This window comes from Plectropomus leopardus, chromosome 3 (assembly GCF_008729295.1).
Source record: "Plectropomus leopardus isolate mb chromosome 3, YSFRI_Pleo_2.0, whole genome shotgun sequence".
NCBI lineage: Eukaryota > Metazoa > Chordata > Actinopteri > Perciformes > Serranidae > Plectropomus > Plectropomus leopardus.
This window is the reverse complement of record NC_056465.1, coordinates 18,392,588-18,464,676: the sequence shown is the minus strand read 5'-3', so window position 1 is coordinate 18,464,676 and position 72,089 is coordinate 18,392,588. Positions and strand designations below refer to the sequence as shown.

Below are 72,089 nucleotides of genomic sequence, written 5' to 3'. Positions count from 1 at the left end.
ATTTATTTTTACATACCCCCTTTCATATTTGTTTAGCAGGGATAAACCTAGATCACAGCATTGTTTACCTAAAACAACAAAGGTACAAAGGTGCGTAAAAACACATATTACAAAATGTCGGACACAATTTACCTTTACAGCCCCTCTCTCCCTCATAAAATTACACCCGGGCTTGTGCGCAAGGCACAAATTCAATCAAGGAAACGAGCATAGGGTGGAAGGGAGGACTATTCTGAGGCTACAAAAATTTAATTTGTTTTTCCTCATTCCAAGGATGGGAGCCAAAGTGCCACTCCCGCACCCACACCCATCCCTGCAAGCACCTTTCAATTTGCCAGATTAGCACTCCTATTGTACCTCTGGCATGTTCCGGAGACACGCAGCGGCACAGCAACCCCTCTCCAAAACACCAACGCAGCCCCCGCTCCTCACCTTCTTTGCTCCGACCACTCCCCGTCTCCCCAATCTTATTAAGCTAATTAATTCTTTCCCCCTCCACCAATTCCATTCCATCTCATTTAGTCACTTCTGCTATCCCAGACCCCTTCTTTAATCACGTTTAAGGTAAACTTATTGCACTTCTACCAGAACCCTTGCTCTTGGGCATCGTGTAAGCGGTTAGCAACAGAGATGAGCCTGCCATTATGAGTGTGTTCGTTCAAACTGTCTCTCCTGAAAAAGGAAAAAAAAGTGCTTCTATGAGACAAAAAATATTCTGTTTCCATGGCAATATGGTCTTAGTCAAGCTTCAAGTAGCATACCATATGAGTGTTTTAGATTTTACTTTTTCTCAAGCAAGGGAGCCAGCAGACTGGCTGAACATATTCTGATGTAAGATCTTTTCCGCTTTTATTTTTTTAAAATTAATTTATAGTAACTTTGAGCATGTATGCTTTTCCATTTGAATACCCTCCTGCAAGTGTTATTAAGAGTGAAAGTTCTGATATGAAATATATTTGTCCCAAAATGAGACTAAAGTACAATAAAGAATGACAAAAAATAAATAAAAATAATTGTAAATGAAAAGGGTATGATTGTGACTGATCCTTTCTTTAATTCAATTACAAAACATTTAGAGTGCAAATCCGTATGACATTAACTATCAACATAAGGTAAAGGGCTTATTTCATACTGTATACTGTTTTAGAAAAGAAACAATCCAGTGTCACCTATCACATGTTAATATCTGTATAATTGCAAGAAATGCAGCAATATGTCTGTCATGAGCCGGGTGTGGAGACGGTATATAAAATGGCCTTGGGCTGAAAATATCTGTGTGTATTTTATACAAGCCAGATCGTTCCTTCACATCTGCTTTGCTGTTGGAAACTTTGTAATATTTCCATCACAAACCAAAAGAAACAAAAAAAACACACACACCTTGATTTAAGCTTACACTGACATGTCTATCGATCACACCACATACCACGGATCGCTAGGTGAAATGTAAAATAAACAGGTGCGGTCTACCTTTAATCTTCTCAGTCTTGGTGTTTACACCAACACATAAACACACAGCGAAGAGAAAGCAACACTCCCTTTCCCCGCAGCACGTGTCTCGTTGCAGGAGAGGATGTGACCTTTCTCTTTCAGGAAGGAACACTTATATCTGATGAGAGACATTTTATGACAGCCTTAGTCAAGGGAATCCAGGTTGCCCTCCTTTAGAATAACAATCACGACAGTGGGATTATTTAGGTGTGGTGTGTTTTACGCTGGCTTCACAAACAGATAGATAAGCTTCATGTCAATGCCCTCTATAGAAATTATATATGTTAGATGAGGCAGGCCTAGTGGACATTTACATTTAGTAAATTTAATTGGCACTTTTATCTGAATATTAATAATCCCAGTTCTTAAAGACCCTCTCCCTCCTGAATTATTAGCTGTAACTTTACTCTAACTGCAGCCACAGTCCATATCATCTTTGTCTGGATCTTATCTTCAGGAATTTTTTTCAATTGTGCCTCACCATGACCTGGAAACTATGTGTTGTTATGTGGACTGAATAACTTTTTTCACTTTGATTGCATTGATATTGTCACCGAGGTGCATATTCATCAGACTTTGAGAACTTGCAAGATTCAATTTTGAAATGAATACACCGAAGCCTGTACTCTATGTGCAGACATTTACTGCTGAAATGCAACTCAAATTGCAAATTGAGGGATTTCACATCTCTGTAATTTCACTTGAAACATTGCTCTGTTTTGGGACAGCTGAGCCAGCTCCATTTGCGGATGCAGTTGAAACCTTTGAGTTGATGTTATTTTACCTTACAACATTGTTATGTTTCAGGGAGAGAGGTGATGGGTTAACCTTATTGCAACAAAGAGGTAACAAAAACTGGACACACAACTCATAGTAAAATGGCTGAGATTTGCAAGGCAAAGCTGTTTGTTAAGTGTGTTTAAATTTCAAATGAGACACAGGGGTCATGTATCTTTTACTCAAACATACTTCCTGGGTCACATTTTTGCCATCTCATCAGTTCACTCACCCTCCAACGCAGCCCCTAGTGTTGTTTAAATGCAGAGCTGTTTTTGGTATGGTCAAATAGCTTCATAACCCCCCCCCCACTCAACTCTTAAGATGGGCACTTGCGGCTGGCTCCTGTCCAACATTCACACAGACTTCTCTTTGTGATTGTGTTAAGTTTAAACCACCCAGGGTTTGGACTTCTCTCTCCAGCCATCTTTTTCTTATTCTTTACTATTTTTGTCACTTCTCATGGGAACAACTAAGTGCAAAACTGAGAGTGTCTTCCAGGACAGACTGTCTGAAAAATGTGTGGCACTATCTCCATTTTTAAAACAATATCACTTCTCCCCATTCTTTTTAATAAATATTTTTACACTCCCTATTTAAGTACAGCGACTTTAAACACTTTATGTCTGACAAGGTCGGACGTTATATGGCATAGTTCTTAGTGGGTCTAAGTCTTCTGCTGCCTACTGTGAGCCAATCTTCCCCCTCACACAGCTTCTGCCCTTTCTGTCTTCATCCTCCAAGATGCCCCACCCACCCTTCAGCTTCACCCCACCAGACCTCTACGAGATGAATTGAACCAATATTGGCCTCATAATGAGGGACTTAGTGAAGTGAATGAGTTTATCATACTGGCAGTGGCACTTATCACAAACCTATTACATTTTCATTTTGACATTTTCATTTCTGCAATTGTGATTCTTTATATGCAACTCTGATTGCACCCCCCGCTGTACACAGCTGCTTTGCCTCTCCGGCGCTTTCTACCATTTTCCATACATATTACAGTTGAAGTTGAGTGGATCTGATGGAGTGGTTGACCACTTCAAATCTTTGGTCCAAACTTTCAATTCTGTCTGAACTAACGGAAAATTTAAAGAGTAACCTAAAACCCCAAGGAAATGTTATCTTTTCTGTAGTCCAGTGGATTAATATTTTACCTGGCATCACTGATTTGCAGGTGGATGCCAGGATCCTGCGACATCACTGTTAGGTGTGGTTACAGGATACAGGTGCAACAGAGTACACTTCTCTTCTCCAAGAAAATTGCTCCCTTGTTGGTACATTTTTAAGGCAATGTTAGAAACTGAAACACCCTGGTAAGGATGAAGGTGAAACTAAGTGGTTAACACCTTCATGAGAATGGTGGATAACTGTTAGATGCCAATAACCTTACTGGGTGAATTAAAGCCTGACCCTGGTTTGGAAAGTCAGTGTTAAAAATGAAGACCCTTTCACGGGTAGTTACAAGCTGTCCAAATGTTGTCCCAAACATTACCTAACATATTTCCCTTCCTCAAGGTCACGTCTCATTATTTTGTCTGTTTTAAGCACTCAACACCTCCTCCCCCAGCTAAACCAATAGAGCACCTGAGAAACAAAGGCACACCCTAGCCACACATCCCTGACCAGCCATTGATCCTTGATTTTAAAGTCCGGATCCTGCCTTTTCTTTCAGCAACCTACAGGGCAGAACCCCCTTGAAGGATTAAAATAAGGCAGAGAGTGACACAGACAGAAACAAGGAGGAGACGGAAGGAAGGATGAGCCCTTGGTAATGGGTGCTGGAGCGGCAGCTGACAGAAGCCACATTGTCAATAGGGTGTGAAATTCCTGCTTGGATGGGACCTCCGTCTGGTAAATAGCTGAAGGGACAGACAGGGGGAGGAAACGCGTCAGCCTGTCTGCCCACACTCGTCCCATGAGCCTTCCCATCATGCCCAGAGAGAGAGAGAGGAGGGTTTATCTGTGGTCGCCGATGCCCAACTGATCTCCCCACTGACCTCTGTTGGCAACCAGTGGGTAGGCTGCCATAAAGGCCAACAAAACACCAGGCAAACAGGCCTTGTCGTAGCGGTGTGTGGCCTGAGCCGCTACAGAAATAGCTATCATAAAATAACACCACCCGTTGGGACCCAAGGCAACAAATGAAGAAAATGCATCACATAAATGAACCCAGGAGCTTGTGGAATTCTAACACACTTATTGCCTCAGCATATCACTGTAATTTCTAAGTTGATGTAATGTGAGGAAACACATCCTTTGATGAAAAAAGGAAGGGGATAATAGACTCAGCTGTCAACTGAAATGCACAGCTGTCACCGCAATATGGCTTCAAAGCAGCCTGAATACTTTACATATTGCCACCATAATACAAAGAAATGAATCTGTAAGCCTTTTGACAAGAGAGACCAACAGAGCAGGAATCTGTCTTTCGGAGACGTGAACGAGGCAGATTGATACAAAAGTTAACAAGGAGAAGTACAAACTGGAAACTTTCACTAGGTTAAGAAGTGACCCGTTTCCATCTTATTAGCAAGGACCTCAACCTTTATTGGACTGGGGTCGCGGCGCTCTACATCGCCTTACCTCAAACTCTGTGACACATTTCTCCAATAACAGCCCATTAATTAGTTGAGCGCATTACACTGTTCAGAGGTGGGACAGTTCTTTGCCTGGAGCTGGCCACCTTGTCTCAGGCGGATAGACACATGCAAATCTGTTTGTTTCATCAAGTGTGAATTCAATTTGCGAGGTTCTTTTTAATCTAGAGCACCTTTGCCCCCAGCACATAGGAGGAGACCACAGAGCTCCCGTTTTGCAAAAGTTTGGATTAAAAAGAGTGAAAGGAAGGGCAAAGAGGAGAAGAGAAGACAAAGAGAGGTAATGAAAAGCAAGGGTGGAGCACTGTTTGGGAGGGAGAACTCAAGGTCCTGCAACCTTGGGGAGTCTATATGAGATGTTGCCTTGATCTCTTTTTCCCATCAGCACCCATGGGAAACACACAGAACAGCAGAAAATAGCCAAGACAAAATTGCAAACAATGACAGATACAGTAGAAGTGGATGGCGACGGGGGAAAAGAGATGAAAAAAAGAAGACTGACGTTATCAGCATTTCTGTACCCGTGCTCGCTGTTTGTAGTCTGTTTTGTCAGGGTGTTTCTCAGGCTTGTCTGTAGAATGTGTTCTGTTTTCCCCAGTGGATGCAGCCAGTTGAGAAAACAGAGATTTGCTATAAAGGCAGAGCACCACTTTTGTGCAGGAGTGGGTAGAGGAGGGTATCACAGTCCCTCGTGAAAAGTTTCCTGAAAGCAAGAGAGGGGAAGTGAGCCTGATTTGTTCGCTGATTCGTGAAAGAACACTCACAGACACCCAGACACACACACACGCACGCATGCACGCACGCACGCACGCACGCACGCACGCACACACACACATACCTAAAAACATTCTTTGATCTATGATCTCACACACCAAACAGTTGTCCCACAATACAGATTGTTACACACACACCCACTCAAGCCCAAATTCTGCATTCATTCATCCAGTAACCACAGTCACCACATATGCGTACACACATACATTATAAACACAACTCAGACTCTCACTCATATCCCAAACTGGTGGTTCAGGTGATTCAGTGCCATAGAATGTGTTTAGGAGTCCAAAAGGAGACACCTTACCTTCTACCCACGATGCGTCACTCAGGTCTGATTGGGTGTGGGCCAGGATGTGTCAGTGCACACTGATGATAGACAGCCAACGCTGGCCCGTCACTGTCTATGTAGAGGCATGCAGTGGCATGACACCGTCAGTTATCACATGACTGTGAATCAGACCACAAATCACATCAGTGTAAGCCGAAGGACAACATTTTCCATTTTAGGAAGCGGTTACGGGGGATGAGTAAAAGGCTCCCCAGGCCAAATGGGGATGTTGTCTGTATGTCTGCGGCAGGCTGCAGTTTTGTCATATGAATGATTACATTTTGTGAGGCATTGTGGGTGTCCGAATGATATCATAGCTTTTTACTTGTTTTCTTATGTTGTGATATGACCGTTACAGTCACTCTCATTTGTCTTCCTTGTATGTTTTGGCAAAAAGAAGAAGAACACTTTTCAGACATGTTATTTGTTTCAAAATAAAATCTGTCCAAAAGTTGCTTGGCAATTGTTATCATAAACAACACAATGAGCAATTACACCACAGAGGACTGCCGGCTCCTTTATGATGCAGAGAACTGAGTCCCCAAAATTATAAAATTATTTTATCTGTTCTCCTTTCTTTTTAGCAATTTGAAAAAGACATTAGAAAAACGCAGCAGGGGAAGTAGGAGGGATACAATAGGCTTGTTAGCATACAGCACAGCAGGGTGGACATAACTGTATGTTAATATGCTGGCTCATCGATAATGGAAAGAGGAGATGCTGAACTGATGACTTTAGATATGATGTTGGCACATATATTGACACTTTTTTTCTTGAGAGTACTTCAGTGCATTGTGTTGTTGTACAGCATATTTATCATTAATACAGTCAAAATTTCCACAAATTAGGAAAACAATGAAATTTGGGAGCTCTTTACCCACCAAGTAGAGAAAAAGATCAGCTGCTATATAACATGAATGGTAAATTATTGTAACTGCCAACACTGCTGATGCTGTTTTGTTACACCTTGTTTGGTTCTGGAAAAATATGTAAAGGCGGCATAAAGAAGACACTTCATAGGGTCCCTGTAGTGCGATCTTTATGTAAAAAAAACTCATGGTAACACCCTGATGAAGCCCTATGCCAAAATGTGTTTGGTACCATTTTTTTCCAAACAATTTAGATAGATTTTGTACTGTAAATATCCAGGATGGTCTCACCCACTCTACTTTTTTGAATATTTGGGTACTTCACCCTCCAGTGAGCTGAGCAGTCATCTGCTTTGAAGCTTAGGCAGCATTTGTATTTTTACAACTGATATTCAGAGTGATGACCCCAATTTTTTTCTCCTCAGATTAACAGTGTGAAGCTTTTGGGTCTGGTTTAGCTCTTTGTGGCTAACAGTTTAGATGACAAGTCGCAGCAGCCCGCAGGGACAAGGACAGACAGTCTTGACACACACCACACCGCTGTACTGCAGCACCTCAGAGGGTCGCAGTAATCCGACCGTATACCATTACACTTTGTATAGACTAAACACAAGGCCAGGTGAGGGAATGACGAAGTGTGCAGAGTATGTGTGTGCGAGTGGATAGTGTGCACATACCCTAAGCATGCTTCTTTTTTTTTTTTTTTTTGGTTGAAGTAGTTGTGTCAAATGTGTACATGTGCGTGTGTGGGCCTGCTGGCCTGTCTCACCCCGCGTCTCCACTCCCGCTTTACATTTGTGGTGAACAACAGCGAGTGTGCGTGCAAGCATGCTTGTGTGTCTCCATAATGCAGAACAGCCTTGCCTCCCACCCCAAGTTGAAAAAAAAAGTCACACAGCCAGGAGGCCACTTTGAAATACCAGGTGCTCATTTGGCAAATCCAGGCAACTGGGGTGTTTACATTTCAGCGACTGAGAAGGGAAAAAGACCAGATGCCCCCTTGAGCTGCTCAGCAGCGTCCATACAGAGATCACTCACATCGCCATGGGTGACAGACCTGTGTGTGGGTGGGGGTGGCTGGGTCGTGGGAGGGGTAGAGGTATATAGAGAGCACTGGGCAAAGTCACTAAACACCCTATGATGACTTGCAGCAGGGAGACATGATATAATGCAACAATGCTGAAAATTAGCCACTTTGGTGAAGTTTGTTTGTTTGAATGCCACCTATTCTCTGTCCCCACAAACCACACACACATCTCTCAAACACACACTCGTCCTTCTCTTTTTCCCCCCTCTTATTATTACCCTGTTCTCCTTCTCCCTGGCATTTGAATAGCTCCATTGTCCTCTCCTATTGTTGACGCACTGTTTGCAAACAGCTCAAGTACTTTCTTATCAGTTAGGAAAACAATAAGGCATGAATGAGAGTATGTAATGCGCTGGTTTGCTGAATTGCAGGGCAATGGATCTTTTCTGACACACACACACCACATGCACGCACACACATGTACGCACAAAAACATGCCACAACCACAGAGCACCTTGTCCCGACTGGTGCTGCAGACATTTTTATTGTTTCATTATGTCGACTATCAATTTACCGACAGTAAATTCACTCTGTCTTGATAAAACATTGCCTGTCAATTTTTTTTTCACAGCACCTGCTCATAACAAATCACTGAGGTGCTCTTTCTGACTGATTGCGTCTTGGCAGAGCGTTTTGTGTTGTCTGTTTGTATCAGCAGCAGGCATAAGGCAACTGACTGGTGGTTAGGGGTTGGTGTGTGGGTAGGTTCTGGCAGTGTGAGTGTTTCCTGTGTATATTTGTGCCATAAAAAATGGGTGGGGCTGCTTAGGAAGAGGAGAAAAAAAGTCTGCAAATCCATAACTTGTCTCTGTGCATGTGTGTATTCAAGCATGTATACTTAGCAGACATTTTAATGTTGGATATATCTTTATACGAGGGACTGCACCCAAGTAAATATAGCACCATAGTTATTATGGTATTTTTTCCATCCTCACTGCGTGCTTTGCTTCATGAAATCAGAAATACTATTATGATATCAGCTCCACACTTTCCAAAGCTGCTTTAATGTTTTCCTAGAGAGTCAACCTGTGTGTCATGTAAATGTCATTATGAATTAGAGAGTGGTTTAACTTGGCCACCTCCTGCGTGTCGCTGTCTGTCAAATGCTTGTTGGGTACAGTCATGGGTTTGTGTGCGCCTGCACAACTGCATGCATTCATCCCTACTGCCATGTGCATACTGTGCAGGCTTGTCTGTGCATGGGAGCATATTCTTGAATTACATACCAAATAAGCTTCACTGCCAGGGATCTTGCTTTTCTTGTGCTCTGCCAGTCGGTTGTCACAGCACGCATGAGTAGAGAAAGTGAGAGCGCAATGTGCTATAGCAAACCTCATATTTAAAGCCGCACGACCAGCTGCAGGCGTCATTCAGCTTTTAGCTCTGATTTTGTGTAGCTTTTGGACAACATTGTATGGGGAAGGGCATATGACAGTAAAAAGTCTTTAAAAAACAAAAGTTACTTTAAAAGAATATACATTTACAAAGTGTAAACAATAGATAAACAATGCACAAATTGTCAGGTTTGAAACAAGTCCAAATTTTAAATAATGCATTTCAGTCTCGAGTTGAATAAAAGTTGAGTCAACATTATCAACAACAAATAGTTGCTGAAAGTCATCTCCCGTCAGTCCATTATTACTGATTATAGTGGCTGCTTCCTCCGATACCAGACAAAATAGGATAGCAATTATGTGTGAACAATCCACCTGCAACTAGCCCAGTATAACTTGTTGTGACTCATAAGTATACGAAATATTATGAGTTACAGCCTAGCAGCAGGAATTTCACTTGTTGCCTCAAATATCAATGATGTAATCACGTGTAAGTGTATGGACAAGTCAGAGCCCTGAGGCAAAACAGTTATGTTGCCCTGCTTTGTTTGTCTGCCTCAAGTGTGGAGGAGGCCAAGACAACTGTGAAACCGCAGAGTGATTGTGAGTGTTTGTTTCATCTATGGATAGATAGATAGATAGATCCTTATGTGTTGGGGTCCTCATAGGCAATATTTATGCAAAAGCAGAAAAAAGACATTTGTGACTGCTGCAATAACTCGCTGCTGGACTTGAGAACACATTTGTGTTCAGATAATTTATAGTAGACATACTTTTAGTCAGTGCTGCCAACTCTACTTTTTTACTTATTATTACATTTACATTGTTTTATCTTGGCATACATGCTTTACTACAGTGTTATATTGCATGATTTGATTTTAAAGAGTTGGTTCACCCCAAAACCAAGCCTTTACTTTTACTTATTACCTTAAGGACATTTGGCTGTGGAGAGACCTTGTTTTTATTTATTTATTTACTTATTATTATTATTATTATTATTATTATTATTATTTATTATTATTATTATTATTATTATTATTAAATTATTTTTTTTATTTTGACCCTTCCCAAAGTGACAAATATTTTCCCTTCAGACTGCCTTAGTTACAGGGGCAAAATGCATCACCCATATTTTTAAAATAAATGTATTTTTTTATATTAATGTCCAATGCTGGAGCCAGTGAAATGAGCAAACAGTTATCACCACAACATACAGCTAATTTCTTAAGCAAAATGCAAACTCTCCTTACAGGTCTCATCATTACACAAGTTCTGTTTGCAATTAAGCAGAATGTGGGTGCTTGACAGCCACCAATCCTGGTCCTACCACACAAAACCAGCAAAAATTAATAAGCCCACACATCACACCCACTCACACACTCACATGACAGCACACATACAGCCAGCATTAGCAACATATAAATATAATGACCGTTTTTTTCAAATAAACTTTACACCACAGTGGCAGCAGAAGCCATCTGAAAAAACATCAGGAACTTGGCACTGCTGCTGTTTTGAGATTTCAAAAACTTACCCTTTTGATATTTGAAAGTTACAGATAAAAGTTGGGAACGAAATCCTGGAGCTGAAGAAAAATCCTTTTTTTTTTACTCTTGTTAAGCATGCTGGTTGGTTATTTTTGGCGGAATTTTAAATGAGAAAGTTGAAGTTAAGTTTAAGTGAGAAATTTCACTTTTTAAAGCTAAGATTTAGTTGTTTTTTCAGAAACATTCCTCACCGATTGTGTGTGTTCAGGGACCATTGGAAATTTGAAATCCAATAATAATTCATGTTTTACAATTTCTTGCTATGATTAATTGTTTAATTTTGGCAATTTTGTAAGAAAACATGCCTTTCAAACACAGGTAAATCAGCGTGCACTCACTTGTGGATTATCAAGGGTAAAGCTGCCAGTATGCTTCATCTGAACTGCTCGTTGGATGTTCAAATATCTTCAGAAACCCCCTGCACCTCTGTGATGCCAGCTTAGAAGAGGCTGTGTCTGATACATTAAATAACTTTCTGAAACTGTCAATCCAAAATTAACCTTCTTCATGCCGTGACTGGCCAGTTGTGCAGAGGTCAGAGATGAGACAAGGTTTAAACTTCTCTCTCAAGGTGTTTTTTGTAATCCTTGACACAACTTGTTTTGTCACTTTTCACATGAACAATCAAGTGCAACATTATAAATGTCATCTGAAAATGTATATAAACATTTTTTGATACTTCATTTAGAGCATGAACTGACTGCATACGGGAGGATTCCTTTAAAAAGAAAGACAATCTGCAAGTGAATATGTCTTAGAGTCTGTACAAACAAAACCTAAGTTATCCTTATGACTAATTTGTTTGCTGTTGTTGTGTTTTTTGTGTGTTTTTTGTGTGTGTGCATTATTAGGTGAACCAACCTAATACTGGATGTGATGTAACCCTGTTGTTTAGGTAGCTGACACCAAATAGCAAAAACATTATTTGTTACTTTTATTGAAATATTAAAAGATTAAAAATCAAATCACTTGTCTCGGTATGAGTACCATGACAGTTACCAACCTGTAATGCAGGCTACATTTCTTAATGATTGTGGCCGTCGTGCTGTGTTTTGTTGCTGTAAATGCTAACTAGTACTCAGGGTGTATGATCTGGGATAAAGGGAGAAGCTAAAAGAAGCTCTCACACACAGACATGCAATGCCATGCCAGGGTAATAAGTACTTTGGTAACATTACACATGTGCCAAGATAATAAGGACATAGCACGCACACACGCATGCACACACAGACCACCTCACACTCACCCACGTTGAGGTAATAAGGGCTTGGCTTGCACAAAAACACACACACAGACACACACACTGAATGACTACAGTGTTGCAAAATCTTGCCAGGTGTCTGTGCTCTCTCACAACATGCCCAATAGCCAGCGGGCCGAGTAAAAGACCAACTTACTAATTGACCAGCTGACTCTCTGCACCATTACCAAATCTCTAAAACAGTCTCATTAAGATGCATTTATTCAGGTTTCAGATGATTCAACAAAGCACCCTTACTCATAGAGGCAGAGTCATTAGAAATATTACAAGCATTTACCCAAATATGTGGATGACATTTCCTATCGGGTGTCCAGATTTGAGGGTGGTGTTGGTGGTTAAGACTATCTGCTTCCCATTACGCAGCTTTTGGTTCATGGTATGTCGTATACAAGTGGTGTGATCATGCAGAGAGAGGGAGAGAAACCGGATGGGAGCCATGTTGAATGGTAGCGAGGGCTAAACTGAAACCATGTGCTTTTGTGGTTAGAAACTTTGTCATGACTAACTACCTCTGGGAGAGCCTGAGTGGAGCTGGACACTGAGGAGGAAGAAAATCCCTTTTCACCGGACTGACAGTAAATAGACAGAGACGATTTGTTGTGATTTGATGCCCATAAAAAGTGGACACCAAAGCTATTGACCTCAGCTTCAGTCAGCGTCCTCGAGTAGGTCGTTTGTATGAGATATGAGTCACGTAGTAACTACACTATCACAGATTTTGATGTTCTTTCAAATGGCAGAAAATTCCTGTAATAAGTTAATTTCCTGACTTGTTGTTGAAAGATGTTTAAGATGACCTCCAGTAACCTACAGTAGAAAGCATCTGCCACCGTTGGCAACCCTCAGGGTCAAACACTGCATGGAAGATTGCATTTTGCAGCTGGACATGTTGAAAGGTCAAGGGTCAACAGTGGGTTTCTAGGTATGGCGGAAGAACGTGGCCCAAGAGGGAGACACTGTGTTGACATTGTGTTTGGACACTTTGAACAATGTTATCTCAGACAGTGTGGGGCTCTGGGCCAATCAATCATTCTGTTATTGGACCAGCACCGGTGATTACTCATCCTGGACCTTTGATATCGGCTGACGTCAAATGAGGCTCCTTCTTCCCGCTCTTCGTCTGGACTTTGTCCCTGGGAATTTGTCCCTGGGAATTTGTCACGGCTGTATTTTCTTCAAAACATTTAGTTATTAAAGTAAATTGAGTGCTCTGTTTTCAGTCCAACGTGAAAGTACTCCACTGCCTCGATGGAAACGTCCAGAATATTTATGAATCTAAAGCGATTTTGTTGGCACGAGTCTGACTTGAGATATTTCAGGCTCAGCCGTGGTTGTAAGGAGACAGCATATAAATCTGGAATGTACAGGCAGGCGTACTCCGGGAGCAGAGAGGGAGCAGGTCACACATTTGGAAGGCCATGCATTTACAATGGCAATGATAGTAGCAATACCAGGATTTTTCCATTGTGCTAATGGGAAAAGCTCTGAAGCGCACAGAAGTGTTACTGCTGGCCAGTGTGCCTGCCTTGACCTCCCCCCACGTACTTTGCCACTCAGGCCAGACAAAATACTGTAATACAAAGAACAGAGGCATGGTGGTGGCAAGACAGCAGGCAGAGAAAAACACCTTTGAGAAACTGAGAGGTGAATGGACTGATGTGTGTTTGCTTTCTTATTTTACTTTAAGCAAGTTCTTTGGAAGTAAGACCAAATCCATTTAGGGGAAAAAAAGTTAATATGATGATTTAAGATGCCCCACAGACATTTTAGACCAAAGAAATATGCTGTTTGGAATAAAATGTGTCATTTTTACTCTGTATTTACTCTGTATTTTCAGTTTTCCGACCTTCTTTTCAACCTATACCCAGTTCAGCTTTTGCATTTGCTAGAAAAATTGCCTGACACACAAGGGATATTTAACAGCAACAGAAAGAATTTTGAGAGAGGTGATTACGTCATGACAAGGTGGTGATGCTTTTTGCTTTTTAAGATATTTATGTGAGATAGTGTTATGTGTGTTTGTGTACGTTTTTTTTTAGTTACCCAGATTTTCTCTGATTTATCCAATATTTTTCCAGCACCTTTCGCACTCTGCACAATTACACCATAGTTTATTTGCATTTGATACTATTCATAAGTGCGTTGTACAGATGAAGCACAATCAGCTTGAGGCAAAGATTATAAACACTGCACAAATGCCCATGATTTCAGCTATTTATGGCTTTCTAACTGATCAAATATGGAGCATTTCAAATTCTGAATATAGTAGAATATAAAGGGGAGAAGTAAAAGGCGAACAGCGCCAGATATGAATCAGTCTTTAGTTTGGAAAAGCAGAGTTGACTAATGTCAAACATTAATGTTAAAGTGTTAAACATGCTTCGTGTTGAATGTGCTTTAAAAACTTCTCCGTGTAGCTGAAGTACAATTTTTAACGGCATTTCACCAGACCTCTGGGAACAGTAGATCTTGTTGGTAGAGAGTTGTATCTAAAGTTACTTAGTTAGTAAAGTTACCCTTTCAATGGTGCATCCATTTAATGTTACAGAGTTGAAATATGAAAGACACTTACACTCAAGCCAAAAACAAGACAGTTGTCCTTTCAGTCATCCACCCAATGCACACGCCATAGTTACAGCCCATAATAGACTCTTTGATGCTTTCAGTGGCTCACCATATAATGTAAGGACACGGTCATTTAAAGTGACGATCGAGTCTGCACAGGGCAAATCTGTCAAGCTGTGGGGAAAATCACTTTTGTTCATTCTGTGTGGATCACATCCAGTGTGAGTTCAGTTTTCAGATGATACCTGTTGCCTTCAGGTTCATCCAACTCTTTTATTGTAGTCATGTTCCTTTATTTTGAAACCATGCAGTAGATGGATTTATCACCTCCAGTCCTCCATTTGAATTTTGCGTGTTATAATGATTGCAAACAAGTTATTGTCCGGCTTTGTTTGCCTTGTTTTTAGCTGTATATTTCAAAATCCTTGAATAAATTATAAAATAAATAGCGGATTCTGATTCTGAAAATGGATAAAAATGCGCAATATGTGACAAACTTGGCATTCTAATTTGAAGTGATATTAACCGAGTGAATTACAGAAAGTTGAGCACCAGTTAATGTTGTGCAGCTGAAATGTTGGTTGAGGTTAGGGTGAAGTTTTTGAGGTGTCTTAAAATCTTTGTTTACAGTTACAAGTTTCCGCTGGATCCAGAGGCTCAACATCAGGTGGCGGCACTGGAAGCAAATGAGATCATGTACCCACTGACTCAACCTGAATACGTGAACGTCCCGCCACGTGCATGTACTGTCATACTACTGTCTGTTTCTGTCCACGTAATCCCATCAAAGTGCTGAGAGGTTATTTCTCTCACTTTTTGTCCACACAGCGTGTAATTTGCATGCTCAGGCTGTTTGTCAGCATGTGTGTGCCTGCATGACACCGTGATCCTCATACGTGTATGACTGCCTGTCTGCCTAAATGCCTGTCTGTCTATCTGTCGGCACAAAGACAGCGGGGTCGGGGTGATGGGGGTGGGGAGTGAGTCATAAATCTGCAGTCACCTGAGACAGTGAAGTGGATCTTTTCTGTGTTCGGTGGAGAAGGTGCTGAGAGGTGATAGATACTCACCAGAGACAGACAGTAGCTGGTTGTGGCAGAAGTTGGGGTGTTGGTGGTGGTAAGGGAAGAGGAGAGAAGGTGGTGGTGAGGGGGGTGGGGGGGCTCGGGGGAGGAGGTGCTGATTTACAGCTGGAGGCGAGACAGTGGATTTGGTGTTGGGTGTGTGTGTAGTGCTGGTGTGTCGAGGGGGGTGGATGATGGTGGTCTTGAGGGGGTTCAGTCGAGGCTGCAGTTGTGATCCTGTGTTAAGTGCTCGGTCAGTGGTGAAGGCCTTTAGGATTAAACCCCCACCCCTCCCCACCCCCGAAACTCTTGTAAACAGCCCCCCTATCCCTCACACAGACACACACACACACACACACACACACAAACACGCGCACACACCTCCTCTCTGCCTGGATTCCAGCTTTGAGCCCTTGTGAGATTCTCCAGAGCCTCCTACCACCACCTCCTCCTCCACCAGTACTACCAGTACCCTGCCTGTTCACTCACACACACTAGAGCGCACACACACGTCAAAAGACACTCCAGCATAACCAACGGCTCACCATTCCCCTAATATTGCCAGAGTAAAGCGATCCCCTCACACTCACATCACATTAGTGCTGCTATTAGACCATACCCAGACATAAGGGCTACAGGGGGTGTGTTACGTGTGTGTGTGTGTGTGTGTGTGTGTGTGTGTGTGTGAAGTCTGCCAGAGTTTTATGCATGCTAAAGGGGGTGACTGTGTGTTTGTGTTTGCGTCCGGGCATGTGATTTGTGAGGGAGGAAGGGAAAGACAAGTTACGTGTGTGTCAAAAAAGGTCTTGTGTCTATGTGTGTGTGTGTCTACGTGTTGCGTTTTAAGAGAGAAAGTAGAGACACTGATATCTTGGCATGAGATGAGTGGGAGGAAGGATGGATGAGGTTAGTGAGGGTCTGGCGAGGGCGCAGTAGGTGTAAGCTTGAGAAATTTCCATATGGCAGTAAAATGTCTGCCACTTTACTTATTGAGTTTCTAATGTGTGCCAGGTGCTTCTCACGAACACTTAGTGGACCATTTCTCTGTGTCTGTACTGTATGTGTGTTTGTTTTAAGTCACATTTGGAACAAATTGCGGACTCCAAACCAGATTTGCTGCAGGACAAAATGGTGTCCACAATTTGGTTTCAAAGCAGTTGCATTCAGGAACAGCTAAAATATCTGTTTGTCCTCGTTGGGGAGATTATAGGGTAAAGGTAAGGGTGATGGTTAGGGTCAGGCATGTTTTGGTTATGGGTAATGGTTACGCTAAGTCTCCAGGAAAAACAATATCAGTGAGCGTCTCCGGAAATAGGCGAACTGTGTGTGTGTGTGTGTGTGTGTGTGTGTGTTTAGCACCGACTACAGTCAGTATATAATGACGCGGCAGTTTTAATGCTGCCATTCATAGAGGAGAAAAACTCTCAACTGACAAACCAGACCAAAATGACGCAAACTATAAAATGTAGAAAAATAAACCTGCTCCAAAAAGTTTAGTAAAAACCTAACCGAACTATGTAGCACAGAACTTTTGATTTATTAATGTGGATGTTCCAGTCATTGGAAAAAGTTCCCCCCACCCCCAGTGTGTTGGTTTATACCAAGCCCATATTTATGGTTTGACACACTTATTTTTTTTTTTTTTAATTGGCAAACAGTTGAGATTGCAGCAATTCTCTGAGATTTACCCCCTTTTGTTTATCATTGGTAAGTATTTAGACTCTCTGATCTTGTGAAAGAAACCTTCAAAGTTGACAGCAACCTGTGACAAAACTCAGTAAATTCTGTTTTCTTTTCTTAGCAAAGTTACTCTAAAGTCTTTCTACCTCATTTCCTTTTAAGAGCAGCCGTAGAAGTAACAGAGGTAGCTGTCGTGAACTCTGTGTGCTTCTGGTTGCCCTTTAATGGCGACCAGGCAGGAGAGCTGGGGCTGCGGTGGTTTTGGCAACAAACGAGACAGTCTTCTTTGAAGCCACCACAGATCCTCTTACCCACGTCGCCTCACTTATAAAATGATTTTCCTTTCAAACGGACTATGTCGTTGTGAGTTATACAAGAATTCGTGTGGGAATCTTACAAATTTGGAGATGGCGAGACTGACCCCCCCCGAAAACCCTTTGACCGAGTCTGAGGGAGCCTTTAATAAATTTGTGAGTCGTTTAGCACATCGAGACCAAAATGTTGAAATTATTCATCACAGATAATACAATGTTTTTCAAAAATGTTTCACTGTAAAAATACAAAAGACTTACAGTGAATATTACTGTAAAATCAATCTGATGTTTCTGAAAGAAAACAAAGTTGTCACTTCTTCTGAATATGTATTTTTAAGGATTTTTTCATATATATATTAATTACAGTAAACAGTACATTACAGGAAATTTCTACTGTAATATTCTGTCTATAACACCTATACATCATACATCAATATAAGTGTTAAAATAACATAGTACAATCTCTAACTGTGTGTTATCCAGATACTGGGTCTCTATGTCATCAAACAACAGGAATACTAATCACAGGAGCAAAACAGACTAACAATTGTTCCAAAAAAAATGCTGAAAAATGCACTATTTATGCTACCAGCAGAGTTTATTGTTTCCTTGTTCTTCTTTTCAAGTAATATTTTGTCTCTGAGCTGATCTCTATTTACAGTGCGTAAGAACAGTGTGGATCAATCGTTTCCCCTTGTTATCTTTATAGTCCTTCTAAAAAATGAATATCATATTATGCAAACATAAAAGAAGTTTTCAGACACAAGGGAACACAAAGTGAAAACATCCCTTTGACTAGTTGATCTGTAACACCCAGCTGGAAAACTTTGAAGAACTTCTTATTCACATCCAGGGGTTCAACCTTTTCATCCAAATTTTCCTCCACGTTCGCTCCAAATCCAATTCTAAAACAAATAAAATCTTTTTTGTGTTAAATAAAGGATGGAATTTAGAGCAGTTTTACAAGTGATGGAACATTTCAGCCAACAAAATCATTGAAAGCAGAATGACAACAAATCAACAACTCTTGAAAAAAACAAACAAATCAGTTTTAATTACCTTGCAATATTCAGACAATTAAGTTGATAAAGTGGGCTGCATTCGTTCTTAAATTCAAGTCAAGAAAAAAAATATTTTTATAGCACATTTCAAACTGTGGCTTAGAGGCTTAAACTCAATATGCTTAAAAAATGTAATTTCTGTTTTTGGTCAGTTAAATCAAAGAACTGAATTATTTCTTTCTAATCAAAATCAACATTTCTGCTGTTTCACATAAAAACTAACTTAGAAGTAATAGAAAAAATAGTTTCATAATAATTCAGTTAAGTTAAACTGAGTGGGCGTTTCGGTTATAACAAAAGAAACGACTTTGCTGATCACTGCAATACTGGAAATAAATGACACAAATTAGCCAAAAGATTATCTTTTTTTAAAACTATTTATTACCAGCCAACTTTGTGACGGAGGCAACACTGACCCATAAAACCCAGAGACACACAACAGAGCACATGCTTCCATCTGACTGCTTACACCTCTCAGGAAATGGCATCCAATCACCTTTCAACTTTACACTAACAGACCAGTCATTTGACTTCACTTTGACATTTCACAGGTCTGGTTTCCACATAACACGCCGCATACATTTCTTTATATGTGTGCAGAACGGCCGATAAATTCCACTCTATCAACATAATTGTTATTCTATGCATGCAGAATAAAGTACATTAACTTTAATAACTTTATGTGAGGGGTAATGTTCAGCTTTCCACTGCTTTCTTATCTCCAGAACACATCAATATTCAACATGATTAATAATGTAGCTGACTCCTACTATTTAGTGTTAAAACTAAGTGTGCCAAATTCAGCCTCTTATATAAAGGCTGTCATCTCTGTTACTGTAAGTCTGACAATTTAAATATATTAGCTGGTTATTGCTAAATTAAACAAAACAAATCGGACAAAAAAGTACTCATTGTTAAAGTTAGAGTCAATATTGTTGAAATGGTCCCTATAAAGCAAAGTGTGCCTATAACCTGTGTGCTGACAGCCCTGTGATTCCCCCACAGAGCACAGGGTTTTATTTGAGAGACCAAATGGCTATTCCCGTCAATTTAAGGCACAATAATGACCCCTTAAACTTATACATGTGCGTAAAGCAACAATATTTATTCCTGTAAATTAAAAGTAAGTTCTTCAAAGTTGCCGGTTAGACTGCAGTGCATGATTCTTGACAGATTCTTTAACTTTGTTTACTGCTGTTTCACCGAAGCACTTACTGTTACAATAAAACAAGCATAAAGACTGAGATTGAGGAGAAAGGCTGTAAAAGCCCGGTCGTGACGGATACCCTCTTCTTCAACAAACCTAAGGAAGAGGAAAAGAAAATTGCAGGTCTTTAATCCTGCCGGAAAAAAAACACCGCCTGCTCCCTTTTTGGTCCGACCAGTTGAGTTAAAGGTCTCATTGCATTATAAACAGAAACGATCGATTTAAATAACTGTAAACTTAAAAGTTCCAATCAAGTAAAAGCGTCGCGTCCAGGAAAGTTTTTCCTTTTTTTTCTTGTAAATGTAAAAGAAAACTTTGCGGCTACGGACGCTTAAATCAAAATTAGTGGCAAACGCTGATGTTTCTCATGAGCGTATCATTGCAGTTTTAGTCTTAAATTGCGTTTTTCATTCACTTATATATATATTTCTTTAAACGAAGTCTGGGATATGAATGCATTGGTTGTGATGATGTCACTATTATACTCACAGAAAATTCCATTAGAAGCGGTTCTTTTTTAAATTTGGGTGTCCAATTTGTCCACCGGAGCTCCTTTATTCCGAAATGCTTTAATATTTTGAAGTCGCGCGGTCGGAGAGAAAAGTATTTTAATGAAAGAAGCAGAAAGTTCCTCTCTCCTTTCCATCGAAACGAAGCGACCCGCAGGGAGGCGCTGTGTGTCCATGTCTGCACAGGCACAGAGGCTGCGAGTCCCAGGAAGGGAAAGACAGTGACACACTACATATATTAAATAAATAAATAAAAAATAAATAAATAAAAATCCAGGCATTAATTTAATGTTTGCGAATCATTCAAACTATATGTTATAATTGATATATATACACTAAAAAATATCAAATTACTTTATTTTACGCACAGAGGCGTTTTGAATCAAGTGTCTGGGGAAGAAGATCGTTTAGTTTGCTGTTTTAATTGTGCGTAAACAAAGAAGACAGCTCTGGGGAGAAGAAAAACTGTTCTGAATGCACCATTGTTTCAAGCAGACAATCATTTTATTTTGATACTAAATGTGAGACTAAATGATTGTCAAGGTAGACATTTTTTTTTTTACCCCACCTGTTTCAAACCCGTACCCCCCCCTTCTGGTGCCCCCCCATTCTCTCTCTCTCTCTTTCTCTCTCTCTCTCTCTCTCTCTCTCTCTCTCTCTCTCTCTCGTTATTCCTCCACAACGCTTCATTCCAGCACAAGCCGAGCGAAGAGCACACAGTCCACACAGCAGCCGAAGCTGATAAATTCGCTCAGGGAATAAATATCTACAAACCGCGCGGCTGTTTCTTTACAGGAATACCACTTGATCGTGGACGCATGTGAGCGTGCACATGCCAGGCTCGGGACCGTACAGCATGGCTCTGACACAAGTGCGGCTATCTCTGCTTATCTGACCACTGAGAAAGTCTTTGGATCTCCTCGCGAAGGCTCTTATTTCTTTTTTTTTCTTTTCATTGACTATCAGCGACACATCACTGGAAATATTCTCCGGATGGTGACCGCGGACTGGACTACCTGTTTTCAGCTGATTAGCTCAATGCGAGGGGAAAGGACTGGGAGACTTGCGCCCGCTGCCTTTTCTCAGGTTTGATAAGGCACGTTGGGGATCACTGAAAATCGCAAAGGGCTTCTATTCTCACACATTTTACACCAAGGCTGTTATTTCTCCCTCGCCTTTGCGTGTTTTTGGTGAATTGGGGTAACTCTGGTCCTGGAGGCTTGACACAGCTGGGACTGGGACAGGGACTGGGACGGGACTGGGTGCGTGGAGCGTCGGATCACCCAGGATTGTGTTCCCTCCTCTCTCTCTCGTGGCTCTATTTACATGTCCGACCTGACTGCTTTATGACAATGGATTACTTTCTGCTTTTATGCAGCCTCTTGCTGCCTGTGGTGTCCGCCGTTGAAGGTAAGAAATTTCATCTTTAGTTGGCGTTGCGTTGCAGAATGCCTAAAGCGTATTTTTTCCTCCAAATAGGCAGCACCCATGCCTCTCAGAGGCTGGGCGCCGCAGCGGGTGAGGCTCCCGTCTCCCCAAAATTCTCCATTATCTACCACTCCCGAATAAAACTAACAATTCATTCCATAAAAGCCACCTGGTTTATTTTAAGGGATTGCTGATGGCATTATTGGCTTTACGCGGCCAAGCGCATGTGGCCAGCGCAGGTTTCAATACACAATTGTAATGCGCGTCAGCGAAAGCTCATCCATTTCAATGCTGGTTGTGTATTCTTTTTTTGTGACACCAGCTATCGCCGGCTGTTAGCGCTTTCCACAATACTTAAAGGAAATTAGCTCCACACTGTATCTCATCGGGGAGTCGCGGCTCTAAGCTCCGCCGGACACTTTCCCTCAGGTCGGCTGCGTGTATTTAGGGGCTGCATGAGTGTGTGGCCTTTTGACATGTGGACTATCAGTTTAAGGTCAAAGTGTACACTTAAAAACGGTAATAGCCTTTGTTGATACTCAGTTTATTTGGAAATACCGTTTTATATATATAAATAGATTTTTTAAAATGTTATTTCAAAAACGCGTTATAACGCAAAATGCTATTTAGTAAACAGAGTCAAATTAACGGTCACTCATTCATTTACATATTAATTTCATCATTTATTTATTTTAATTTTCGATGAGTTAATGCGTTTTCTCAAAGTGCCATCGATTGGTTATTTGCAGTTATATTTATGACAGTTGCAAAACCATTTGTTTTAGCTGAGTGTTGATGTTTGCCGTGCGTAAAATCGATGGGAAATTCTCGCTCTCTTTTTCCCCCCTGCGAGGCATAGTGTCCCACTCTTCTATTATCCCTTTCACACATCATGAGATGTCTCACTCTACTCTGATTGGGGAAATCAGAAAAAAAGTAACAGTGGAAATAAGGTTGAAAGGGGCCTAAAGCTTGAACTATGAATGCTGGAGCCCAGTCGAGGCTCCCGGTTGGCTTGTGATACCAGTAGGAAAGTAGGACAGTGGGCCACTGGCTCAGTGAACGCCTTTCTCTCTCCCTGCTTGTTTCTCGACCTGTCCGCACAACATCTTAAGAGTTTTCTTCAGTACATAAGTGGAGTACGCAAATCATGACATAAAAATAAGCAATCATTTTTAAAGGCAACTTTTTACTTTGCTTGACAATTTTCTACTTGACGTCAAAGTTTTGAAATTAAAGGCAATCATCAGCTATATATAGTGAATTGGCTGCCTTTAGAGATGCACAGGCTGAGACTACATTGCACCGAGTGGAAACCTTAATTAATTTTATTCTAATGGAAATTCGTGTCCTTATTCAACAACCACAAAAGTAGCCTAAATACTTTAAACTGATTATGTTTGATTTGATCCAAGTATGTTTCTCAGCTTACTTTTCAGTGTCTTGACCCTAATTTGACAGAAACATATGTATAGGCCTGTAACAGTCGGTGCTGAGAAAAAAAGATTAAGCTACACGCTGCTTCTTGAACTCTTCATCGAATTGTTCTGACTAAATTGCTTTTCACACTCCTGGACGAGGCATAAAGAATACCCGAATATCCATGGCTGGAAAATAGTCTATCTGATAAGGTTTGTTGTTTTACCGCCTCTAAATAACACCGAGATAAGAGTCCCAAAGCAGAAGTGACTTGTTCGCGCTCAAATATCTCACATTAGAACCACCAAGCAAATGTAGATACAGTTTGATGTTGTTAAAAAAAATAAATAATTAACTTCCCGACTTTGTATGTAAGCATTGCATTGCGATTTTCTTCATCCCAACTTCTCCTTAACAAGATTATTCCTGAATTGTTGTTCTGTATTTTGCTAGAGACCCCCCGGTCCCTCCTCAGTGACCCTTGCAGGTCATCGGACCCGATTTGGGACCCGCTGACTTAAAACACATGGCTTGAATGGATGAGTGGGTTCTCCGTGTGCAGAAGTTTGGGGCTCCAGAGGTAGATGCAGAGAAAAGAGAGAGAGGGCGGGGGGGGGGGGGGGGGGGGGTTGAGAAAGAGGTACAGATGTGTTTTTTGACAATAGTAGCAAGTTAGCTGAGCAGGGGCTTGGAAGTTTATACATTTCGTTAGAATAATCTATTTCCTACATACGTGATGCTATAAATTGTCCCTCACTGACCTGGCTGGGGTTTTACCAAGTCTTTTAATACAGCAGGGAGATTCGTGGCCGCTGCTGGGGCTTCTTTCTGGAATATCTGGCTTTATGGCGATTTAGGGAGAAACAAGCGGCCTGGTGGTGGAAGTTTCCTCAGCTCGACCATGCGTTTCTCCGGGTCCCGGGGTCACACAGCCCGGGGAAGTGCTCCTAATGAATTCATGTTTTCTTTTCTTTTTTTTTCTCGCTCCTTTATATTTTTTCTCCCTCCTTTTTGCCCACATCCGTGAATAAATTGACATGTAATGGTGAAACCCAACGCTTTCAATCTTGTAAATTAAGTTTGTTTTTTAATTATTTTATTATGTGCCTATTACAGCAAGAGTTTCGCCCGTTTCGAGCTCCCAGTTGCCGCAAACACAACATTTCCTCTTCACTTTATCTTAGCTAACTGACTGGGTGTGTTTGCGTGGCTCAAATGAGGTCCATAAAAGAATAATCAGCTGTTTTGCACAGGATTTATTTTGTATTCATGTTATATGGTTGTTTGTGGCTGTGTTTTAAATTATGCAATATTCAGCTCACATCTCGTCTAATTTGGTGGATGTTTTTTTTTTTTTTTTTTTTTTTTTTTACTTTAAATCATTATTATCATTTTTAAAGTTTAGATAATTAAATGTGTTAATTGTCTGAGAATCAGGACCTTGATTTCCACTTTAAGTTATTGTCTTCATTATTTTTTTGCCCAAATGAGATGCAGATCGTTGTGTTGCTTGGGAGGTCAGGTTATTCAGTTGCCTCAGTGGGTGTAAGGAAGGCCTTAGTTGTTGAACTGCTGCTATCAGTGCAGCTGAGGAGACAAATTGCGTCGATGAAAGTCCTGTGTAGCGCACAGGCGGTGTGGTTACTCCTCGGTGTAAATTACTTGTGATGGAGGGAGGAAGCACTGAAAAAAAGGGCACGAAAACAGGCACCGTAATGATATTCAGGTCAGCAGTGAGCAGCACACCCACTTCGATGCTGTTTATCTGAGTTTGTTGTTATTATGCATCCTTGATGTATGACATTCTGGTGTTTATATGATCCTGACAGGAGATATATTACTGTTTCTTTTCCAGACTCTAGCATCGAGCTGCTGAGGGAGTTTCAGGTGAACAAACTTTGTCCGGGTTTAGTTTTGGTGCCACAGCTGAAGTGACTTACGTTCATAGAAAAAAAGAGCGTATTTAATATGACGAATACGTCAACTCGGTTATGCTTGCACTTTATCCTAAAAACCTAAACCTCTTAGGACGATTTCCAGTTGAACAACTCTCACCTGGAATACTTCTCTGTCCAAACGAAGACAAATGGGCTTTTATGGTCGCAGCTCAGGGTTCCCCCACTCTCTCTCCGTGGCTTTTTTTTTCTATTTATGGCGGTGCATTTCGTGGAGTGATTACGCACAAACAGGACCCTTTGAAGCGCACATGTTTATGTTTTTATGTGGGTGAGATCACACCTCCACGGGAGCTTTCCTGTGCCTGTTTGCAGTTGGCACATTTCTCATCTAACTCACTCTCATGATTTATTCTCCCTCGCTCTTTCTTTAGCAGAGGAGGTCCCCTCGCCATTATTTTATTATTAATATGATCAGACGTTGGCAGTGAAGCCGTGGCAAATCCTAAAATGTGAGCGAGGGAGGTTTGTGAATTATTGTTACAGTTGAATATAAAAATAAATAAATAAATAAAAAACATTTATTTGATTTTAATTTAAGAAACTAATCTCGCTCTCCTTTCACTACATGCTATGATTTGGGGGATTTTCCAGTAAAAGCGAAAAACGTGTGTAAACTACATTCTCATAAAATATAAAACACGCGTAACTTGAAAATTATAGTGAGTTATTTTTATGTTACTTTGCTGATATTATTAAACTGGTGTGTTTTTCACCCCTAATGACTTAAAGAAAAAGTAGACATGGCGACTTTTTTGATATTTGTTCCCTCTGTAAATTAAAAAAAAAAAAAAAAAGTAAAAGAAAAGATCAAAATTCGAGTTTGGGTCTTTTTTTAAGTATTGGGAGTGTTGCCATGAATGATAAAGAGAGTAATGGGGCCATTTTGTCCGGCACACTTGCTGTCCGAAGGCCTTCATCAGGATTTATAGCATCAGTCATGTGTGGCCTGCAGTCCTCACAGTGAAGCTGCCATGTTAAACTTTCCTCCAGGAGTTCCTCCGCGTAACATTCAAAAGCAAATTACTGAACAAATGTGTTTAGGGTCACAATTGAAGTGACAAAGGGAACTGTTAGTGACTCTGTGGCGGCTATCACACGCCATTCAAGGGCCGAGTGGAAATGTGCTAAAGAGGCGTGAGAGGGAATTTGCAAAATAAAAGCAAAGCCATTCTGGCATTTCTACTAATGAATCATTCCCGAAGGGAACGGGGAGGTCAGCAAAATGGTAAATGACCATCAGTGAACTATCTATCAATATATCTTAGATTTTTATAAAAGTTCGGCTTTTGAAACATAATAAGATATTGCTGGTAGATAGATGTAAATAGTCCACAAAACGCGCACACACGCAACACACGAAGAGTGTTTGAAGTGTCAATTGATGCGGTCCTATTGATTGAGGGAATCAGCGTCGCTCAGCCTTTTAAAACCGCAGAATCAGGTTTGATGCGGGAGACTGCCTGTCTTCCTGCTAGAAGCAAGACCAATTAATAAGGGACATTTATCAATGCGCCCTGAATCAATTGGCTGGGTGAAGGATGACTTCGCTTCTGTTTAGCAGTCACTAATGTGGATCGCCACAAATTGTTCGCAATAATAATAATAATAATAATAATAATAATAATAATAATAATAATAATAATAATAATAAATGATAACAGTAATAGGCTAATAATGACAATAATATCTCTATTTCTATTTCTATTATTATTATTATTATTATTATTATCATCATTATTATTATTGGTATTATTACATCCTGTAAGTAAGAATTAAGACCTACAAACAATAAATTGATTTTATCACAGGGAAATTGTAAAATAATATAAAAATATATAATATTAATATATAATGTTGCATTAAAAGATAAACAATTAATAATAATAACAATAATAATAAAATTATTATTATCTGTAGTAGTGGTAGTATTTTAAGTAGCATTTTACTTCTATTATTATTATTGGTCAACTCAATTTGAAACTTGTTATAAAATACATATCAATAAACCCAGTACCTGGTCCTATCATGTTTCCATTTTCATTTCGAATCATGGTGAATCACAATTATACACACACATACACATAAATTAATTAAGGAAATCATAAAGATATTGTCCATCGCCCTTGTAGTAAACCGGTGTATTGACCTCGACGGGGAACACAGTCAGACCGTAGGTCATATACCAGGCAGCAGCCATGTTGAACAGATGTACAGTGACTTAGGTTCAGATTGGCGTAAGGCGCTCAGGAAGAAGGGGGAGTGCATGGATGACGACATGTTGGGAGTTGGGGTGGGATGGTAAAAGGGGGGGCGGCTGCAGTGAGGTGGTGGTTGGGATATGGGGCGGATTTGGATCAGAGACCCAGAGAGCAGCAGAGTTGACAGACTTTACAGATGCAACGGGCCTGCAGGAGCGCTCATGTGCACCAACTGATGGTTCACGGCTCATATGGCGGAGGGGAAAGATTCACCGAGCTGGAATTTCACATGTAGGCAAGCAACAGCCGTGTCAGGCCTGCTGGGGCCTTCACACACACCGGGAAGTGGATGAAGCAGGATGACTGGTGAAAATAAGGCAGTGAGGGTGAAAAAAAGGATGTCGTGAACTCAGTTTTGAGTCTTTAGCACTGAATTGTGAAGTCTTTAGTGAAGATAAGACGAAATATGACACTGGGGATGTCATCAAGTCATGTCCGTTGTACAGTGTTTATTTAGGGCTTAACAAACAGGATCAACAGAAACAGGATCAACAGAAGCAGAATATAAAACCAACCATATTACTTTTGCAGTAATACAATATGTTTTGTAGGTTGTTAGTTTTCAGTGACCTTTATATGCAGTTAAATATTTTCAGCTGATTTAAATGTCAGTGGTGATGTATATATGTGTATAATAGAAACAATTCTGAGTCAGTAGTGCTGATGCTCAGAACAGTTTAATGCAGACATTCACATGACGTAGTTAAATGAGACCAGTGTTTATGTGACGTGTGCGAGTACAACAGATACTGTATTTTACCGCAATTAACACTTAAACAAATATAACCATACTAATATAGTAGTGTAATAGCAAAATGGGTCCTGCCTTTTTGGTATTATTGTTGTAATTGTATTTGTATTCATGAAATACGCCACAGTGTGTCAGGTTTATGAGTGTAGGATATTCTTAGGATATTTTCTCGACAATTTCTAAATCTGTATGTGCAGCTTGCATGTATAGCTGTTTTGTGTATGGCACTTGTGTGTGCAGTCCATCCTGGCATCCGACAGAGGGGCCTTGTGGGATGGCAGGTCTTTGACACCCACTGTCGAGAGCAAGCAGGGGAGGGCGAATGTGTCTGGGCCTGCTCACTGCACAGACACACTGCTGGTGTCTGGAGTCAGCCGAGCAGAACAAGAGAGAGACACACACACACACACACACACACACACACACACACACGGAGTGAAAGAGAGTGAGAGAGAGCAAGATGGGTGGTACATCAAGGGGGTAGGAGTGTGTATATGTGGGTTTAGGAGGTTACAGGGGCTGGATATTGTTTCTGTGTTTTGCTGGGGATAAAATATGTCAGGCTGTGTGTACTCCTGTTACTAAGGTGGACTGAATTAGAAATAAAGTCTTGTGATGGCAGCATAGAGAGAAGGTGACGCCATCATCCGTATTAGTCCTTGTCATTGACTAAGAGGTTCAGCTTAAAGTTTTTCTTATAACCATTAAAGGTTTTCTGAACAATGCCTTACTCAGAACCTGCTCATTTTTTGTCATGGGAAAGCTCAGCATAGGAAAACTTTATAGCGTGTGCGCATATGTGGACTTATGATGGGTATTTCACAACGACTCAGACAGGGATGTACTCCCTCTTTTGTCCTCACTGAACAGTAATGGCTTTCAAAATTCTGACGAAATGTTTGACATAATATTAATGGCCATCGGAGTTGGCGTTTTATAGGTGCTGTCTGCACCGGATGTCCATAAAGTGCAGCTGAAATTACCATGTGTCAAAAATGTCCACATTATAAAGTGAGTTAGGACCTGCTGTGCTTTCCACCCTCTCTCAACCCACGACTGTGACCCCTATTCAGAGGTCATGGGGGGATCTTTTTGGATTAATTTGGAGGGGGCTTGCTCCCCAAGGCTGGTCTTGTTCCTTCTCAACAATAGCTTTTTAACACAATCAAGCTCCAGGGGTTATCCTTTTCCAGTGGCGAATAAAAATACACTCATAGAGGATGTGTGTATATTTAGAGGGACCGTTTGTGCAACTTTCCACGGCTCGTTGACACACATAAACTTTCACACAAACACACTGGGTCAAATGCACGGTCAGAGACTGGGTCAGACGTGTGACTTCTTTTTGTCAGCGTGGCCAGCCTACAGATTAGTGCAGTTGTATTTTTTGCATGTAGGACCTGTAGCACTTGTGAGAGACGAATATGGGCCTACATGGACATGCGGCAGCCATCATGCCACTTGTCACTCAGCTAGCAGAGAAGAAGCAGGGATATTCAAAGGAACGCAGGGTGGAGTTTAAGGGAGTAGACTTGAGGGCCTCCTCCCACCTTCTTTTACGAGCCACAGACTCTTGTAACAAATTTTGCCGATGGAGCAGAAAGAGATCTTTGATATTTGTCTTTAAAAAATAGTCAGTTACATCTGTCTGGTGAGTGGACGCCGCTGTAAAATAGTGTGCCTTGAGGCGGGAGAAAGACCACATCACCTGGTTTCAGCCTTTGCCCATCTTGTTAAATAAAAGAAGAAAAAAAAGGAGATGAAGGAAATGGGGAGGGATTTTTCTTTGTTGGGTTTAACCATAGCTGGATGGTGGATAGTGGGACTTCTGAGGCACAGGGCCTAGCTCCAGGCCTTGTTCCCTTCAAGAGTTAGAGCAGACAGCGCAGTGTGATGAAAGGAAAGGCTTCAAGGGAAAAGCTGAATTCAAGAATGATGTGATGGACTCAAATGCCCAATGTCTATGGGTGTAATTAACCATAATGCATGTGTTCTCACACATGCATTATGGTTAACAGGAGTGCTTGAGCGATGTATATTTTACTTGGTAAGAAGTCTGCATGTGAGTGTTCACATTGAGTACAGTGTTGCAGCAGGCAGCTATTACACCTCATTCTGCCCCACTTCTCATCCTTAGTGTCAGAAACACTCGCCACCTGCACTTCATCTACACTTCAAAAGGCCTGCAGGCAAGAGGAGGGCTCCCCACTTCTATTAAATATTTCTCCCTTTCCCTTTTTGTCTTCTTGAGAACAGCAGCAGGTTTAACCAGACCCTTGCTCTCTTATCAACAGTGCACCAAATTCACTCTGAACATCTCGAACCCCCACTCTCTTGCACAGCTCACACACGCTGAATCCAACACATTTCAGCTGCAGCAGCGTCGATCACATGTGACCTCCTGTCAAGATATTTACATAATCCCCATGGTTCCACGCTGCAGCCTCCTGAAGGCACTGCCAGCTGTGAGGAGCATTTATTTAACCTCAGCTCAAGTTGGAACAGAGTTTCGGTGACACAGTGACTTTATATTTAAGTGAGTGCAATGTTTAGAGGGCAATGAAAGGAAGGTCAGAAACTGGCTATTATTAAGGGGAGCATTTCACGGGGGCAATCTAGCAAATGTGGAGCTGTTGCTTTTGGTCTTTTGTTACTCAGATGGCCCTAACACCTGTCCATTTGGTAAAGCGGTAGATGGCAGAGGGCTATAAAGCGGTGCGTGTGTGAGGGTGACACAGATACACTCATAAAGTGTGCTTTCAGCAGCAGACAGAGGAGGGAAGGGAGGCCACCCTGTGGCTTTGCCATCAGCTTTATCACAGAGCTGTTTTGCCTATGTTATAAGAGAGACTGTTCTGCAGACTTTCTTTCTTTTGATTGTGAGATGCAATCATCTGCAACTGTTTAAATTCATTTTTTAAAATTCTATTTTACAAAGGGTTTTACATTATGTCCCCAATATGTGTTCTACCTTAAATGTTTAACAGCAACTGTGCTTAAAAAGTATAATTCATATACAAATCATGCGCATTCAAATATGTATTCAATGTGCACATGCCTGTGTGTTGTTAGCTGTGATTTTAACAGGAATTTGACGAGTGCTGCGAAAGACTAATTGCAATGAGCCAGAAGAAAGCACTGGACAATATACGCTGACCCCCTCCCTCTGTGCCAAGTCAGGCCATAAACAGCTTCCCTTTCCCCTCTCACACCCTATGGAAATCCCTTCTGACCTCCCAACTCACACACACACTTAACACACATGAATGGTGACAGTTGCTTAATCTCACACGCATGCACACATTACCTCCGCCCAATACACATGCACTCAAGCCCCTGCGAAATCTTCACCAACGCATGCATGCACACTTCTTAGGGTCAGAGCCCACATCCACGTCCACTCACTCCTCTGCTAATGAATCAATCAGCTGGTTCCATTCATTTCATCGCTGTCAGACCCCATCGATCATCAGCCCCTTTCCCCCCGTCCCAACAGAGCAGCAGGGGAGCTCAGAGATCGAGAGGAGAAGAAGGGGCTTGAAAAATCCAGGCAGTTCAAAGCGCTCCTCATTTCTTATCCACTTTGGTTCCCCAGAAATATGGCATTTTGATGGTGTGTAGCAGTGTGTATGTATGTGTGTGAAATGAAAGAGAGAGAAGGGATTAAAAAAAGATCAAGAAGGCAAGACGTCATCACCTCGAGTTTATACATGGTAGCTGACCTTCCTTTTACCTTTGCGAGACTAGCGTGTTAGCACTGTGGATTCCTGCATCGCAGGTGGAGGATTTCAGCCAGGTGCAAGCTTGTTTGCTTCCAGGGATGCCCCTTCTTGGCCATGAGATATTTACTGCCTCGCCCTACTTGCGTGTGAGCCCCGAGCTTGGCTAGGTGAGCGATGTGTATGGTGGGTCCAACTCTCTCCATGTCCACTCCCCCACCTACCGAGTCAAAGTCAAAAAGGTTATCAGTTATTAAAGCCCCTCAAAGTTGGAGGTGTGTGCCTGTGTGAGGCCATGCAGAGTGAGAGAGAGGGAGGCGAGAGAAGGGTTTTCATTTTCAAAAGCCACTTACCTCTTTTTATTGGCCAACCGGTTCATTTCAAAAGGTGTTGAGAGAAGCAACTGCTCAGACCAGAGGTTGCAGGGAGCCAAGGTCAATTATGTTAAGGTTGGGGGGGGGTGAAGGAGGACAGGTAGGAGGTGGAAGTAGAGGAGGAAGGAGTGTGAGGAGTGGAGGAACAGAGCAGCAGTGGGTTCTGAGATTGTGAGATCAATCTGTGCAGAGACGCCAAATCTCCTGACTTGGACGCAAGCCACCAAACAGGTCTCCACTTTCACACCATGCAGTTTCCTCCCAGATACAGGACTGTGCCTGGAAGGAGACATCCATGGCTTTGCACCTGTATCTTTTAATACCCTCAGTCTCTGCATCTCGCTCACAAATACACTCACATTAGTCCCAGATGAAAGGTCTGGGCTTTGCAGTCTGGAAGGAATCTGCCAGCATTTTTTAAATGAATCTGACAAGCAAGCTAGTGCAGATCAATAGAAACATTGTGTGACAATTTCAAGATGCAATCACCGATAGTGTCAGAATGGTTGAGTCAATGGCAGATGGAACAAAATAATTAGAGTTCCACAAAAGGCAAAGGGAGCGAGTCAGTAAACACAAATCTAATATGAGCCGTGATTGCAAGCTTAGAAATAGCCAAGCTTTGTGGTTTTATTACCTGCTCACGGTTATATGTCTGAGAAATTCAAAGCCCTGTTAATCTAGGTTATCAATGGAGAGAAAGCAGGGTGTCACTTTTCAACATTTGGTGTCTTTTTATAGATTGGCAGTGTTTACCTTTGGTTCTCATGGTCATTGACTTATATGGACCAATATATTTTATTGCTCTTTGATTAAAGGAAGTTTGAGGCTTTATAATTGCAGCACTGGTTTATCAGGTACCACCAACTCCAAGGTCCCTTTATGTATTGTGCCAGCCAGACAGCTTGGCGCTGCAGCCTGCCAAAGAGGAAGAACCGAAAGGTTCAAGGCTTTCCACCAAAAAAGGTCGGCATTAAGCAAAAATCCTCAGCAGACAAAGCCTCCTTTTATATGCTGTTTACCTTCCCTTTCTTCACCACCCCGTCACTCTCTTTGGCCTTGTCCCTTTCCCAGCCTTTCTCTTAGTCTATGATCTCTCCGCCTTCTCTCTTTAACTGTCATTCTCGCCCTTTGTTCTTTCATCCCATCCTTTTTGTCCATCGTTCTGCCTTCTGCCCCTCTTCAGTTCCCTCCTCGGTGACCACAGCTTATCACAGTTACAGTAGGTCCTAATTGCAGTATTATTTTCCTTTCCCTGTTATCTCGCGTCCTCATGACATCAAACTCCCAACGGTGACAGTAAGCAGCTAGCAGACAGATGCTATTTACTACTCAGAGACTCTTTGTTGTTGCCTACTACTTGATAAGGTCTTGACTGTCAAAAGGACTTCTCCTATTGTGCATGGAGAGAGGAAAGTCTGCACTTGAAAGGCATTGCAAATGCATGTCATCTCCCCTCATTCCACTGACCGAAATTGTTTCCTGACATGACAGGTCTGACATGCACTTTTCTTTCAACACGTCACCCCAGGCTTTTTGCAAAAAACATGTTCCTTGCCTGTCAGCTTGGACAATAAAAAAGATTAGCGTAAAAGGCACAGCTACAAAAAGAAAAGCAAGACTGCCTCAGTGGGTTGTAAGGCAATATGTTGCTTTAGGTGACAGAGGGTGTCTAAGTGGGAGTCGTGAGAGGTGTCTGGGTTTTAAATACCTCAGCCAAACAGCTTAGAGTGTGAAAACAATCATCAGACACATGAAAGTGTGAGCGAGAACACACACGGGGGTCAGATAACCCCCGGACAGATGGGGATGGTCAAGTGAGCAGAAGAGAAAGGTTGTGGGGGGTTGCAATGTTTATGCCAGTAGTGTTGGGAATGGGATACAAAAGCATTACCCCCTGTGCCACTTTTGGCCTCTGTAGATCCCCAGGGGGGCAGGAGCTAAAACGGTGGTGATGATTAGAGATTCAATTTGGCTTGCCATCAATCAATGCCACCAAGATCGACAGGATCACTGCCGATTGTGCACCCTTGCAACCAGATTGGGTTTGTGCCTCTTGGGATTCACACCCTTTTTTCACGCTTTGTTAATTAAGCGACCAAGCTGCCCCTGCACTTACTTATTTATGAATCTTGGCTTCGACCGGTGCTGGAGACCACTTGGTCTCCCCTAATTAGTCCCTCACTAATGGCCCTGCTTCCAGACAATCCATACAATCTCAATCCAGACCGCCAACCCCTGTTCTGTCGGTGCACACTCAGAACCATAACACCCATATGACCTTGACGTTACACAACCCACGTTGACTGGTGTTGTGTTTCTGTGGTACTGGATAAAGTGCCCCGCATGGGATAATGAGGCAACACTTTAAAAAATCAATTTCCATCTCCGTCTGTCTAAGTAATTTCTCACCTGTTCATTAACTCAAGAATAGAGCAGCCCGGATGCGTTGAGCCTTGACACTCATTAGATATGGAAGAGAACCTGAAGGAACAGAACGGGAGGCTTCATGTTGGTGAAATATTAACACTCTCCCAGAGCAGCGAGGGCTTTGCAGTTTTAACTCTGCCATGATTTATTGATATGTGTATCTTCTTTTAAACAGGGCCCTGTTGCAAGGCAAAAAAACAGATGTATACTGTTGACTTCACAACACCTTTTTGAAGGAAGTATGGCGGTGGCATGACATCATGACTAAAACCCCGATCTTGCAATTACTGGAACTACTAATCAGTCCTGCAAACACCCTGCCCGAAAGCCTTTTTCCCTTCCTTTCTATGAAGTCACTGTTCAGGGTCAGTAAGCCCATCCGTTGTGGCCTTGTGTGGTGCGGTTTGAATCCCATAAACACCGGTCCCAAGTCAGATTTACAGGCCAGCAGCCCTGGGGATTCATTTGTATTCTACCCACTCTTACATGCTGGTTCAGGGTCAGGGCGATGACTAATCAGGTCAGTGCTGATCCACACCCTGCGGTTGGAGCAGTACCAACCCCACCTAGCTCACTTGGACCACCAAGAGGTCTGGCTCATGTATTTGCATGTGTGTCGAAGGTAGATGGAACACATATGAGCTGCATGGAAACATTCTGATATTTTTGGTGCATCTCATTTCCTGTGTCCCCCTGTTGGGGAGAAAAACAAACGTGCACCTCGTTGTTGTTCATTCCCGTCAGATTGTATCGCCACAGGCCACAACAGAAGTGAACCCAGCTGAACACTTGCGCTAATGGGTGAGCTTAGGCATAAACATTTGGGTTGTTATTTTTTAACTAGCAAAGTTTGCCAGAGGCTGTGTTATAAGGATCACAATAAGGCAGGTGGGTAGGTGAGGAAACTTCTGGGCAAGTTACGAAAAAGTTAAACATTGCTTCTCTTGGCCAACTCTGGCACCAAACACGATTCCTCTTAGTTGTGTTTACCTAAATGTATACATAGAAAGCCATTTTAACTGAAAGAACCTGTTGTTGTTACGCCACAATTTATCCCATAAGTCTCTCTGGTTTCCAAGTTATCTAGATAATATTTCAAAACATGGAATGCACAATAGCAACACGCCATCAGCATTAGCAGATATTGACTTCTGTTTTTTTCTGATATGACAAACTGTTTTTTTAATTATGATTTTTAAATTGTCAAAGTGAACATGTACAAAACATCAACCCTAAATTGAAGTATTTTTCTTATTTTGCACATTGATTGAATATTAGATACACTGAAAAGCACTGTATTTTATGTCTGGTGGGCCATCATGATAAGAGTATGCATAATGTGATGTTAGTTCAACTACAGAAGGCTTGATGATCAGTAGAATTAGATGGGTTAAAAAAGTGGATATATCAATAGCGGTTATCAGCCAAATGAGGTGTTATATATTGGCATATTGTATATTGGCAAAAAATCCAGTATCGTGGATCCCAATTATTTAAAACTCAATGGCCTGTCAGAACAGCAAAGGTTAATGTATACACTGAGTATTGACTTGTCCCTTTAACATGACCTTTTTAAGTAATGACCTCCACAAATGTATGAAAAAAAATCCATGTCCTTTTGATTTTCTTTACACCTTCCTCTTCTGTTTATACAGACATTATTTTTTATTTATTTAAGTTTTTGAGCCACTAGACCCCACATTTGGTTTTCCAGGGTGTCTGGCACACTGCAATATTCACAAACACACACACACACACACACACACACACACACACACACACACACACACAGTTGCTGGTGTCTGCCGGCGATAATGTGGCACCTTCATAATACTTCTGTGGTCCTGTTGAAATTCCCAGATGACCTTCTGTGTCCTTGCACATACACACAAACACACAGATACACAGATGCACACCAAATGCAGATGGAAATTCATGTTTTAGATACAGAAAAATGTGTGTGTAAGTGTATGTATGTGCACAAACATGTCATCTGCACATAAATCAATGGGTGCCTGGCGGCCTTGTGGCTAGAGCTACTGTGTGTATGTGCGTGTGTGTGTGTTTGTGTGTGTGTGTGTGTGTGTGTGTGTGTGTGAGCGTGTGTGTGTGTGTGTGTGTATGTGTAGGTGTAGGTGGGTAGTGGCTGTGTGGGGGTTACTGGTGACACTCCGCTCCCTCCTAACTGCCAGCTTTAGTTACACATCAATGATGAGTGAATAATACATTATCTAGGGTAGCCTATATTCCTCCTACATATCCCAAGAGAAAGACAGAGGAATAGAAAGATAGACAGGTGACGAAATTAGAAACATCCATTCTATATATCATTCTATATATCTTCCTTTAAAAGAAAAAAAAAATATATATATATATTTAACCTAGAGCTCTCTGTTCCCTCCCTATTATCGTTTGCCAACCACATCATTTAGCCAAACCATGAAATTTCAACCAACCTCTCCTCCTGTTTAGATAGTGTCCTTTTCCTCTCCCTTGTCCTGAAGTACGACCAGCCTCTGCCTCTTAGATTTATGCTGTGTTCAGGTGCCTTAAGGACAACAGGACACCTTCAGATGAAAGAGGAGCCGAAACATAAACTCTAGGCCAGTCAGCTGGCGTGGCTTTAGTGGACTTGCTGGAGTGTGTGAGGGTCCTTGAGTATGGATCGGTGAGGCAAGTGCCTCTGTAATCATGGTGCGATTATTTAGACATCTATCTCACTACGACAATGACAGGATGTTTGTGTATGTGTGTTAGACAAAGACGGAAAGCTCATTCTGGCTGCGGCTATGTCTGCCCGTGCAAGTGTGTAAAGCAGTTTGGGACTTGTGTCCTTGCCACTCTGTTTCTGTGCACGTGTATGTGCGTAAATGTGTGTCCATGTGTGTGTGTTGCTAAGCTCTGTATGATTTATTCCGTCTTTCTCTGGTGTTGCTGTCTGGGGCCCTGTGTGTGTCATGCCAATGCACAGAGGTCTTTATGTAATTGAAGTGGGCCTCTAAAAGCCCCCTGCCATATGGACCCCAGCAGCCTTGTATGTCTGTCTGTCCATCCGTCAATTTCTTTTAATTGCCCAGAGCCCGGATTCTGTGCTGTGGCTATCTATCGAGTGGTTTCTCCATAGGTTAAATACATTAATAAGTAATAAGATTTGGGACCTCACCAATCCCTGACCATGATATTGACCAGATAATGTTGAGCTGAGCTGAGAACAGGTGGAGTGAATGCTGTAATCTGGCTGTAACTTTTTCCTGTTCTGTCATTGTCATCCACATTATTATTTACATCCCAAATACTCTTCATTCACTTTCAATTTTATATAAAGGTGCTATATAAAGAATAAAAAAGCTACTAAAACATACAAATAAGAACCAAAACAACCTTTCATTTTATTAAGATCATTTTGTTGCAATCTGGGAACTGGAAAGAAGTTTTGCATTGTATAAATGTAGTTATTGTTTTGTGTCATAAAGTTAATCCCTTTGTGCACCATAAAGTTGCACTGCCAGGCTCCTGGAATCTGTGTGGTAAAACATGATGTGTATTTTGGAGGTTAGAGACTGCCAATCTTCCCAGCAGTGATTTTGTTAATTATGGCAATTATATAAATGGCTTAAATAAACATGGTAATAATATTTTTAAGTGATACAGCAACTCGTGCAAAAACTTCTCTTTTTCCACAGCTTTTATTTATTTCCTTCAAATTGCATCATATCTCTAGAGTCACATTAAGGTTTTTGTTGCATTTGTTGTCAGAATTCTGTCAGATGTTTGCATATTCTCATATCATCTTGCAATTGAGTTTATTCTCCAGTACTGCAGTTACACTAAACCCATTTGCAGGAATGCAAATTTAAATGGCTAAAATGTACATGTAATGTAAGGTCGTGCAGATATTAGCATTGACATGACCATGTTTTAAGCTTTTTATGGATGCTCCTGATGCTCTCTCGCTCATTGCCCATCTCCGGGCTGCTTCATTACTGGTGCTTTTAGCTGCTAAAGAGGCGAAGTCCATTTGCACAGAGGAGGTCTAACAAGTCAAGTTATTACAGCAGCCAAGTGTGAGATTAATTAAGTCAGTGGCGATTAAGAATGCGGGTGCAACGAGAATCTTGGTGGCGAGGCGAGGGGAGAGCGACAGAAAGACACACAGATAGCGTGAGAGAGAGCTTCCGCTCCGACACAGATCAACGTGATTAATCTCACCAAACCATTTGTGGGTATGTGGCATCGAGAAACAAAATAGTCATAAATAATAATGATCTTGCCCCTGCACCTCTTACTTTAAGTTAATGATGCCCAATAACAAATAAACACATTTATCTGCCTCCACCCGCTTCAGAATTGAAATAAAAGCCTGGTTCCCGAAATAAATACACAAACCCTTTTCAGTAATCAATCCGCAGCTGTTTGTCATCATAGACCATTAACCATTGCTCAAAGTGCAAAGAATGAAAAAAGGCAGAAATTGTGTTGTATTCAGCTATCTCATGCACTGAGAGCAATGCTGCTGCCAAGGTTCTCTGGGGTGGAAACTTGAACTACTTCGCTCCAAAGCTGGCATAGGCAGCAAACACACACCTTGGAAGAAGAAAAAGAAGAAATGGGAGTGGTAGCCGTTTGTGTAAAGAAGAGACTCTGTCATAAAGGTAGAGACAAAAGAGAATCTGAAATAAAAGGAAGGAAGGAAGGATAAGTGTGGGAACGAGAAAGGACAGACCAGACGACCTGCCCAGTTTACCTTGCCCAGTGTTTTATATAAACAGCATCTGGTGTGTGAGTGCATCTGGGCCATTGTTCCCCTTCCAGTTTGTGTCTGCAACATTGCATACTACATTATGATTTTAATTGTTTTACATAAAGTGCCATTCCACAACTATTTGAAAGGATTCAGAGAAAGAGATATCTGTGCTTTAATGCATGTGCAAATGGATTTGCAGAGCTGGAACAGAAAGGGTGTGTGCGCATGTGAGTGTATTAGGCCCGCAGAGCCCTGACCTGGTGGGTTGCATTCCTGACTTTAACTGCCCTAGCCTCGCTTTTGTTCTCTGCGTCTTTGACCTGGGTGGCTAATGACTGGCCAAGCAGGTAAACTGCAACAAGCCCTCCGTCTACTTAACGAGCTGATGTGAGAAGCAGCAATCTGCCCGCAGGGCTTGCTCGTCACCTGGTCCTCCTTATCCTTCCTTTTGAAAAGAGAGGACAGGGGAGTGGGGGAGCGATGATGTGTATGTGTGATGGTGGTGGGGGTAGAGTATAATTACTCTTCTACTAAAATCCCCATCTGCTTTTTTTCTCCTTTTCTTTTTTTCCACCCTCCTCTTTTTTCCTCCTCACAGGTAAATGAGGGCATACCTGGGAAATTAACATGACTGGCGGTGATAATTGACTTGATAATTACCCTGCAACATCTTCATAAATCATGAGTGGTTGCTCAATGAGCCAAAAGACGGCTTTTAGTATGTGTAGCTGGCGTCCACGCTAATGGGGTAGTCCCCAGGTCCTATTTTGGTTCTGTTTTTTGTTTATCCTGTCTGTGCAAGTTTCCGAAGAGAAGCAGAAAAGAAAAAAGCAAACCTCAAAGACCTTTGGTCTCTACCACCACAGTATTTTTTAAACTGTTTTAAAGTAATTGGAAGCCACTGGCATTCGGAAAATGTGGACCGCATTGGGGCTTTGCCCCTCGCTGCAGACGTGCAGGCAGCTGTTCCGGGTGTAACAGGAAGTAGCCATCTTTAATTAGATTCAACACGATCATTACATGCTGCACTGGAAGTGCGTTGTAAGGTGATCTGATATGTTGGCAGATGACTGTATTAGGAGAGACTGTATTAAGAGAAACAATGGCAGAGGGATAGTGAGTGAGTGAGAGAGAGAGAGAGAGAGAGAGAGAGAGAGAGAGAGAGAGAGTGCATGTGTTTGTGAGAGAGACTCAGTGGCTATTGAAACAGAATGGTAAAGCTGGGTGCTAAGCCCTTTTCTTGTGGTGCTCAGCCATTCAAAAAGCCATGGCTTTTATTCAATGCCCGGTTCCAGCTCTTTCTAGGCTACACCTCCAGTGAACAAACAGGATTTGTATGTGTGTGTGTGTGTGTGTTTGTGTTTGTGTGTGTGTGTGCGTGTGCGTGCATGCATGCGTGCATGTGTGTGTCTGTGCACATGCATATGTCTGTATGAGTCTTAATAACACGTCTCATTTTCTATTTGTATGAGTGTTAGTGTTATTATTGTTTAAATAATGTATTATGCATAATGTGTATGCATTAGCGTTGTGTAAGTGTACAGTATGGGTTTGTGTTCCCATGCGATTGAGTTCTGTTTGTTGAGTCAGCCATTGCTGACACACGAAATTGCTTAAAACCTGCTATTAGAGCTGTGAGGTAACTACTCAAACACAATCCGACTGCACAGGCAGCACAATAGCCCACCTCCTACTGAACAAAACCGTGTGTTTGTGTGTGTGTGTGTGCGTGTGTGTGTGTATTTGTGCACGCTTATGTTTCTAGTGCCTCTGAGACAGTCAAATAATCGCCAGCTTTCACCCAAACAAGCAGATACTCACTCATTCACACAGGTGACTGTGTGAGTGCACACACGCACTATTCCCAGCACCAATGAAATGTTTCCATTGAAATTCACACATTACTCCCCAAGGACAAGTTGCTGCTATCACGTTTTCATGTGTTTGGTCCGGGAATCCGTGCTGTTATCTTCCACACAGTCTGTTGCCCGAGCTATCGAGCTGTTATGAATGGACGCCCTGGCTGGCACAGGGGTATTGGGGGTGGTGGTGGTGTGGTGCTGTGGTGTGTGTGTGTATGTGTGTCGGGGGGGGGGGGGTTAAGCACTAGAGAGGAGAAGAGTAGAAAAAAGACAGCATTTGACGATGGCTCCCTGGGCTGCAGTAAGGCAATGAGCAAAAACAGTTCCCATCAGGCTGCATGTTAAACACAGACACTTGAAGCAGACACACAAACACACAGAGGAGATTGTAGATGTCTGCACACACATTCACACACAGACACACAATCTCTGAAGGCCGCTGCATGTCAGCATGCCAAAAACACAGTGGCAATGAAAGAAGCACAGGGGCTGTGGGGAATACAAGAGAGTGTGTACCAGCTCTCCATCCTCTCCTCTCCCTCCTTTTCTCTCCTCTGTGTTCTATCCTCCCTCCTCACCCCCTCTTTGTTACCTTACTGCCCCCTTCCATTGCCTCTCATTCCCATCTCTTTCTCTGCTTTGCTCCCTCCCTCTCTCTTTGAATATCTCTTCTTTTCTTTTGCACTCCCATCCCGTCTCTTGCTCCCCCAGCCATCCCCCTATTTTCCATGACTCCAAGTCTTTCCCGTCTTCTCTCTTTGCTGAAATCTACGGAGACTTCCAAGCAATGCTGGTATAAATGAGAGTGCGCTGAATGACTTTTTTTTTTTTTATCACAAGCAGCCACACCCAAAGCTGGGAATCTCTCTCCCTGTCTTTCTCTCTCCACTCGCCTCCCCCTTGCTTATCCAGACAAATAAACCCATATTCAATAGTTATTTCCTTTGTGCTGTGGCTGTATTAGGCTGGGAAGTAATGGATTGAAAAAGCAGGCGAGAGTTGGCACATATCCTATTATTGTTTCCACATGCATTCCTCATTCATTGCTTTTTGTGTCTGACGTGAATGTTCCAACATTTTAATTTCACTGCTCCAGAGTGACTTACAATCACAAAAAGAGGTCTCTCTCTCTCAAGGACATTTTTACAGTCTATTAATGGACACGCACTGACCTTGGTGATCAAACCGGTAATGTTTTAGCTGCAGCGTGGTCTGTGTAATCACAAGGCCACACTCCCAAGAAGTCTTTGCTCTCACGAAAGGACACAGAATCTGTAGAAATGTGACTAAGGGGGTTAATGAAGGTAAAGTTTGTTGGCTGCCAGAAACACCATTGGCATACTTGATATGCTAAATGTGACTTTGATGGGGTTAGCGAGTCCTGACACTCACCCGTCAGAAAGTTAGCCTGCACCCCTAATACCCAAAATCCCTTAGAGAGGCACAGGCGCCAGGTGAATTTCTGCTCACAGACACAGACTAAAATAATTCCAGGATGCTGCCTTCTTTGAATAAAGACGAAAAGAAAGATACATAGATAGCAGCTGATGCTTGATTTTACATGCACAAATATGTATGTGAGCATGGATGTCTACCTCTCATACCTGCATATCTCCCTTTGATTCAATTTAATTTGATTTTTTTTTTAATTTCACCATTTAAATGAGACTGTTTAGTAGAATGAAGCTTATATCAAGACTAATTAAATCATAATCCATCTTTCCCTCTTCTCGTTTGACCTTTGAGGCACTTCATATTTATTAGCGTCTGTGCTACCTCACATGATTCTTATCAGGGTTGCGAGCTAAAGCACGCCGCTTGTTCATTAGCCATATTCACTAAGAAGCAGTCCGCACGTTTGGTCAGACAAAGCAGCAAATCAAAGAATATCGGCATTGCTTTATCTCATTGGGCAAATTACTCTACCACCCCCCTTTTTATGTCTCTCTCCCTTTGTAGATGAACATATAATGAGGCAACTGTTGAACAGCAGTAACAATCTTTAAGTAAATGCCAAAGTAAATGGAACATGAGATAGATAGATGTAGAGAAATGTGTCTGTTGTAGAAGATTTGAAATTATGTTTTACGGGGATTGTTTTTTTAGGGCTGTATCCAACTCAGCCCTAAAAGAAATGAATAGATATATATTGAACAGCCAAATCTGATTCAACTGAAATAATTCTATCAGATTATTATTTTTTTTTAAATTGTGATTAATCGCAGAATTTCTATAGTTAGAGAGTTGGAGATCAGTTAGAAAGAGGGAGGCGCTCACTCTGTAGCTAAACCTGGGGACCAAACCCCCCTCCCCTGCCCTTGAGCAAGACTTTGAGTCCCCACTAACAACAGAAGGTAATGCCGGAGTAAAAACCAGAGAGTGCAGTTTTTACAGTATATGATATAAATAGGTGTGGTTGAAAGCAAAGTAATGGCAGGGCTGATGTTTGGAGGTGTGTCGCCTGCTTGTTATCTCGGTATGTGTCAAAGAAGTCTTTTTATAGAAGTTTGAAATGTGCACCTTCTGTCTGCTCATGTGTATGTGTGTGATGTATTTGCTTGCCTTTCATCTGCGCGGCAGACTAGTAAATCAATCACAGCTTGCTGAGGTTGCAGTTACACATTATTGTGTTTTAAATATGAATTGTATTCCAGGTATTGCTGCCCCTCCAGGGAGCGTGAGGTGAGGTGGAATGAAATCAACAGCTGTAGTGACACACACGCACACTCCTTCATACACGAACACACAAACAGACAGCCAAATTACTCTGTCTCGCTTCCTTTCTCACTCTGACTAATATAAACATGCACACACGCACAAATACTCACAAAACTTGACTAGGAGAGCCGTATTTCCATATGCAGATCCTTGGGGCAAAAACGAACCTGCTCCTTGCTCGCTTGTTTGCATTTTTCAGACGCAGTTGGCTGAGTCATTCACCAGGAAATCACATCATGGCATCAAGGCGTCTCACGCAGAGGCACACAGTGCATAAGTCACAATCTCATTCATGACTAGAGTGTTATGTTCATACAGTGTTTACTGTCAAGACTGAATGTTGAATTTTATTGGAGGGGGAAAAAATCTGAACCCAGACTGAATTATGAAATCTTGTAAAACATAGAGAGAGAAAGAGGTATGGAGAATTTCCAGGAAGGGTTGGGAATGAAAAATCACTTCTCTTAGGTGAAGGCTGAGGCAATAGTTTCCGTGTTAAGTGATGTAAACATTCCGTGTCCCTACAGAAATCTGGTTCTGTGCCTGTTTTCTGGTGGTAGTTAAACATAGGCAGACCTGATGCCCTGAACATAACTGTTTGCACATGAGGAACATGCCTTTTCAAAATGAAATGCAAGTTGTAAATGTGACACCAAACCTTATAAAATTATTGCTAAAATGACGTAGTACTTGGGTCGATTATGACTCAAGTCTGATTTCTTTTAGAACCTTTTTCAACCCATGGAAAAATGCAAAAGGGAATTGGTAGTTTGCAATGACATTGTCCTCTTTCACTGTAAATGTAAGAGTTATATATTGAATTAACATGATGTCAGCATCAAACATGTTACCCCCTAGCTTTGTTTCCATTAAAAGGTAAGTTAAAGTACTGACAGCCTTAATTAGATTTCTTATGACAAGGCCAAACATCTTAGTGTCGTAAACCAGCAGGGTCTGGGATGACTCCTTCAGAGGAATATTTCAGCTGGTAATGAAACCCAGTAAACTTCACGTCACGCAGAGAGGCATGACTGTTAAAAACAAAACCGGTGGTTAGGTCTTCTCAAACAAAGGCCCAAAACTGTTATTGAGTCACCATGGTCTGCATCAGCAGTTTTGTGCAGGCAGTGCACACACGTGAAGATAGCCGTGCACATGTTGAGTAAAGTAGCAGGGAGAGACACAAAGATAAATGTGGAATGTTATGGACGGTGAACAAAAGCTTTCACATTCCCCCTCTGAGAGCAAAATGTTAAGTGCAGCTCTCACAGTATGGGAAATGAAGCAGTTACTAAAAGGTTGTAGGTTCAAAGCTAGCTCAAGTATTCGGCTGGAAACACCACGTCAGTCAGCTGTAAGTTAAACTGCTCATCTCGGGCAATCTGCTGCACTATTATAACATCCTTGCTTTCCTAAAAAGGCAAACAAGGGCAGTGAAAATTGCTGATTAAATTGAGGTAAACTAACAGGAGAAGAGATGGCACTCCTGACAAAATGCAGACACTCACACTATTGAGGATTCCCATCTAACCTTTCAAAAATTGGATTTTTGAAGGTAATCTAAAGTGCCTCTTTCAGACAGCAAGTAGCCAATAAAACAAGTGCTAATGGCTCACCTCTAACCGTGAATGTGTGTGTTTGTGTGTGTGCATGTGTTATGTTGTCAGTACCGTTGATGAAGGGGCTGTGACTTATTCAATAGCAACCGAATACAGAGCTATTCAGTGAACCCATGGGACAATGCAGACAGCTGTGAATGCTGGGTCTCGGGGAGGGTGAGGGGTTGGGTGGTTAACCAGGAATTTGGGGAACAGAAGTGTGAGAATGCGTGCTCATTCACACCACACACACACACACACACACACACACACATATAAATGCACACACAAAAAGGGAGTTTAAGGGGAGCTGTAGTTTAGGAGCTTCATCTTTTAGCGTTTTCATTAAAGCCATAATGAAATTGTAGCTTCCTATAGTAACTTAAGAACTTTTTGCATCGAGATCACACAATGTCAGCGATGAAGTCTCCTCATTACATCGGATTAGCTTTTTTGTTTTTAAATACAGAACTAAACAACAACATTATCATGCCGCCCCAGTGTGTGATTTAAGATAACATGCTGGCGTTCCAGAAGCAAAACAGGTCTGATGGGCATGACTTGCAACACAACAGCATCAGCATCCACTGTGACATATAACATACGTGTCAGGCAGCACTTTATCAACGGAAGTACAATGTGGCAATAATAATCATTTCCCATCTTTGTTACATGGTGGTTGATCTCATCTTCTCCTTGGAGGGTTAAGATCTTCTGGACCTCCCCAGTTTGCTGACATTTTCGTTTGCTTCTTCTTCAAGGTAGCGACTAACTGCTATCAGCTGCTTTTTAAATCTCCTGGCAGTGGGTCGCACACATAACACATTGTCAAAACGTCATACCCATCTTGTCCATGGTCCTGTTCTGGTGGCTGTCCCTTTCCCACAGATGACGATGTGGTGCATTACTACCTCTTTGATGAGACAACTCTGGATCGTACCTTTTATACAAAATTGCAAGGTGGATTAACGGTGCAACATTCCAACTTTAAACAGGCGGTGCAAATGGTGCTTCACAGTTCCTAAATTGCCAACATTAGAGCGACTAATCCTGAGAGGAACAAGGTTAAAAGCCGCAGTGACAGTACAGTAAACAAAGCAGAAGCTCCAGTTTCAACCACTTACATTTCCGCCTGCAATGACTTAAACAGGCACACGTATGACTGCTCACTCATCATAGCAAGATGCCCGCTTTGAAAAATGCACACATGATTGCACACACATTCAAACACACACATGCTGACGCACATGCAGTCACACACAGACATGGAGGCACACCTGGTTTTGTAGACAGCTGCCCTTAGGGCTACCTGTTCGTCAGATCCTCTGTGCTTTGTAATTAGGAGGGTTAGTGAGAGAAGGGGATAGGGAGGGGCAGAGAGAGGGCGAGAGAGAGAGGGGCAAGGAATGGGTGAGAGAAAGAAAGAAAGAAAGGAGGGGGTAAAGACAAAGGGGCCCAGTTCATCAGCAGTACAGGAACTAGACTAGACTTCATGAGCCCTTGAAAAAGGCAATACACTCCTTGGTCGCAGCAGACACACACATACCGCCACTTACACTCACACATGTAATTTCAAAAAGCAGCTGCACTAGCTCACAATGTCCTCCTTGCCTCGATCAAAGCTCTTTTTTTCCATTTCAACTGCTCTGCTCTGCTCCCTCAAAGCCTCTGACAGAAAAGAACATTGTTGTGTTTGTTTTTGTTTATTTATCACAAGTCCCAGAGTCATCGGGCAAGAGCTGCTTGGCAGAAATTGCCTCAGCAGACACGATAGGCCAAGCAGACGGACAAAAAGGAAAATGGCATGCTGTTACAACTCAAACTGTATTCAGCCCTGAGGTATCTTTTGACGGTGGGGAAATAATTGAGGGCAGGGGCCCAGCGACAAATGCAGAGGGCAGAGACTTGCGTTCATTAGACTTCCCAATTGGGAGAGATGATACGAGAGAGAGGGGGAAAGGAGTCTGGAGAGATAAAAATGAGAGACAAGGAGAGAGAACAAGAGAGTCAGAAAGGTGGAGTGGAAGCTTATTTCCTAGGCATCGACGGCGTAACCCTGTTAGCGCACACACACAGGACGAACCTCTTGTGTGACAGCCATTGTGGGATGACTGACAGTGAGTGGTAGCGGGGCGAAGTATGTGTGAGTGCGTGTGTGTGCCGATGGGGAGGGGGGAGTTTGTTCAGGGGCGGGGGGGTGGGGTAGTCCGGAATTCCAAGAGGAATCACCTCCTTTGCCTGGCCATGTCGCAGCAACCAATTACCGTGACTGTGAGTGTGTGTGTGTGTGTGTGTGTGTGTGTGTGTGTGTGTGTGTGTGTGTGTGTGGTGAAGGGGAGGTCTCGCCATAAAATGGAGGGGACTTCTCCTAATCATCGCACTCTGGCCCCGCACAAAGGCAAAAAGGCTGCTTGGACAATTTGAATTTGAATAGCATCTCTCTTCCTGCTCTCCTTTTTTCCTCCCTGTGTCTCTCTTCCTCTTTCTCTGCCTCCGCTTCACGTTGGATGACAAAAGAAGAGCCAACAAAGATAGCACAGAAAGCAATCAGGCTAATAGCGCTAATAAGTTGAGCGTGGGGTCCTCACTCTCAATGTTGACACATTTCACTGTTTCTGTGGCTAAACAGAGGCTCAAGTGTTTGGCAACCAGGCAGCATAGTATTTTAATGGAGTGGCTGCCCCATGCCAGGTTGCCATGTGCTTGGTCTGTTTGACTGTAGAAGAATACAACAAAAGCAACTCAGAGAAGAGGTGGGGAGCAAATAATTAACTAGTGGAGAAGCCTGAAGGGAAGGATTCAGGGAAAGAAGTCACGGGAGGGGGGGCTTTTTTCCTTCAATTTTTTTTGGTCAATGACAAAATCCTGCTGTCATCACATTTCATTAATGCAGCAGTTAATGCTAGCATGAGAATAAGTCATTTTTTTGCACCTAAAGCAGGGAGCCAAGCTAACAGGAAGCCATTAAGTCAGCTTTTTGTTTACATTTCAAACATTGGTCTGTAACATTCATATCTCCGGGGTTGTCTAGACAAATGGTTCCCTACTGGTTCAGCCAGATTTCTCCTTAGTCATTGGTTCAAGATCTACGCATACGAGAAATAACCACATATTCGATTTATTTGACAAAAATGTCAATAACGTGGGCTTAAAACACAACAACATAAAACATGTTGCAAGAATAAAGTGCAGTTAGTTAAAACCAGGGGTGTTTCTCTCAGATTTGAGGATAATGGGAGGCTTAGCCCAAACCTCAGTAGAAAAAAATCGCCAATTTAAAAAAAAAAAAAGAAAACATTCCCTCCAAACCCAAGAGCATGTTTTCTCTGTAAAAGTTTGGCAATGTTTTTTTTTTTCTTTAAGTTTTTTTCTGATGTTTTTTGCTTTAAAATTTTGGGTAATTTCTAAAAATATTTGGGGTAAAAATCCGAAACCTCCCATCCCCTCCCGAAGCCACTGAGTTGGCTCAGTGGCTAAACGCAGCGATGAAGCATCTCAAACTTGAGAAACTGATTTTTGCATGAGAAAGTTGTGAGAATTCAGAATCCATTCTTCAGAAATACATTTTAGCTAAACTCTAAGCTCTCACACAACTGAATATAATTCCAAATGAACTAAGTCACATTTATCTACCTTTTTCATCTGTTAATAGCCAATCACAATGGGATAAGCCCCAGGTGGGCCTGTATTTTGTGCAACTGCAACAAACAAACAAACAAACAGAAAAACAGCCAGTCAGACTGGACCTGCAACCCACTTTTGGACCAGGGTCACGTTAACATAGAAAAAGCTAGAAAATGCTAAAAAGCTCACAGTTGCGGTGAGATCCAAGCTAAATCCCTCACCTGTCTGCTCCTATAGCGACCTGGAGACTTAGCCCCAACGACTACACATTCCTCTCTCTCAATAGCATTTCTTCCCCTTTCCTCCTTCGGTTTTTCTTTCTTTTAAGAGGTCTGCTTGTTTGAACAAAGAAATATTTTAAGAGGCTTGTAACTGTGGGTGCTGTGTGTGTGTGTTTATGTGCAAGTGATAGTGTGTGTGTTGGATGAGGCCATAGGGACGAATGCTTCAGTGCCCTCCCCTGTTATTAGGCCTGCCCTGTCATTATAGGATTAAAGTGTAGGGGTTGGCTTTGCGTGTGTGCATGTGTGTGTGTGTGTGTATTTGCCTGCATGTGATCTCTCCAAGTCTGCTTGTATTTCTGCACTTTTTCTCACACTATCAGAGTTCGCAGAGAAAACAAAAGCACCCCCCCCCCGTGTTTGTTATGCTAATCCCAGGTGCATTTGACCCCGATCATAAATAACACTTTACTAAAGGATTCCTCAGGTTACTCAAACAGCGACTCTCTAATTGAAAAGCCTTGGTAAGCAGTAGGAGGTTGAAAAACATTCCCCTGTACTGCATGCGTCACATCCATCACATCGCAGCGTGAAAACACAAGCACAGATATAGAGATTGGCAAGAAGAGGAGGACGGATGAGAAGGGAACGGAAGAGAAAAAAGACGAGTGAAAAGAGGTCAAAGCTATCACTTCCGAGTTGGGGGAAGAGGGAGAAAGTAGTGAGAGATAAGAGGGGGTTGGTTGAAAAGAAAGAGATGGAGAAAGTGAAACGATTGGGAATTAGATCCATCGTTTCATAGGGATGATGAGAAAGAGATTGGAAATAAATGAGAAAAAAGTGAAAGTGCGTGCGAGGAAGATGGATTAAACAGCTTTGTGCATCTGTGTATCCTGATCCAGTGCTACCTCCCACATCTGCATCCTCCACTGTGTGTGTGTGTGTGTGTGTGTGTGTGCACGCGGATGTGTGTTTTACGGCAGTAAATTTGCATGTTCATTTGCCTGATTTACTCTGTTTGCTCCCCCCCTTTACAACCTACAATCTTTCCTTCTCTCATTCTACACTTCCAGGATATGAGAGAGTGAAGTGAAACGTATGGAGCTAAAAGGCAAATGAGAACACTGTCTGTGTACAGGGGAGGATCTTATAGTCACACAATGGCTGTTTCTCCCTCAACTTGTCCTTCTGGTTTTCTTTCCGTTTATTTTTCTTTTTTCTCTCCCTCTCGACTGGGCCCATTAGGCAAGCCGCCAGCATGGTCTTAGAAGCTTTCAGAGGTTGTTTTGCTTTAAAAAAATACCTTTTCTCTCTTTAATCTGTCTTACTCTGCCTCTCTCTCATCCTTTATCATCCATATAGCATGAGTTTGACAGAAATGGTTGCTTTGTGCATGGGAATATAGCACTTTATTATCTGGTATGTTTTGTTTCTTTTACTGTGTGTTTTCTGTGTCTGCACAGGTGTCAGAATTTGCTGTACAGTCATGAATATTGCAGTCTGTTGTCCGATGTGTTATTCACACACACACACACACACACACACACACACACACACACACAAATGTAGTGTGCAGAGACAAATGAGCACAACAGACACACACACACACTGACAGAGAGGGAGCGGCCGGGTTAGGTCGGGGTCACTCAGTGCTTTTGCTCTGGCCCATTGACTCTGGATTGGTGCTCCACTTGGGGCACAATACAGAGCTTTGCACCAAACATACACAATTACACTCCCACACAGACACACACTCACACAAACACAGAGCGGGTAAGGTTAAACAATGCCGATGCATCGAGAAGCGAAGGGTTACTGCTGCACACGCACTCCCGAATGATCCACTGTCTAAACTACTGAGTCAGACTGCACATCTGTGTGTGTTTTGCATATTTCTCTTTCTGTTCTCCCGCTCTTTCTCTCTCATCTCCCCCTCACTGACGCTTCCCGTATGTCATTGTGTTTCACCGTGTTGTCATTTTCAGCAAGGTCAGCTCTAATGACAAGCCAACACACCATACACACAGCCCCAGTCATAATAATAAACACTAGGCGGCAGAGGTGTATAATTTCCACCACAGCAGCTTACCTACCTGCGAAGCTTGTTGGTAACAGGTCCCAAATCAAACACTGTCATGGTATGAGTCAGGGGAAGTCCCGCAGCTAATATGCACTGACACAGTTTCAGAGATGAAAACACTAGTAGGCCCTTATTTGCTCAAGAGACAAACGTGGCTCATTGCACCTGGTTACAAAGAGAGCTCTCGGCGAAAGCAGACTGAATTCATGATTTGTTTGAAAGCATTTCTGCTATCAGCTCTGAGAGAGAGACTGACAGGAGAGAAAGGGTGAGGATTGTTTGCGACAAAGGTTGTGAGCTGTATTTGACCTGCGAGTACATGATATTCACTTCCAGAGCCACTCCCAGAGAGACAGTTCTCTCTGCATGAACTGGCTCAAAGTGAAGCTTCCACACCATTTTGCCTGAGGGCAACAAGCCACAGCTATATTTGAAATGCGATTGTGTTTTTTTTTTGTGTGTGTTTTTTCGCACAGGAACATATCTCCCTTTGGCAGGAAGTCTCTTGAAAGTTATGTTTTCTCACCGGTGTAATAGGCGCATCCACATGTCAGAGACACTGTCACTCAAAGAATGAGGGGGTGGAATTCAATTGGAGTTCTCAACTATAGGAGCATGTCATCTCTACAGAGATAGACATAATTCCCAAGGGGTCTTTGAGTTTAAGGGTATTTGCGTTTGTCACTGGTGGTGCTCCTGAATGCAGCAGTAGTGGCAGCAGGTATTTAGAGATGAGGAGGTGAAATCTTGGGGTTTACTCTTTTATTCCCAAATCCTGTTTCCTGTTGACTTACCAGGCAGGGAAAAAAAGGAAGACAGAAGCAGACAAAATCTCACTAGAGTTTGGAAACTAGAGTAGCAAAGTTGGCTGAGAGACTTCTTCAGGTTCTGTCCCCTGCACCTGAGGCAGGAAAAATGGTACGTAGCACCTTCCATGACCAGGGACAGTTCAAGCTCACTCTCTAGCAGTGCTGTTTCATCATCTTTTACTGTCTTGTAGAACAGCACAGCGGTTGAGATAATAACGGTGGCTGCATACTGCGCCTTGAGCGCCAGGTAGTAAAAGACTCAACATTTATAGTGTTTCTTCCCTGCTCTCACAAAGCCGGCATCTCTGCCAGGAGAAACAAGAGTGTGGAAAGTGGAGGGGAGAGAAGGGATTTGCAGGAGATCCACCATTTTGTGTGCACTGGTACAGGTTGTGTTTCTCTGTGTGTGCCAAGGGACAGGCATAAAAGTTAGGTAAACGTGAAGTGTTCAAGTATTGACAGAAAGTGAATCCAATTGAAGCATATTGACCTCCGTTCCGCTCAAGAGCTCCTCTTTTGTGACACCTAACTTTATAACCCCCCTTCTCCATTCAAGCCTTCTGCTGGGTTATATATCTTGTGCAGTTTTACAACCTGTTACTCTTTGTATGTGTGTGGGTGTTATCAAGCGTGTGTGTGTGTGTTGCGGTGCCCTGTGGGAAGCGGAACCATTTCTCAGCGAGACTTCGCTGTTGTTTCCTTTCCCCTGTATAAAAGCAAACGTCTAATTGAGACTAATTAGCCAGATGAGGAGGCGCAATAAATGTCACACAATACCTCACAGATCACCCACCTCGATCTGTGCATCGCTCTCCCACTGTCTCTTGGTCTTCCTGTCACCCACAGACGTACACTACTTCTTTGTCTAATTGAATCTAATATCGCTCTAAGCCCGCGCCTTCTGTCATACGGTTATTCAGCCAGTTATCTGAGAACAACTTTGGTCCGAGCTTCTTATCTTTTCCGCGGCTCATTTTACAGGTTTTATGACGTTGTAAAACTATTGAAAGTTCTATTGATCTCTTCTGTCATCCTGTTCCTCTTTGTCTGACCTGGTTGTTTTTTTCTGCTTCTGTTCACAGAGACACTGATGGACACGAAGTGGGCCACGACAGAATTAGCCTGGACTTCTCACCCTGAGACCGGGGTAAGTTATCTGTGCAGTGTGTGTGTGTGTGTGTGTGTGTGTGTGTGATATCATTTAGTGAAAGACAGACTAAAGTGAAGAGATAATTGTGTACCCAACAAAACTGCTGTTGTTTTTCTTTCTTTCTTATAACCGTGTGGGTTCATGTTTAGACAGTAGCTCTGACTCTATATTTGTATTATATGAGCACATTCAAAGTTCAGTGTGTGGGATTTAGGGGACAAAACCTGGCAGAAATGGAATACAATACAATAAACGTATTTTCTTTAATGTAAGAATCGTTGCATTTTTGTTACCTTAGAATGAGCCATGTATATGTGTGTAAGTCCTTGTCTTTAGAGATTTCGTGTTCCTACAGTAGCCCATAATGGACAAACCAAACGCTGGCTCTGGATGGGGGCATTCATGGTTTTGCATTGGCCACCAAAGTTAGTAACCCCTGTCAGGAAAAAAACATCTGGGTCAGTTTGTTTTGGAGAGGAAGAGACCTCTACGGCTATTTCGGCTCCTAGTAAAAACTCATTAACATCTGGATCCTAAGTTATGAGAACAAATTGTGAGCACACATTAGCAGGTACTAGGCTAATGGTCTGTCTCCAATGAGCCAGACAGTGTCAGAGAAACACTATTTTGTAACTTGAAACTGCTTTGTTCAGTGTTTTTACTGATTTAAGTCACCAAGTTTGTTTGTGTTCGAGAGGAGGAGACCCCTGCAGATAGTTCAGCTTATGTCAAAAACCTCCCAATGTCCGGATAAGAAACAAGGTGAGCCCACATTAGTAGGTGCTGAGCCTATCAGCGATGTACCAATGGAGAGATACTGATTTGTAATGTTAACTGGCTTTATTCAGTGTTTTTACCAGTTAAAATCACCTAGTCTGTTTGTTTCTGAGAAAAAAGAACCTCTGCTGATAATCCAGCTCATGATGAAAACCGCCTAAACAAAGCACACAGAAGGAATTGTAACCAGGAGAAGTTTAAGCTGGTTGCAATCTACAATCCTCACCATTAGGTGCCAGTAAATCCCTCTACAACTCACACCCTGTTCCTTAAGTGTTCATTCTGAATGTCTCTTGTTGAAAAGTTCTGCACACCTTCACCAGTCAATCAGTCTACAGGATATGTTTTGGTATTCAACATGATGCGCTTTTTAGCGAATAGAAAAAGATACACTGCAATCCAATTTCACTGACCCGCCCAGTCACAGATGTTCCTTTCCCCTTGCCTCAGTGCACTTAAAACATGTGAAAAACATCAGTTTCCTCCTGAACTAACCTTTTAAACACTAAAATATTTTTTGCCGTTGACCCTTTGCACACCCTGGCATCCAAATCTACCACACACAAAGTGCCCGTGACAGCCCCATCTTGCTTTCCCATGTGGTCTCCACAATGGCCTAAAGAGGAGCAAAAAGAGTCTTGACCCCTCCTCAGCTACACTTCAAAGACTCACAGCACTCCTCCCCTCGCCTTTGTGTGGCCCTCTGACTTGGCCCTTGTGTTTTGAAAGGCGGGCCCCCATTTTTTACATTTTGTTTTTACCCCAACACACTTGCACGAACATTCCACCCCAGCTGTTCGAAGTCGCCCACCCTCCTTATTCTCCCCTTCCTTTACTTCCAAGTAACTAAGCACTAATGAAGCCAGACACACTAGCTACCTCAGCTGCAACAATCAGTGGGACAAACCCCTCACAGTCTTCGGTGCCCTCCTTCCCCATCGTCCCTCCGTCTTCCCATCCGTCCATCTTCCTTTGCCTCCGTCTGCCCCCCTACTCCTCGTTAAGCTACAATGCAGCAGCGATGCTCCCACCGGTCCTGTGCAGAATGGCATAGGAACTAAAAAACGCCTCCCCATTTGTTTTCCAAGCAAACCCGCAACAGATGCTCCTTTTCAACAGATATACATACAGTGGAGAGCCTTTTGCACTCCAGATTTCCCACATTACCAACCCAAAGACTCGATGAGTTTCCTGCCTGCCTTTTTTGTTTTGTAGCAGAATGTGCCACAGACAGTGGCTGTCCCTGAGTTTTCCAACCTTTTTTCCCTCCTTTTATTTTTCTTGTACACAAAAAAATCCATTCCCCCGATGTCCTGTTTCTGTTTTTATGCGCAATGTATTGTACTTGTGTTTATTTGTATGCTTTTGAGGTCTAGCAACGGGAGCGTCGCAGCCTGTTTTTGTTAGGGGTGACTAGTGTTTAAGAGGAACTGATACAGTGGCTGAGAGGACAAACACAACTACATACTGAGAGAGCTGGAAGGGAGGGGAAGAACAGCGAGACTGAGATTAAGTAAAATCCACAGAAATGTCCATGCAGAGAGGGAGACAGCATATGAAAGAAAAAAATCAATCTCTAAGAAAAAATCTTAGAAGAAGACCCACTCACAGACTACTCACACTCTCCCGGGGATGCTGTCCAGCCAAGTCTGAGTCACAGCATCACTGTTTTTTTACAGTGTTACACAACACATTCAGATAAAGCATCAGACATAAAGCTCCACTGAGAAAACATAAACTGTGTATTTGTGACAGTGAGTCCAGAGACAAGTGGCATATAAGTGCTACTATTAATGCCAGCGCTCTCGGTGTAAAGGTAGTTGTGGAAGCTATTGAATGTTTGAACGTAAGAGCACATTCAATTATTGATATGTGTGAGGCACGTCCTACACATACCATTATGTGCGTGCGTGTGTGTACATGTATTCTGTATTTTTCTTTGCCCTCTATGTCTGCACTTTGGTATGCAGATTTCTATGTCTCACTGTCTGTCTGTATAGCCTGTAGCATCTGTGCATCATGCATGTCTCAGTCAAGGTGTGCGTATGCCTGTCGTCACCTACCGCAAGCTGCACTCATGCTGTTGCTCAGATTTCCAATTTTCACTTTGTCTCCTTGTTTTGTATGTAACTTAGTCCATATAGCATATCATTTGTCTTCCAAAACAGATGGATCATGTAAGGGGAATTCCACTTTATTGCAAGGCTCCCCTTAGACCTGGAATGACACCCACAGAGTGTTTCATAACCATACACGGATAACAGTATACCTTAACTTTTGGAGATAATAACTCTTGTTAGCGTATTACTGTATGCTACACAGGCCCACAGCATGCCTAAACATGTTATGAACAAGCTGACATGTCCTTAGAATTAGCCTCAGAGAGCTACAAAAGACAAAAAATAAAAGCACACAAAAGCTCGTTGGGGCTACAGCATTTTAGCTAGTGCGTAAAGCTAATAATACTAAGTTTCAACCAAGGTTGGTTTCACCTTAAATTCATCAAATGTTGATAATTCAAACTCCAGCAGCATGAACTGCGCCCTCATTCCAAAGAGTCATAGTTTTGCCAAAATAATTGCAAAACATATTTCTCCTGCGGCCCTTTGGACCTTGGAGGAGGGTGATAGTGCGTCACAGAAGCATTGTTTATTGTCATCTGAAAGTTAGAGTTAAAGCTTTGATTGGAAAGGACAAAGAAAATGGAGTGGATCACAAATCTTGCATAACGATTCATCTTGCTGAAAATCGATGCCAAGAAACTTGACCCTTTTTCACATGACCTACTTAATTCATTCAGGCTTGGTAAGCAGGCGCTCAGAGTGTTTGGCTACTCGGGTGTGTTGGCGGGGGATGACCTCTCTTTAAACATGCACATACACAAACAGATGCACACCTATGTACTCTCAAACAAACATACACAAAGAGGGTATACACACTCAGGCAGACAGACTCACAGTAGCACATTTAAACAAACATGCACAACCTCATATACACACCCACAAATGCTTTGCAGCGGGTGATTTATTACACTGAACTAAATACCCATTGACACTTCATGCTTTTAGCTATCTCATTGACCTGGTCGGTGATTATCGATTCCCTCTGGTTGCTTCCTCCATCTCTCTTGCTTTTGCTGGGCCATCGTTTTAATGCCACGGCCGAGCTACGCCCATTCTCCCTCTCTCCCTCATGGCCTCTAGGGTCTTGGATGAATAGCCTTGTCTCCACCACATCCATATCACAGCCTCAATTAAGAAACACAGAGCTCTTATGGAAACAACTGACTCTGGAGAGCAAATTGGTGCCTTTATGCAAGAACTTGGAGACAGTCAAATGTTTCGATGCAAACTTCAGTCCTGAGAGTACAACCATAGATATTAAATTTGTTAGAAATTTTTCTAGGCATTTAAGAGTTAAGTATTTTTGTATTTTAGGGTGGCATGGGGGCTGAGTGATGTGAAGACCATCCTGTAATAAGGTCACAGGTTCAGTCTGATGGATTTTGGTAGGAAGTCCAATGACAGCAATGCACAGTAGTACAGATTTTAAGATACAGCCTCACTCTAGCATTTATTCCTTTGTCTTGTTTTATTTTGCTCTATTTAATTGTTCTCATCATTGTTTATTAAATGTTTTAATGCATTGCCATGCCTTATGCAAACACTTTGCCTTTGTATTTGAAAGGTGCTATGCAAATAAACTTGCCAGGCATAACATAAATGCACTCTGTTTGTCTGATAGTAAAGGGGAGCAGATCCCTCAGCACACCGGCACACGAACACGCATGTGCGCAAAGATATATTATACACACAGGAATCGTTATTTGAAGTGAAATGATTTAATCGTGGTGTCCTCATTCGAGATTGAAAATGCATTAGATTACAGTGTCTCACAGCACAGCTTTTACAGTCTAGTTTGCTTGCGCTCATTTAATGAAGCTGGTAATCAAAGTTTAGAAAATTTAATCCCATTTTATCCTGAGTAATTCACCCCCTGGGTACTGTAGTAGCATTGAAAGATGTAGGGGAGTGTAAAAACCGAAAATCATGAAGGTTAACCGGCGTCTTTATTAGAGGACGTTGCGATCATTGCTCTGTAATTGAAGCGTAATTGGTTGTGAAGCAATGTGGCTGCTACTTCCAAACAGATACGAGGTAAACATGCTGTGGTGGCTCTGTGGTGAGGAGGTGACAGGTTGCTGTAATTGAGATGAATTTGCAGTCCTCGTCCCCGGCTTTTCGCTACACTAACCAGAGATGAAAAGCGTAGCGTGGCAAAGGAAAGGGAATGTAATTGAAAATACCCCAAAAGAAACCCTTTTCTTCTTTCTCTCTAGGTCCTAATCTCTGCTGTGTTTCTTCCATTCTTTATTTGCAATGCGACTGAATGTAGCTTTAAAAGTTTCAACGCAAGGTGTCCGGAGATGGGTGAATGTGCATTACAGAAATCGGACAGATGCACTGTCAAAGACATCAGTACCTTTCTACAGCCTCTAACCTGTTTATCTTTTTTTCTACTCTCTTTTCAGTGGGAAGAGGTGAGTGGCTATGATGATGCCATGAACCCCATCCGGACGTACCAAGTCTGCAATGTACGTGAGCTCAACCAGAATAACTGGCTACGCAGTGACTTCATCCCACGAAAGGATGTGCTGCGTGTGTATGTGGAGATGAAATTCACAGTGCGTGATTGCAACAGCATTCCCAACATCCCCGGTTCCTGCAAAGAGACCTTCAACCTCTTCTACTATGAGTCTGACTCAGACTCGGCCACAGCCACCAGCCCTTTCTGGATGGAAAACCCTTATGTGAAAGTGGACACTATTGCCCCAGATGAGAGCTTTTCCATGCTTGAGTCTGGGCGGGTAAACACAAAAGTCCGAAGTTTTGGGCCATTGTCCAAAGCCGGGTTCTACTTGGCCTTCCAAGACCTTGGTGCTTGCATGTCGCTCATCTCAGTGAGGGTCTTTTACAAGAAGTGCTCGACCACCATCGCCAACTTTGCTGTTTTCCCAGAGACAGCAACTGGGGCTGAGGCAACTTCCTTGGTGATTGCGCCAGGAACTTGTGTTCCCAATGCCCTGGAGGTGTCTGTGCCATTGAAACTTTATTGCAATGGAGATGGCGAGTGGATGGTTCCTGTCGGAGCCTGCACTTGTGCATCTGGTTTTGAACCAGCCATGAAGGATACCCAGTGTCAAGGTGAGTGTTTTCACATTGGTATTTTTGGTCAGTCCAGGATTTTATTGGACAGTGTTTGATGGTAGATTAATGTAAAGGTTAAAGAGAAACTTCAACAGGGTACATGAGATTCAAGCACTATTTTAGCAGCTGAACAGACCCCAGGCAAGTCCATGAATCTTTACAAATCTACAGAGCATGTGCGCTATTCTGAATCTTATTCCACAGTTACTTACCCTACTGGAAGATGGTGGTAGGGTTGGGGGGATTTCCCTATGGTGATCAATAATGTATCACATTATTACTGCTGAAAAAAGTTACATTTGCATTTTCGGCACACAGTATCTTATGGTTCTATGCAGGGTGAATTACAATGAGTAAGCAGTAAGAGGGTCAAAGTCTTGCTGAAGGACGCTTTATCTTGACAAACGCCTGTTGTGGACACAAACCGATTGCTGGGGAGATTGAACCTCTATTGTTTGGGCTACAGGTTACAGCCTCTATCACTAGATTGTCCAGCTGCCACTTTAATATGTGCCATTTATGTGCCTTGTATTCTTCGACACATGAATCCAATGACTACAAGGTAGAATAATACATGCTATGACAGCGTCAGCAGGCAGCCTGTTTGTTCCTCTGACCTCAGTTTTGCCTGGCAGCTGGTTGCTAAATAAATGGAAATGCAGGGGAGGCTGTCTGTTTCTGAGAGGCCTTATGATGGTTTGAGGTCTGATGGAAAACATGACAGGTTCACAGGGGTTGAGAGCAAGGTGAATTTAAACAGCAAGGTCCCGAATGAAATAGAGTGCAGGTGACAGCAGGAGGAGAGAGAGGGATAAATGGAAATTGTGAGTGTGTTGAGGGGTATGGGGGCGTAAAATTAGGCTTAGGATTCGTAGGTCAAATGGAGACGGCAAAATGAGGGAGCGAAGGGACCCGGCAGGTTTATTGATTGGCTGGGTGCCTGTGCATGTATACAGTTTGTGTGTGGTTTGCCTGCCCAGGTTTAGAGGGATTATTCTTCTTTTTATAGCAAAAAAAGATGAGACTGAGAAGACCTTTAAGTTCACACACTAGTGATCCAGCAGGGAGTGGGTGGATACTTTACACTGGCAGCTTCTGGCAGACCCTGAATATGTGTGTTCACCTTTAGACGAAGAGTGTACATGTATGTGTGAGAGCATAGTAAATCTAAAGGATGGTGTATGTGGTTAAAAACTCATTTGTTTGCTCCTGGCAGCTCAAGGTTAAAGCCCTGGCGACTAGGCCCTAATAAAACGTTCTCTAATCAAGCGTCACTGGAAACCACATGGGATAAATCCCCCTCTCTTCTCTTCTCACTTCAGTTCTCCTTAGGTCCACTCACTATACTCATTTCTCATTACCTATTTACCATGATTCTTGCTTTCTCTGCTTTCTCTGCTTTTCTGTCCCCATTCCAACATGCAGCATCCAACATCGTTCCCTCTCCCTTTTTGCTGTACTAGCCATTACCTCTCCTTCCTGTGCTTTCCTAATCTGAAGGCTGCTGCTCTCATTAATACGCCACAAGAGCTACACTAAGGATGCCTGCATTAATATTAATCGATGAGCCTTTTTTGTTGCCTTTCCACTCGTTTACTGCCCATTTTTTACCTCGAATGTTCTTTTCTTTTTCCTTCATGCTCCACACTTTCCAATTTCAGCATACATTCTAATCAGTTTCTTAAGCTCTATGTTCTGCATGAACATAGAGCTTAGGATAAGACACAGGGGAGAGGGGAAAGAGGGGAAAAAAGCGCCTGCAGGATTAGCTTTTTCTATGCCTCCACCTCTTCCACTGCTCCCTCCCTTTTTCTCTTGCCCCTTGTCTCTCTTTCTTCCCCATTCTTTAGCGTATCCTCTGAGGGGAGCATTGATAAAAGGCAGAGGATGACCCCCTTACTCACTGGAAGTGATTGATCAGCACTTTCAACCCTATTCTGAAAAAAAAAAGCTTCTGTTAATGGGAATGCTCCATCAACATCTTTCGTTAGGCCAACATGTTCAAAAACTAACACTGTCATCCCATGGGAGTTGAGAAATTGCTTGTACTTTGGGATAACTTAAACAAACTTGGATTGGTCAAATCAAAGAAGTTGTTCTCCCACCTGGTAAAACTCGAGGTCATTTCTTATCTGTTTATCAAACTGTACTTCCTGTTAGCTGGCGGTGTGGATGACTCTGATTAATGGTGGAAGAACAAACACACTCAGTGCTAATGTACACGGTGCAGTCATCTGGCGATTTTGTGCTAATATTGAACTTTCAAAAAAAACAAAAAACAGGCGAACAGCAAGAGCAGGAAGTGGTCTGCTGTAAATTTGACCTCCAACCCTGGTTGTTTTTAACAGGGAGTGAAAAACAAACGCAGGAGCTATGGTGATGATTACCATTCAGAGGAACAAACACAGCAGTGTGTCCTTGACATTGACGAGCAACGCGCTGGTGGGTCAGCTAATCAACTGGCCCCTGTAAACTTTGCCTGTCTTACCTGCTCTCGTCTTTTTTTATTAAGCACTGCGGCAAACTCATTCATCTTTTAACGAGACAGTTTATCAAAGATATGGAGCCTGCCAAAGTGTTCTGGATCATGGTACCGCTGTCAGTGTTTCGCTGCACGTCTGCAACTGATCACCTGAGTTATAAACTTCCAAACAGCAGCTATAAATGGAGATAGGGCATTCACAAAGGCCAGCAGTGTTTTCATCTGATTAACTAGGCTTTCACCAAGAGAGAGCCAGTTTAGAGTGAACTATGTCAAAGGTGGTTTTGTGTCAGTCTGTAAAGGGAGCGATCTCACAGGCCAAAGCATCAAAACGCTGAGCACACTGGAGTGTGGAGTGAATTGTGGCCAGGAGAGTGTGCTTGTGTTTACATGTATCTTTGTACAGTTGTGCCCAGACCCATGTTTGTGTACACCTCAGCATGTGTTGTGTGTGCCTCTCAGATTCTCCCTGTGTATGTTTATATGTGTTTCATAATACAGATGAAAGCACCATGCCAGCGTTTTGGCTCTGAGGGTCGTGTATGTAATGTGGGTTGACAGTCTCATCGTGTGAGCACGGGTTTATGCAAACAGCTACATGCTGCTCAAAAACCCTATCTCCTTTCGCCACTACAGTTTGTAGAAGATGCACTCTCCTTAAGGGGGAAAAAGGGAACATGTAGGGAACAAATCCAGTGTATGTGCACACATGTATATAAACAAGCACATGCTGAACACATCAAATGAGCTGTTTTTACCAGTGAGCTGGAATAGTGTTACCATAAAATTATCCACTATAGTTAAAGCAGCATTATGTAGCTTTTTCAACTCTAAAAATAGCCGTTATGAAGTGGAACAGTCTAATCGTACACAACTTTCAACAGGGAGAATGGTGCCTATCCCAGTCACACAGAGTGCCCTGGTCACCTGCTTTCAGCGTTATGTAACTTGGCCAGCAGGCCACGGTTTTCTCATGAGCAGTGTGTACGGCTTTACAGCACAATGTCACACACTAGCTGTCAGCTAAAAAGAGGCCAGTTAGCTTGTCTCATTATGTCTCTGATGGTGTCGATCTTAGAGTAAGCCTTATAAATAAGGAACCTAACAGACCTGTCTCAACTAGCATGTAATAAATAACCCTCTCCAATTCTGCCGTTTAGCCACAGCCAAAAGACGTCATGGCCACAGTTTACCTGAATACAAACATATTCTACATGCAAATAATTTGCAAACAATGTGTTGTAGACACTAGCAGTCATATTTGCGCAAAATCCAGTAATATTACTGAATGTTTTCAGTCAGCATGGTTCTTTTGCCTCTCACAGTGTCTTCGCCGGTTCTGCATTCCTTAACTTGTCAACAAATGCATGTTGTCTATGAGGGGGAGGTGTAACAGCGCTACATGTGTGTACGACAGTGGTGTTGCACTCAGAGATCTTCTGTAGGCACCAAAGTGTATGAACCCTATTTGCTACATAATGTGACTTTAAGACATGACATCCTGCTGTGAAGGACTGCATGCTAAAGCTAAAGATATATGAAAGTTAAATTCAGTATTTTCTTTCCGGGATGAGAAAATGTTTGGAAAATGTGACCCACACAAATGTAATATAAATATAGCAAAAAAAATGTTTTACCTTAATTATAAAGACTTTTCTTTCTCCATTTGTTCTTTCTTTTGCCATTAGCTTGCAGCCCTGGTACCTTCAAGTCTAAACAGGGAGACAGCTTCTGCTTGCCTTGTCCAGCCAACAGCCGTGCCAGTTCAGGGGCATCTAGCATTTGCTCCTGTCGAAACGGTTACTACCGCTCAGACACAGACTCTCCTGATTCCCCCTGTACCAGTAAGTAAAGATTGCTTTCAACTGAATGAATAACATCAGCATGTTTTTATTTGTTTGTTTTCATACTGATAATGTGAGATGCTGTTATTATAATCCCTTTTAGAGCCAGACAGAAATAGATTTATACCTCATATTCAGGCAGTAATTGAATGTATTGTTATCTATAAAGCAAAAATTCTTAACTGTGAATGTCCTCCCAAACTTCAGTTTTTGAATTTTGTCCTTAATGGCTGATAAAAGCCCTCAGGAGGACGTTCCCACCATGCCACACAGATGGCAAACAAGTCTGCTTGCTTTCCCAATGATATTCGAAACGTTATCAACCAACCCCCTCCCCCGCCCACCTCTGCTGGGAAGTCTATCTGTTGATGCAGCCATTCAGAGAGACAGTGGAGGAATTTTTCTAGTAGCAGTGCCTTAGTTAACAGCAAACACGCACACGTAGGAGCTAATTCATTGGTGAAGAGAGAAGAAGATCCTTTTTTCTGTTGCTGGGGTGGGGGGCTGATTCTCCCACAGTGCAGCGAGAGATAAGGCTCCGGTAATTGGATAAGAATTGCCAAGGCTCTGCCAATAGTTTGTCTCACTGTTCCCCCCCAGCACTTCACACACAGACACACAGTGGAAATGAGCATGCAATTCAAATTTGAACTCCTGTCCTTTTATTTTTTTAAGAACTGCTGGAACAGACTCTTGTTATTTGGAAGAAAAAAATGTTCTAGTTAATGCATGAAAAATGTACTAATACTACAGCACAAGGGAGATTCTTGGGTCATGAATTGTGCGAATAGCAGCAATGGAATAATGAATGTATGTGTGTATAATGATATGTAAACTGTGTTTTGCAATATGAATCTCTGGCTATTGTCAGCATGTCTCTGTACTGTCACCAAGACAAATTTCTTAACACCTATTGTGCATGGAGATTAAATTTGCTCTCATTCCAAACCTATTTTCCTCATCTCATCCACGCTTTACCTCCCTTTTGCAGCTGTTCCTTCTGCACCACGCAGTGTCATCTCCAGTGTGAACGAAACCTCGCTCGTGCTGGAATGGAGCGATCCACGTGACCTGGGAGGCCGTGAAGACATCTTCTACAACGTCATCTGTAAGAAGTGCCTGCCTGAGCGGGGAATGTGCTCCCGGTGTGACGACAACGTTGATATCTCACCGCGCCATCTGGGCCTGACCCAACGCCGCGTGGCTGTCCGTAACCTACAGGCCCACACCCAGTACAGTTTCGAGATCCAGGCGGTCAACGGTGTTTCCAACAAGAGCCCCTATGCACCTCAGTTCTCTGCAGTGAATATCACCACAAATCAGGCCGGTAGGTGTAGCTGCAGCCCCGTGGCTTACCTGTCAAAGATCAATATTGAAGTTGTTGGCATTGCCGACTTTCAAAGGCTGGAAGAAGATACAAAAGAATGTTAGAGAATACGTTCTGCGCTTAAGAAGTAGAGATCAATTTCTTGTGTGCATGTAGGAGTGTGTTACATATTTTCCCTTTGAACAGGGATTGAGAAAGAAGACATTCTTCTGAATGAGCTTAGAAAGGGACCTTTTTCACACGCCCACAGCTTGCTCTGTACTAACACTGCTGCAAATAGCAATAGCGAGGCAGTGTGTATTCAAAGTGTTGAACCCTCAGTATTCTAGCTGCCCACTGCTTCCAACCCACCACTCCTCCATCCCACAGCAACAACAGTAACTAGGCCAATAAGTGCTGAGATAAAATAAAATATTTTGTGTATAAAAGACTGATACACAGCTAATTTATAAACAGAACAATTAGATAGTAGTAATGACAAGCTATTGCTTATATATCTCACAACTTTGAGATATAAAGTGTAAATTAAATCTAAGGGTTAATGACTTTGGATTAAAATAGGCACAGTAGATAGGTATGTGGGTTGGTAAGTGGTAATGTAGGCAGATTAATCTTTTTTGCAATTACTTACTGATATTTGGCAATTTCAGTTGGTTCAATTTACCTCAAATAACCTCAGTGCTATTGAGCTTACTCTGAACTTCAGTTGTGGGTTGGTCTTTGTTAAGGTTCTCCCAGGGCTCTTAAGTTGTGCCTTGGATGTGTTTAGTCGCTATGTCAAATTTGCTAGCTCTGCAGGCTTAAACAACACCAAAGATTATCCTTTTCTCCTTCCTTCCCCCATCATTTATCTCTTCTCTCCATGGCCTTGTCTTCCTCACCTCTAACCTCCTAAAAGATGCTTTAGGAATGCCTTCTGTTTGTGGGCCTAGGACCCAAAGGCCCTACAGGGCCCCACGTGAGGGCTTCGTTGTTTAACAAGGGGTTCACCACTGGACTGACAGGGACCAATGTCCATCTTTGGATGCTTGGGGTCAGTTGTATGCAAAATAAGAGGTGAAGGTAAAGGAGGGGGCAAGAGAGCATCAACTGTGATCAGATTATCCCCTGGTGTTGTCCCAAGACCATCCCTGCATGTGCATTCACCTTTTAAGAACCAAAATAAATACTAGGGCGGTGATAAGCCCCAGGGGCCACCTCCATGGTTACTTCAATGTCTTCTCCCGGAGGAGGGCCCCTAATCCCCTGGCTGGAGTAACCAGGGGATCTGCCTAGAAAGCATTGTCTTCTGGGGGAGAAAGAGAGATGTGGTGGGCCTGAGCGGATGGCATGGAAGGGAAAGAAGCAGGAGAGGGAAGGTTTGGAGAGCAAAGAGAAAGAGAGAGAGAAACAGAAGGATGTCTGGCCACAAACGGGGGGGGGGCTGACTGGGGATTAAAAAGCTTGAAGGAGGGGTGGGAGACCGAGGCTGAGCAGACATGTAGGTCTGCAGTGTTGAAAAGGAAGATGAAAAGTGAAGAGCTGAAGAGGACAGGGGAGTTTAAGGTGACTGGTGTGAGTGTAGGAAAAAGTGAAGTTTTGAAGAGAAGTTACAGTTGGAGATAGACAGTTCAAGTTATGAAACAAAAGTGATGGAGCAGACTGAGAGAAGGTAGTGAGTCAGAGGTGCAAAACAAGGCTAAACTTAGAAGAGAGGAAAGAGAGACAGGGAGACAGACAGCAGTTGGCCATTAATAGGCACATGAGAACAAAGCATGAAAAGCTCAGGTGGGTGGAGTGCCAGTGTGTTTTAAGCTCCTTGGTGAGTGTGTGTCCAGGAACCATGCATGTATGACTACTTGTATACTTGTGTGCATTTTATATAAATAATGTAATCTATATAGTGCGCACACATTTTTTCGCGTGGTAACAGTATGCTCAGTACATATGGTTTCTTGAAAACTAGAAACAGAGGAAGACATGACTGTTCCCAAACACTTCCTCGAGAGTTTGGAGCCAAAATGCAGCAGTAATTCAACAGGCATGCAGTAAAACGAAAAGTGAAAAGTCTAAGACTGTATGTGTGCTTGCCCTTAAGCTTGCCTACAGTTGGTGCATGGTTGAAGGAACTGCATGTACCAGAGACTTATCCATCAGTTTTGCAGTTTGATTCTCTTGTCACAGGAGAATTAGACATCCCCTCTCCCTCCCTGAGGACTCTGGGGGGGAGAATTTGAGCATTAGTGGGGAATGGTTCTGCATACTAACTATTGGCCAAAGCTGTTCACAAAGCCCACAGCCTAAGACTTTGTATTTGGGCTTCTGTGGACATACAAAGGGCGTAGAACTTGAAAAGGCATAACATAGAAAACAATAAATAAAACGGATTTTCCTTTATTTATTTTGCCCTGTGTAGCTCCGTCTGCAGTGCCCACAGTTCACCTGATGGCAGCTACAGCGAGTACCATGAGCCTATCCTGGCTGCCTCCAGAGAAACCCAACGGAATCATTCTGGATTATGAGATTAAGTACCATGAGAAGGTAAGCAGCAATGTAAGTCAACACCTCTAATTCAATCCAATTTCATTGACTTGCATGGTCTTCGTTACATCTGTGTTTCTGTAAATTTGGAAAACAATGCCTCCGCTGATAAACACATGGTTGCAGTGAGGCAAGTCACCATTTTCCAATCTTAGCTTGTGTGATCATCCTCTCCTACTTGTTCCCCTCTTCCCATCCCTCGATCCCTCGTTCCTTTTTCTCTCTTTCTTTGCTCCCAATCCTTTCCCATATTTCTATTATGCTTTGCCCTTTTCTGTACCCCTAATTCCATTTCTCCCTCTTGCCCTCCCTCTTATACCCTGTCCTCTCTCAATCCATGCATTAGAAAGTTTCTGCATTTTCCAGGGGCCCAGAGAGTTGTGGCTGGATTTTCCTCGGGGAGAGAACAAAGACACACGGTGTATATCTGTTCTGTGTGTTGTCACATCCTTCTCCCGTTGGATTAACACACCGGCTACTATCTGTCTCTCTGTCTCTCGCTCTTGTCTTAATATTTTTCATCCCCCTGCTTGGTTAGACTGGTCTGCCATGTAAGAGAGGATAGAGCATCAGAGAGGGAATAATGATCAATGGCACAACACAGGGGGCTGAAATTTGGTATTGTTTTCATCACCGACTTTCTTTGTCTCTACAGGATCAGGGGGAGGCCATTGCCCATACCATGACTGCACAACGGAGCAATGCCCGCATCGAAGGTCTTAAGGCTGGTACACCTTATGTGGTGCAGGTCCGCGCCCGAACAGTGGCCGGGTACGGCCGTTACAGCAGCCCGGCCGACTTCAGCACCAACCTGCAAAGTATGTTCCTCCTATACCTACTTCATTACCCAGGGATATATTGGGATATTTATGGCTTAGCAGCAATACCTCGAGAATAGTGCTATGCTTAAGCTTATGAACATAATGGAGGCTCAAAAGCTTATCGAGCCAGGAGCTACTTTGCCTATTTTTCATTGAAAAGACTGAAATCCTTATAGAGAAAATGACTTAAGATTTGGCGAAAATCTACCATTTCCTAGCAATCAGTCAAAGTATCAGCCTCAGTCTTGCTCTACATCATACTCATCATTAAGCAGACACAGACAAAGAAGTGAATAGTCTTTCAGTCTTCATACACACATTCATTAGTCTCAGGTTGCTCTGTATTATGCTTAATACAGCCTGAAGAACACAAGGGCATGGTTCCCTATATAAGCATACACTTATGACGTGGGCGTAAGAGGCATACAAGCCTACGGTTTGACTCATGGCAGAGCACACAGTGGCACAGTCTTCAGCTATACATATGACTTGTGTGGGTGTATGTTTGACGAGTTGGCCAAGTAACCACTCTTTCTTTTTGACCTTAAAGCCGACCCTCCAAAGTCATGGCAGGAGCAGCTGCCACTCATCGTGGGATCAGCAACCGCCACCTTGGTCTTCATCATTGCAGTTGTGGTCATTGCTATTGTCTGCCTCAGGTCAGAATATAACTCCTCTCTCATCCTTTCAGAAAGACAGAACACGTGTAAGATGTGGCAAAGCATGTCTTAAATGACTCATGTACTCTGTAGTATACAAAGCATTGAAGACATACAGAAACATTTATGTAAAATATTTTTCCTTCAAGTTGAAAAAAAATTCAAGCTTCAAATGTCAACTTTGTTTGCATGTCCTCCAAACCACCGCAGAACAGTCTCAGCGGACTGCTGTGCCACCTGTGAGGCTGCTGAATGCCAGATTAGCCTTCTGAATCTGTGAATAGTAAACAACTTTGGCCAAAATGCTACTTTGCTCACTGGACACAGCATGGTGGAACAGCTGTTGGGCCTGATAGGCCTGTCCTCATGGCCCAGCGCTCAGAATCAACTGTGCGTTTGCCCGACCACAAAGAACCCAGATGCGCCCCTGTCTGCTGAGCCCAATTGACTGGGAAGATGCGAACGGCTGCTCACACCTTTCAAAACGTCTGACACTACATCAGCTGGGTCTAACCACACTCGTTTATCCTTATACCACTCATTTGTCAGACAGCAAATGCAGTGCATGTGTGTATACGTGTGAAAGGTTGGCACCCACCACTGACTAGCGCCCACAGGGTTCCCTTCGCAAGCCAGTTCAGGCAGTGGCTGACAAGCGTGGGCATCGGTCACGCTAGACTGAATAATAATCTCCCTTGCTCCCCCACCTCTCCCTCTTGCTTCTTCACTCTCTTCTATTTTCACACCGCTACATTGTGTCTCTCTCAGGGTCTTGGCTTAACTACTGCGCTGACTGCCACAGAAGAAGGAGAAAATAGTTGTAATACAAAACGAAACACTTCGGCATATTCCGGAACTGAATTAGAATTTAAAATAAGATGCAAATCACCATCGGGTATTATTGCCCTGGTTACTGGTTAGACAACAAAGGAAGCATATTAACATGTAATTTCAACAACCCAGCCCCCTCGCTCTGTCATCGTCTTTGTGTCCTCCCTCCCGCTCCCCGTTGCAGAAGGGATACATGCATGAAGATGAAAATATAGAAACTGAGAGACACGGGCAACAGAGAGAAGAGCAATGATGAAAAGGGAAAGAGAGAATGACAGCAAGAGAGATAGAAAGAGAGTCCACAAGGAGAAAATAAGAGGCAGATTGAATTGAAATGAACAGTGTGATGTCTGTAGGGCGAGAAAGGCGAGACAGCTGAGCTTGCTGTTTCAGTCTGCTTTTGTCTCGGCTGCTCATTTTGGGGGTTCTGAGAGTGAATGGCTTTCACTTGCTGCTTCAGACAATGGTATGATATCTTTTTGTTTAGACTCATGTTACAGTCCCCAAGTATGAATCATTTTACCACCAGGCATTGATCCAAACTTTATCTACAGTGTATCCCTTGCTTCCGATGCAAAAAAGACAAAATATTTTCCCCAAGCCACACCGTAGCGTGGCTACATTTCTGCAGACATTATTAGGAGATATTTTTTTCTCTGCCGGTCTTTGTTCCTTTCCGGTGCTTGCGCCCTGCTGTGTGAAGTCCACATGATTCAGTTTGTGTTTTCATCTTCCTCAACAGAAAGCAGAGAAATGGTTCAGAGTCGGAGTACACAGAGAAACTGCAGCAGTACAGTAAGTCTCTTTGCTGAGATGCCCGTCCTTTTTGCATTATTTACATTCTAACAGCATTACTTATGCACAGTCATTACTATAAGTCATGACTGAGCATCTGCAAACACTGAGGTACACCTCACATAACATGAATTGACGCATTATCCAATAATAAAGTGTAATAACAGATCTTTTATTAACTTATACTTGGATGATAAAGAATAATGTTGAATTTGTATTTGACATCATAGATTCACTTTCCTGTTCTTGCTACTGAATCCCCTATAGTAACGCCGGGAATGAAAGTCTACATTGACCCCTTCACCTATGAGGACCCCAATGAGGCAGTGCGCGAGTTTGCCAAGGAGATTGACGTCTCCTGCGTGAAGATCGAGGAGGTCATCGGCGCAGGTAACCCACCAAAGCTCCTGAGCTACAGGGGGAAGACTGCTAGTCACCTCCAGGCCATACCGTTAGAGGACTTCACACCAAGCGGTACTTTCACTCAATTCATCGCTAGCCCTCTCCTTTGCTCCTTTCCCCTCCCATACTCGTCATCTCTTAGGAACCCCCCTTTTTCCCAGTCTTACAGATGTCTTTAGCACTCTGTGTTTAAAGCATAACTAGCTACAGTATGTCCTCTTTAAGTTAGCACCATCACAGTCCTAGAACCCTTAACGTTGTTTACCATGCCATATGCATTTAGAGTAGCTGTAATGCCTATGGTGGATTATCATCTCACAAATTCACCTGTGTCCTTAAAACAGAGACCAATCCTGGATTGAGAGAGAACCAGCAGTCGTTTCTGAGTGATTGAAAAAATATTTTTGAATCTAATTGAAGCAGATTTTGGACAATGCAACACTAAAGCCCCATACAGACAGGATTTATTTCTCTAGGGAAGATGTTAATCCTGTCCGAGCTAATGTTTGTGGTTTTCACTCTTATCTCTTTCAGTATTAATTACAACCCTATTGTTTTCTGGCACACTTGTTGGACCTTTTATAGACAATTTGCGCATTTGGATGTAACTCACTAAGTTTCCAGTTTCTCTTTTTTAAAATGTCAACAGTCACCACAATTTGAGTTCTGGGGGTGTAACAAAAGAATTTTACACAGCCCCATTACTTGGTTGCTGACATAGAGTTATTATTTAAAGCCCATATGGAGAATAAGGCCCTACAGGCTCACCAAATGGGTTATGGCTATCTTTAAATTAAACTGTTTTAT

General features: G+C 42.5%; 1 protein-coding gene across 3 annotated transcripts; it reads left to right on the top strand.

The window, feature by feature from the left end:
- Positions 1–21,169: 21,169 nt before the first annotated feature.
- Positions 21,170–71,787, top strand: ephb3b (eph receptor B3b). 3 transcript variants are annotated; one of them, XM_042515834.1, is made up of 10 exons: positions 21,170–21,884; positions 53,550–53,614; positions 58,926–59,598; positions 63,772–63,927; positions 64,919–65,254; positions 67,650–67,786; positions 68,430–68,592; positions 69,146–69,254; positions 70,828–70,880; positions 71,148–71,787. In XM_042515834.1, exons 1-10 carry the CDS (start codon positions 21,821–21,823, stop codon positions 71,459–71,461), a joined length of 2,070 nt encoding a protein of 689 aa, XP_042371768.1. In that variant the 5' UTR covers positions 21,170–21,820; the 3' UTR covers positions 71,462–71,787. The 3 variants fall into 3 exon arrangements, with proteins under 3 accessions (XP_042371768.1, XP_042371755.1, XP_042371762.1); XM_042515821.1 differs by having other exon boundaries at positions 71,136–71,784; XM_042515828.1 differs by having other exon boundaries at positions 67,650–67,774; positions 71,136–71,780.
- The last annotated feature ends 302 nt before the right edge of the window (positions 71,788–72,089 follow it).

Bases quoted from the DNA above. Each gene is read 5' to 3' on its own strand.
- ephb3b (XM_042515821.1), top strand. From the start codon at position 21,821: ATGACAATGGATTACTTTCTGCTTTTATGCAGCCTCTTGCTGCCTGTG. The intron at 67,787-68,429 runs GTAAGTCAACAC...TTGTCTCTACAG, and splicing joins ATGAGAAGGTAAGCAGCAAT to GATCAGGGGGAGGCCATTGC. The intron at 69,255-70,827 runs GTCAGAATATAA...CTTCCTCAACAG, and splicing joins ATTGCTATTGTCTGCCTCAG to AAAGCAGAGAAATGGTTCAG.